This window comes from Amphiura filiformis, chromosome 9 (assembly GCF_039555335.1).
Source record: "Amphiura filiformis chromosome 9, Afil_fr2py, whole genome shotgun sequence".
Classification (NCBI taxonomy): Eukaryota; Metazoa; Echinodermata; class Ophiuroidea; order Amphilepidida; family Amphiuridae; genus Amphiura; species Amphiura filiformis.
In genome coordinates, this window is record NC_092636.1 from 13,816,806 (window position 1) to 13,877,251 (window position 60,446).

At 37.0% G+C, this 60,446-nt stretch overlaps 2 protein-coding genes across 2 annotated transcripts in view; one reads left to right on the forward strand and one right to left on the reverse strand.

The window, feature by feature from the left end:
- Window positions 1-18,045: 18,045 nt before the first annotated feature.
- LOC140159986 (uncharacterized) lies at window positions 18,046-31,778 on the forward strand. Its single transcript, XM_072183253.1, has 6 exons — window positions 18,046-18,124; window positions 18,676-19,130; window positions 19,680-19,847; window positions 23,148-23,292; window positions 23,533-26,326; window positions 30,197-31,778. The coding sequence occupies exons 1-6, from the start codon at window positions 18,046-18,048 to the stop codon at window positions 30,261-30,263; spliced, it is 3,708 nt and encodes a 1,235-aa protein (XP_072039354.1). The 3' UTR covers window positions 30,264-31,778.
- Window positions 31,779-57,841: 26,063 nt separating this feature from the next.
- LOC140160658 (nucleoside diphosphate kinase A1-like) overlaps window positions 57,842-60,446 on the reverse strand; it is a 15,474-nt gene continuing 12,869 nt past the window's right edge. Inside the window, exon 5 of the mRNA XM_072183931.1 lies at window positions 57,842-59,934. Coding sequence (XP_072040032.1) covers window positions 59,755-59,934 — 180 coding nt within the window. The 3' untranslated portion in view covers window positions 57,842-59,754. The remainder of the gene's footprint in view (window positions 59,935-60,446) is intronic.

The following is a 60,446-nucleotide window of genomic DNA, read 5'->3' on the forward strand; positions in this document are numbered from 1 at the left end:
CATGCCCCTCTTTTTTGACCTGCCAAATATTGCTTCGCCCTGCTCTAAAATACGAACCCGGAGAGAGACACATAGGCATACTTGTTGCATATTTGCTCCTTACAACTGACTACAACAAATATTCAAACTTTAAAAAAATACACAATAAATCTAAATTATTTTCTTCTTTGTTCTATATAATTCTGTAGCTTAGTAATCATTTTCCATAAACTGTCGAAACTAAAGATACCTAGCATACATGTAGAGGATCTGTTGACGGTTTTACATTTATAATATTGCAGATGGTTTCCAAATAAATTGCCATGTATACATTAGGAGGTTCAGGTGAGGCAATTAAAAGCGATACTTTTATTCTCATGTTTCATAATTAATAAAACAAACTGCATAAAAGTGCAATAGCTCCTTGCATCATTTTGAAACGCTCAAGAAAAGATTTTCTACGCACGTCCACCATGATGTATGCCCATGACGTAGACTCAGTGCCCTCGAAAAAAGATTATGTGGCTGCAGTATTAGGATATCCGGTTAACTTTAATCCGCAAAGAAGGTTCAATGACCTGAGTTAGCAAGATCGCGCGCGCCAATCAACGTCGTTACTCGTCGCGCTAAACTACGGTCGGACTAGTGATCTCCGTCTTGGTTAAGCTTAACGCACCAAGACAGAAAGAACATGTAATGTGAACATAGCCCAGCGGATGACGGGCCTTGTTGAAAATAAAGTTGATTCGATTTGATTTGATTTGATTCGATTCGATTCGATTCGATTCGATTCGATTCGATTCGATTTGACTTGATTGATTTGATTTGATTTGATTTGATTTGATTTGATTTGATTGTGACCTAACATATTACAGCCAAGCTCCTGGATGGACCAAATTTAATATAAATCATCATATCGGGCTCTATTCCGTTATAATATTTATTAGAATCTTAAAGTATTGCGCAAAAAAATCCTCTTGGCTCGTGGACTGAGCTGCGTAGTAAAGTTGTATCATAGATATAAGCATGCGTGCGTACGTACGCCAGCGCTTTGAGCGAACACCCAGGGCGAACACTCAGACATTTGAAGTTGTGACGTCACTGTCACATTAGAGTGAAATATGGTAGAGGTTGGCGGGTCGAGTCTTAGTGGAATTTTCTAAAAAATATTTTCTGTAAAATAATTATTAATCATGGGGAGGGTAAAATTTGTGGCAAAGTTTTTTTGGCAGGCCGAGAGGGGGGCAAGCAATTTTTGGTAGGCTTAGAGGGGGAGCAATTTTATATAAAAGAATGCATGTAAAATCCAGCTGCAATACAATGTACATTATTGACACACTATCACTCTCTTTATCTACGGCAATAATAGAATATCGATTTCAATCGAATTGAATACGATGCTCAGTTTTGAGTTTGTAGTTGACTACTAAGCGACCTAAGCGATCGATTGCTAGCCAATCAGATAGAACTCCTTTTCTTGCGTTCGGTGAAATAAGAGTCGCCCGTCGCTCACCAACGGAGTATTAAATTTATATTTATCGAATAGGAAGTCGACACTGTGCATCGCAGATTTGCCATTTGGTGATCATAGGTGTCCAAGACAGGTTTTCGCTGACAGTAATTACAATAACGACAACGGTGTTAGCGTATAGCTTCTTCTATGATATGTCAAAAGAAAGAACAAATTGGGTTGGTGGCATCTCTCCGATTTGATATTATGATTGTTTTGCACTTGGCAGCACCAAATACTGCGTTCCATGAGATGAGGTGGTCCAGTTTTCAATCTCTTGAAGGTCGGTATTAAGTGAGGAGGCAGGGAAGGCATCAGATTATCTGTCTTCTTTTGACTTAATGATGACATCGTCAGCGTAGAGGATAGATGGATTCATCATTCTCAGTGTAATGTCATCTATGAAGACGATGAACAAGAGCGGACCAAGGATGAATCCCTGAGGTACGCATGCGTTTATTGACTTCTCCCTTGATGCCTTCCCAATTAGGAGCGATCCCAGAAGTAATCCTGTAGCTAGTCTACCAGTTTGTGCATTCGGGCGTATGACTTTGCTATAATAGTAAGCCAGGGTGCCATATCCTGTCGAAGGCTTTGCTGATATCAAGAAAATGATCTATCTACACTTTAAAATGCCTTGTTTGAAACTTGCATGCCCCCCTTTATTGACCTGCCAAATATTGCTTCGCCCTGCTCTAAAATACGAACCCGGAGAGAGACACATAGGCATACTTGTTGCATATTTGCTCCTTACAACTGACTACAACAAATATTCAAACTTTAAAAAAATACACAATAAATCTAAATTATTTTCTTCTTTGTTCTATATAATTCTGTAGCTTAGTAATCATTTTCCATAAACTGTCGAAACTAAAGATACCTAGCATACATGTAGAGGATCTGTTGACGGTTTTACATTTATAATATTGCAGATGGTTTCCAAATAAATTGCCATGTATACATTAGGAGGTTCAGGTGAGGCAATTAAAAAGCGATACTTTTATTCTCATGTTTCATAATTAATAAAACAAACTGCATAAAAGTGCAATAGCTCCTTGAATCATTTTGAAACGCTCAAGAAAAGATTTTCTACGCACGTCCACCATGATGTATGCCCATGACGTAGACTCAGTGCCCTCGAAAAAAGATTATGTGGCTGCAGTATTAGGATATCCGGTTAACTTTAATCCGCAAAGAAGGTTCAATGACCTGAGTTAGCAAGATCGCGCGCGCCAATCAACGTCGTTACTCGTCGCGCTAAACTACGGTCGGACTAGTGATCTCCCGTCTTGGTTAAGCTTAACGCACCAAGACAGAAAGAACATGTAATGTGAACATAGCCCAGCGGATGACGGGCCTTGTTGAAAATAAAGTTGATTCGATTTGATTTGATTTGATTCGATTCGATTCGATTCGATTCGATTCGATTCGATTCGACTTGATTGATTTGATTTGATTTGATTTGATTTGATTTGATTGTGACCTAACATATTACAGCCAAGCTCCTGGATGGACCAAATTTAATATAAATCATCATATCGGGCTCTATTCCGTTATAATATTTATTAGAATCTTAAAGTATTGCGCAAAAAAAATCCTCTTGGCTCGTGGACTGAGCTGCGTAGTAAAGTTGTATCATAGATATAAGCATGCGTGCGTACGTACGCCAGCGCTTTGAGCGAACACCCCGGGGCGAACACTCAGACATTTGAAGTTGTGACGTCACTGTCACATTAGAGTGAAATATGGTAGAGGTTGGCGGGTCGATTCTTAGTGGAATTTTCTAAAAAATATTTTCTGTAAAATAATTATTAATCATGGGGAGGGTAAAATTTGTGGCAAAGTTTTTTTGGCAGGCCGAGAGGGGGGCAAGCAATTTTTGGTAGGCTTAGAGGGGGAGCAATTTTTGCCACATATTTACGGGCACGTTTTAAATAACACGCTACATAAACAGAAACATTCAAATATACAAAATGTCCTTCTCGTTACGCTCGTATCATATATCTAGACCATTGAAAGCAAATCGGGAACCCACAAATTTGTGGCACGCCATTTGAACATTTTACCGGGGGCCTCATGATTATTGCACATTCCCTATAGTAGGCTTAAGGTTACACGAAGAAACGTATAAAAAACGTATAAAAGACGTATAAAGTTGTTCTCTAAAACCGCGTTTTCTCAGCAATCAAATATCGCAGTGAGTCAAATGTTGGTGCATGGATGTATCTTAACATTATTTTTGTGTGTATATACAAATTTTTAGAATCCGTTTGAAAATCCTTCGTTTAAATCATTTTTACGCACCATGTTAACAAGATCAAAAACACGTTCCATGCAGTTTTTTTCAAATATTCGCTCCGTATAAAACCACGCCGAGTGACTGTTTTCTCCTTTTTTGTATTGTACTACAAATCGACCAAAGAAATAATGTTGCCATGGGGAAGAACCAAATACAGTACCGATTAAATTTTATTAGCCCGTTTTTGGAACAATTTTCGAGAATCTTGTACCATAAAACACTGTTATGTTACATTATCGATATCTGGATTGTGGAACGTTAATTTTGATTTCTAACTGCCTACATTATTTCTCAAAAGTATGTCGATTCCTTTACCATTTGAATTTCATTCCAAATTTAAGCTACTTTTGCAAAAATCGAGGTTTTTCGCCATCGATACCTCCGACATTTACAGCGGTGATGAGATTGTTTACCATAAGAGCCTGGTATGCACTATTCCATAATAGTCAGTTTGAGATCAATCGATTTCACAGGTCACTCAGTAGCTCAATCGGTTAGCGCGCGGCCGGACTCACGTTCGACTTTATAATACTATAGTTTTGAGCTGGAAAACTTTGGTACGTGTTCGAGTCCCTATGTGGTCCATTCCATCTATTTTATTTTATTTTTCTCTCACTTTTTTCTTTTTTCTTGTTCGTTTCTTTCTTTCTGACTGCAGCGATTGATTGTTTTTGCCCGTTTTTTTTTCATTATATAATTCAGGAATTTTTAGGCTATAGGCCTACTAATCTAATTGGCGCGGCCTATGAATATATTTTTACAAATTAGATTAACAAAATATTGGTTGTTGGTTTTGTTACTGTTGTTGTAGTTATTGTTGTAGGCCTATATATTGCATAATCAGGGTATAAATAGGCATACTAGGCCTATAGAAGCATTGATTTATTTCACGACAGATATCATCCAGGATAATTTCAAAAATTAAAAATTTAGAAAATCCAAAGTAAAATTGCCGAAAACGGCTGCCCACAATCCCCCACCCCCATCAGCCCATATGGTCATATCATGGTCGCCCCTTCCCCCCGCCCTTCCCTATCCCTGCAACATATAGGATGACTCACGAGTCGCGGTTTGTCCGTGGCCCAAGTTCAGATTGATACACTATTGTACGCGTGAGTTCATTCTTTTCTGCATGGCTGTTTCCATTATTAAATTACGCACCTCTGGAATCAAGCCTTGAAAATCAGTTGTATTTAACCTTACTGTGGCATACCCCCACAAAGTTGGGAGATTCAGCTATGTACAAAACTTGAGGCAAAAGAGATTTTCTACAAAAAATTGTACGAACACGCGATTTTCACAGGTTTATTTCTTAAATATGAAAGTAATGATTATGACTAAGTAAAAAGTGGATTTTACTGTAGAAACCTATGTTGGACCTCACTAACAACCCCCGTGGTCATTTTTATGGTCGGCCCCACGCTAGGAAGGGGATAAAAAAATATATCACTAAAATGAGCTCAAAAGATAGATCTACGATTAGCTGAAGCCGTTTGGGAGTAAATACGCCGAATGAAATCCTTAGTGAGAAGTACAACCCGCTTCGTATTACTACGGTTAATATACGATGAACAGATGTCTTATGATGTACTAGTATGTCATGTATAGAGTTATTAACTAAACTATGTAGAGGGCGGAAACGTCTTGTAGGACACAATCAGTAGGTGAATTATATATTATTGATGTTTGATGTTTACTTTAACTTCCGGTTCCTTTTCCTGAAATACATGTTGGTCCTATAGCTGTTTGTATTGTTGTCAACAGCATTCAGTGGCGGCGCCAGGAATTTTGTTTTCGGGGGGCATGGGGGGGGCAAAGTGAATTTCAGGGGGGCAAAATCAACCAATTTTGCGCAAAATTACCGCTAAAAGTGACACTTTTGCTGGGGGCAACACACACCGACATCGCCTGGCTAATAATTACTTTGTCAGCAGAGATACTAAAATAAATACCGGGATCGATACACGTGAATTTGCTATGCACGAGTTTGATATGAGAAGAAAATCTTTGGATACCGGGGTAGAAAATGATGAATATCTCCCGTAAATGATTTCGTATAAAGAAACCAGATGTGGTTCCTTGCACTTGAATATATATTTTGAACAGATATAATAGTCGTTAGCCGGGGGGGGCACTCAACTTTAGAAGTGACGGGTATGTGCCTACCGGTGTCGCGAAGTAGGGGCCTATCGGTAACAAAGCGTTATTTTGAAAAAATGGGGTCATTGGGTACAAACAAAATCAAAAAGGGGTCATTGGGTATAATATTTTGAAAAAGGGGGTCATTGAGTATAAGATTTCAAAAAGGGTCATCGGGTAGAAAATTTTGAAAAAATGCGAGCCAAATTTTGACGATGCTATTCTAGAAAATCTTGAAAAAAGGGGGTCATTGGGTAGCCGCAACCAAAAAAAGGGGGTCATTGGGTAGCCGCAACTAACTTGAAAAAAAGAAAAAAGGGGGGTCATCGGGTAAGACTTTAAAAAAAGGGGGTTATCGGGTATAGTCAACTTCAAAAGAGGGGCCTATTGACAGGCACATACCGTCACTTCCAAAGTTGAGTGCCTCCCCCCCCCCCCCCAGGTCGTTAGCTTGCGTCTTGAGAGAGTAGCTTGCGTCCTGAGTCAAAACTGACAATAATTCTGATTTATATGTGCCGAATTATATAGCGCAGTGTATAGGCCAATCGTGGAAGTAATCTAAAAGCATATGAATAATGGCGTACCATGATCGACTGACACACAGCGAGGTCAGTCACCGAGCTAATCGGGGTATTAATATTGTCAGTAGCCTTAGTCAGATGTCCTTCGACCCATTATGCGACTCAAAACTATTAAACAGGTCGATACAAAATGGCCATGCGTGGCGGTGGATTCAACCTACCATGGCGATTTCTGCCATGAAGATATCGGGGCGATGACACTGTGCAACAGGGGGCAAGAGTTCTGACTGGGGGAATTTGGCCCCCCGTGGCGCCGCCACTGACAGCATACATAATTTGCTGTAAGAATTGTATCTTCACATGCAGTATCGCTTAGAAAAATAAATGCATTTACTCGGACTGATGAAGATGTAATTTCGTTGGGAAATAAGTTCCGAATAGGATGGGCGAGACTTAATCGCTATTCAATCAGTCAATATCCGTTGAATGGGAACATATCCCACAATTTCAAGGTGTTTACTTACTGACTTTAAAGATGTTAAGGTTGGTCTTAACCCTGCAATTATGAAACTTTTGGGCCTCATAACTGCTAAATTGTTGGTCTAAAGTATAATAAAAGTAGACATATTTAGAATGGCAACGACTTGACAAATCCATCTGTGAGGTCAAATTTGGGCGAAAATGCTCAGTTTTGGAGGTATCAATTTGTATTTTTTACCCATTTTAGACATGTATATTATTGCAATATTTTCTGAATGTATTTTGCTATTTTACATTTAACTGTTCTTGTCCAGCGTATAGCGCCTATCACGTGTATCAAAACGCTTGACATTTATTCCGCTGTCGTTAGAATATGTCAACTGCAATACAATGCCCAAAGCATGCTCATACCTTCGGGCTGCGCTCAATGGACAAATTCATAACATCTCCTCATTTCACCTTTAGGTAGAGAGAGGCAAGTTAGGTAAAGCACCTTGCCCAAGTGCACAACACCATGACATTGCCTGGGCTCGAACTAACAATCCACCAATTTCCAAGGCAGAGGCAGTATCGCTGCGCGACCGTGTAAGATTGACACTCATTCCACTGTGTTCAATTATCTGTGTGCTTGGTGGGAAAAGTCGATGTAAAATTTTGTCACTTAAAGGAGTATTTCGTGATCCTAGCATCCTCTTTTTATGACATTTTTCAGTACATATCCACGAAAAAAGCATATTCCCAAAATTTCAGTTGATTCCGATTTTGCGTTTGCGAGTTATGCATGATTATGTGTATTACACTGCTCCATAGACAATACGTTGTAATTTCGTTCTGGTGCACCAGAACGAAATTCAAATGATTATGACTAAGTAAAAAGTGGATTTTACTGTAGAAACCTATGTTGGACCTCACTAACAACCCCCGTGGTCATTTTTATGGTCGGCCCCACGCTAGGAAGGGGATAAAAAAATATATCACTAAAATGAGCTCAAAAGATAGATCTACGATTAGCTGAAGCCGTTTGGGAGTAAATACGCCGAATGAAATCCTTAGTGAGAAGTACAACCCGCTTCGTATTACTACGGTTAATATACGATGAACAGATGTCTTATGATGTACTAGTATGTCATGTATAGAGTTATTAACTAAACTATGTAGAGGGCGGAAACGTCTTGTAGGACACAATCAGTAGGTGAATTATATATTATTGATGTTTGATGTTTACTTTAACTTCCGGTTCCTTTTCCTGAAATACATGTTGGTCCTATAGCTGTTTGTATTGTTGTCAACAGCATTCAGTGGCGGCGCCAGGAATTTTGTTTTCGGGGGGGGCATGGGGGGGGGGCAAAGTGAATTTCAGGGGGGGGGGGCAAAATCAACCAATTTTGCGCAAAATTACCGCTAAAAGTGACACTTTTTGCTGGGGGGCAACACACACCGACATCGCCTGGCTAATAATTACTTTGTCAGCAGAGATACTAAAATAAATACCCGGGATCGATACACGTGAATTTGCTATGCACGAGTTTGATATGAGAAGAAAATCTTTGGATACCGGGATAGAAAATGATGAATATCTCACGTAAATGATTTCGTATAAAGAAACCAGATGTGGTTCCTTGCACTTGAATATATATTTTGAACAGATATAATAGTCGTTAGCCGGGGGGGGCACTCAGCTTTAGAAGTGACGGGTATGTGCCTACCGGTGTCGCGAAGTAGGGGCCTATCGGTAACAAAGCGTTATTTTGAAAAAAGGGGTCATTGGGTACAAACAAAATCAAAAAGGGGGTCATTGGGTATAATATTTTGAAAAAAGGGGGTCATTGAGTATAAGATTTCAAAAAAGGGTCATCGGGTAGAAAATTTTGAAAAAATGCGAGCCAAATTTTGAAAGTTTCGGCATAATTTTGAAAAAATGGAGCAAAATTTGAAAGTTTCGGCATTATTTTGTTGCATTTTGACGATGCTATTCTAGAAAATCTTGAAAAAAGGGGGGTCATTGGGTAGCCGCAACCAAAAAAGGGGGTCATTGGGTAGCCGCAACTAACTTGAAAAAAAGAAAAAAGGGGGGTCATCGGGTAAGACTTTAAAAAAAGGGGGTTCATCGGGTATAGTCAACTTCAAAAGAGGGGCCTATTGACAGGCACATACCGTCACTTCCAAAGTTGAGTGCCTCCCCCCCCCCCCCAGGTCGTTAGCTTGCGTCTTGAGAGAGTAGCTTGCGTCCTGAGTCAAAAACTGACAATAATTCTGATTTATATGTGCCGAATTACATAGCGCAGTGTATAGGCCAATCGTGGAAGTAATCTAAAAGCATATGAATAATGGCGTACCATGCTCGACTGACACACAGCGAGGTCAGTCACCGAGCTAATCGGGGTATTAATATTGTCAGTAGCCTTAGTCAGATGTCCTTCGACCCATTATGCGACTCAAAACTATTAAACAGGTCGATACAAAATGGCCATGCGTGGCGGTGGATTCAACCTACCATGGCGATGTCTGCCATGAAGAGATCGGGGCGATGACACTGTGCAACAGGGGCAAGAGTTCTGACTGGGGAATTTCAACACTTCGTGGCGCCGCCACTGACAGCATACATAATTTGCTGTAAGAATTGTATCTTCACATGCAGTATCGCTTAGAAAAATAAATGCATTTACTCGGACTGATGAAGATGTAATTTCGTTGGGAAATAAGTTCCGAATAGGATGGGCGAGACTTAATCGCTATTCAATCAGTCAATATCCGTTGAATGGGAACATATCCCACAATTTCAAGGTGTTTACTTACTGACTTTAAAGATGTTAAGGTTGGTCTTAACCCTGCAATTATGAAACTTTTGGGCCTCATAACTGCTAAATTGTTGGTCTAAAGTATAATAAAAGTAGACATATTTAGAATGGCAACGACTTGACAAATCCATCTGTGAGGTCAAATTTGGGCGAAAATGCTCAGTTTTGGAGGTATCAATTTGTATTTTTACCCATTTTAGACATGTATATTATTGCAATATTTTCTGAATGTATTTTGCTATTTTACATTTAACTGTTCTTGTCCAGCGTATAGCGCCTATCACGTGTATCAAAACGCTTGACATTTATTCCGCTGTCGTTAGAATATGTCAACTGCAATACAATGCCCAAAGCATGCTCATACCTTCGGGCTGCGCTCAATGGACAAATTCATAACATCTCCTCATTTCACCTTTAGGTAGAGAGAGGCAAGTTAGGTAAAGCACCTTGCCCAAGTGCACAACACCATGACATTGCCTGGGCTCGAACTAACAATCCACCAATTTCCAAGGCAGAGGCAGTATCGCTGCGCCACCGTGTAAGATTGACACTCATTCCACTGTGTTCAATTATCTGTGTGCTTGGTGGGAAAAGTCGATGTAAAATTTTGTCACTTAAAGGAGTATTTCGTGATCCTAGCATCCTCTTTTATGACATTTTTCAGTACATATCCACGAAAAAGCATATTCCCAAAATTTCAGTTGATTCCGATTTTGCGTTTGCGAGTTATGCATGATTACGTGTATTACACTGCTCCATAGACAATACGTTATAATTTCGTTCTGGTGCACCAGAACGAAATTCAAATTTCGCGATATCTTTGCTAAACGAATTAATCTGCTAGAAATATTTTGTACATAAACATTATGTAGCCAGAGTATTCCAGTGATATAAAAATCTCAACTTTTTTTGAGAAAAGTGGGGGGATGAGGCTGTGGATCACGAAATGCCCTTTTAATTATTTAAATTGCTATGAGTTGGTGAAATAAAGTTTTACCAAATTCACAAAGTTTTTGTGTCTTTAAGAAATGGCTTTTGTATGGCTTTTGTTTTAAGTGTTCGAATATGCTACTGTTTGAACAAGGTATATCCTCTAATGATGTACCGTGTAGTTCGATGACCAGTGGCGTAGCGTGGGTCATCACATGGGGGGGGCACCGGATCTGATTGGAGGTTACAAGCTGTTTTTCGGCAATTTTCCTCTGGGATTTTTTTACAATTTCAGGTCGATTGGGACGTGCCCCACTGCCCCCCCCATGCCCCTATGACACTACGCCACTGTCAATGACTTCCATTGATCCAACAATCATAGCAAAAGTCGGTTGACTTCATATGTGACGTGTCATGTCAACAGGATACACTTTTGGGCAGGATCGTAAATGGAGAAATAGCCAAAAATCTGTGAATTTGTGATGTTATTATTGTTAAAAATATTGTCTGATAGTTTCAGACCGGAATGTAACTTGCATTTTTGAGACATTTTTCAAGGTAATTCCTACTCTCAACATTGTTAATAATATTTTTAAAGGCCGATATCTCAATTTCCAATTTTATAATACCATAACTTTCGAACTCAATATCTTTGCTTAGGAATGTCCGATTTCATTGGGGAAAACGGCGTTGTGGAGCAAAATATCTCTATATTTAAGATATGTAAAAACCTCAAAATTGATAACCTGCCCAAAAGTGTCTCCTTTTGACATGACACGTCACATATTGTGGAGAGCGAAATTTTGAACATGAAGTTAATGATTAGATTCCTATACTATTATTATGATTATAATATTGTTTATCTGGGTTAAGTAACTATAATTAACCTCTGCACAGCATTTAGTTTCATAATCCACGTATTACTAAATACTTTTTTTTTATCAAAAAACAAACTTAAGTGCCTCGATATCGTCCAAAGTACATTGTTATCTCTTTATTATACTGACATCCAGAACCCGAGTTCATTACAATTTACAGAGTTGCACTTAGTCTCACCAGTGCTTGGCAAAACCAGCTGTGAATGTCGATGTCTAAATCTGTTCTGAGCTACAGTTACTGGAACTACGGTACGTTGATAATATTTTAAAGAGTATGTAATTGTTCAAATTCAGAACTGATCACTTCGTATACTGGGTGTGGTTGTGGGGTTCCTATGCGTTAGATGTGGTTTCCACACTTAAACAGCGCGTGGGTGCCATGACCCAGATCCCACAAGCACTGCGCTTTCATGGCAATAATTATGAGCCCTGGGGAAGGGTCTAATTGGGGGAAGGCAACATTTTTCTTTTTCATTAGTTTGGCCAGCCGAAAGAGCGGGCACGTAATTTTTGGCAAGCTGAGAGGAGGTGGCAAGCGATTTTTTGCACGCATTTATGGGCGCCTTTCAAATAAAACGCTATAAAAAAGACTGAGGAAAACAGTACGGAAACGCTTTTCTGCTCGCTACGCTCACAATATATATCTAGACCATTTAAGGTGTGCAAATTGGGATCCCGATAATTTGGCATGCGCAAGGGAGGAAGATTTTGGCAGACCGAGAGGGAGCAAGCGATTTTTGGCAGGCTGAGGGGGGAGGGGAGGGGACAAGCATTTTTTGGCACGCCTTTTGGACATGTTACCGGGTGATGTCATAATTATTGCACAGCCCCTTATCGCATAACTGTACAATAACCATTACAACTGGATATAGACTGAAATAGTTAAGAGACAATTTCTGGAGTGATTGATACACCACCTGTGTTACAGTATTGCTTTATGGCTACGAGTCCTGGGTGATATCTACTGACATGGAAAATAAGATCAACGCTTTTGGTACATCGTGTTACAGGATAATACTGAACATCAAGCGCACTGACCATGTTAGTAATGGAAGGGTGTATACCATCACCAACACTGTGCCTCTTATCAACTCTGTCAGATCACGACAACTACGATTCCTGGGACATATCCTGAGGATGCAGGAAGATGAACCATGCAGAAGATATGCTCTCTACACCCCACTACATGGTAAAAGAAGACCTGGAAGGCAAAAACGTCCTACTTGTCTTATGTACAAAAACTGTTGGGGATTTCGACAACTCTATACTGCCAGATGCCATTGCCACTTTGGTTTCAGATCGTAGTACATGGAGAAACTTTGTAGTCGCCTGCTTCGCAGCCGAATGAAAAAAAATGAAAAATGAATGATAGATACCAGTGTTTCGGCGCGATTTTTGAATTACAAAGAAGTTTTGCAGTTGGACACTCAATGGCGTTAATTGAATATTCTCTTTTTTGTTGAATTAATATACTTAAGGAATGCAAAGGTATATTGAATTTTTTAAAGTATTTCAAAGCTGATTAATCAGTTCATTTACATGTAGCATGGGCCATTTTAGAATAACAAACTAGTAATGTAAGTAATGTATGTTTTGTTTTGTTCTATTTGACGATTTAAAGTGATCGCGTGAGTCCCTGTGTAATAAGTGATACGAGAATTAACCCGTTGATCCCTCGATTGTGATGTCTGGTTGCGTCCCTGATGCTAATATTGACGGTTCAAAGTTTAGTGAATTGTATGAACCATGATAAATGTTGAAGATCTTGTTTTGATATTTGAATTGTCCCGAAGTCATATAGATGTATAGATTTGGTGTATAGATGTTTCAATCTCGAAATTCTAAATACAATATTATATTCATAGATATAAAGTACACATTATTTACTGGGAGTCCAAGGTAATGATATGGATGGTAACCTCAACAGATTCAAATCAGTTTCAGATCACCCCACTTCCGCTCTCTACACTATGATGGTCCGTCCTTGGGAGGGGAATTTGACCATATGTTCCGTATGTACGCATGAGTTAGATAATTTGTCGTGAATAATTATGTTTGTTTGTTGAAAGGGTAAGATGTGTTTGTACTCTTAGATGGGGTGGGTTTTTTAATATGTTGGTTGTTTCTTTATGTGTGCGTGTGTCACAGTGTATGGGTGTGTCACGTGATTATGCAATTCGATTGCGCAAGAAAATTGATAAGTTTCCCCTTTGTAATTTATCGCTATAGTTGAAGCTATTTGTGTTACTTATCATGTTAATGACTCTCCACAGTGTTTATCTGTGAGTTTGAAGTACAACTCAGATTGTATTGAAATATATAAAAGGTGAACAACCCATAACACCTAATCTGATTATGGCGCAACAACTTTATCTAAGTCATCTCCGGGTTATGATTGATAATGACATTGATTCGATTGTTTTATCTTAACAATTATTATTTGCCAGCAGATGACAACTTTGATTCATAACCCAGTGGGTCCTTTTAGAGGGTGTGATTAGGTAATGTCAATGGTAAGTTTGCTTGTAGTGGAAATGATTTGCACATAAATGGATTATACTGAATCATAAGATAAATGGACATACACGTACGCTCGTATATATAAGAGAGCGCACCACCATTAAATGCGCCATTGATATAGACAGGGTAAGACGCACTTTTGGATCGCGTTTTGGCAATTGAAAAACGTATTTCAGCCATCAAGTTTGGTATCAAATTAAACCTATACATGTATAATAGAATATTATTCTTTCAACGGAATATATTGCTAACTGTCGACTTCTTTTGCTATTTTGCCGCAAAGACAAAGTGTGCAAATTTAACCCTAAAAATCACTCAATTTTCGAAACCGGGGCATTGTCCAAATTGAAATAAACATTGGGAATTGTTCTCATATTTTTTTATGTAGACACTTGTCGAAAGCAAATGAGCTGAAAACGGGCAAATTTTGACTATACGTTCTGAAAATAAAGCCGCAACAAGCTCAAATAAGCGATGGACTATTTTAAGGGGGTACTACACCCCTTGATAAATTTGTGTCTACTTTTGCATTTTTCTCAAAAACTAATCACACAGTGGTTACAAAGTTATGTATCTTATTGGGGCAAGGAATCTAGTTACTACACTGGAATTTCCGCTATGGTGTACCTCATTTCTTATCATATATACTGAACCGCTTGGCTTGAGTCACTGAAATTTCAGTGTAGTAATTGGATTCCTTGCCCCAATAATATACATAACTTTTGTTACCAGTGTGTTATTATTTTTGAGAAAATGCAAAATAGTCACAATTTACCATAGGGGTGTAGTACCCCTTAACCGAATGTCACTGTTACATAAATCGTGGAGTGATTGACATAATAATATGTATTTGTTCTGAATTAGTTTTAACAGTAAAACACCGCTATAATAAGGCCGTATAAAATTAATGTTTTGGTTCTCGTCCAGAGGATTTTCATGAATTGATGAGGGAGGGAGGTGTTTTTTTTTTGTGTTTTTTTTCCAATGTAAAATTAGCATTGTCAGTAGTTTTCGGTCTTCTCCAACAGTGCTCGAGGAAACGATGAGGCCCTTTTTTCTTTTTTTTTTCAAAGGTGAGATTCTGAGGGATAAACCCCCTAGAGTACCACAAAAAGACTTGAAAGTGATGCATGTTCTCTAATAAACTTATTTATATGTATGAAGATTTCATAAATCATTCCAAAGTCTAAAAAATTGAAAAATCTAAAAAAAAAAAAAAAAAAAAAATCTGACAAATCCCAGAAATTGAGGAGGGAGGACGAGAACCAAAATATTAATTTTACATTTGGCCTAATAATAATAATTATCATAATAATAATAAAATAATAATAATGATATTATTAATTATTATATTATTATTATTATTATTATTATTATTATTATTATTATTATTATTATTATTATTATTATTATTATTATTATTATTATTATTATCATCATCATCATCATCATCAACTAGATTTTAATATCTTGTCACATAGTGCAGAACCAAGATGACGTAGACATTTCCTGTCATGGCTTCAACGGGTTCGCCATTCAGTGGTAAGCAGCAATTTTCTTCATTCAGAAAACTAAACGATGTGATATATACGCCAACACCAAGGCCTAATATCTCTTTACAGAAAGTCGCTGAACACTAGAGCCCACACCATATTACGCTATTTTAGCATCGTTAGTATGACGCAGCGTTTTATAGATGCAGAACCCTAGTCAGCCTATTGGCCCTATGTAACCAACCGGAACTGTAGTATATATTGAAATGGAAGCAGGGGTCTGTATTTCATAATAAAAAATTAAGCCTAGTACTTTGTTTTACTTTTTGATCACTTGTTTTGCCAGGGCAATGGCTCTACAACAACCCAGTCGAGATCCTAAAAACAATCAAGGATTCTCAACAGGAATGGATTGTCCAACAAGCTTCATATCATGACGTTGCCAAGGTTTTGAAACAGAACTGTGCCCGATTGGGTCTTCAATTCCATGGTCAAACACCGGGGGACGGAAATTGTTTCTTTCATGCCGTGTCTGACCAATTGGATCTTCTTGGTCTTCCATCACAGTCTGCGGTTAATTTAAGACAATCTGTCGTGACGTTCATGCGAAACAATCCAACTATTCAGGTAATTTACAGGGATAAAGTTTCGACTTCTATCTGTATATTTGTACATGTAACATTTTTACATTAACAATTACAAAGGAAGCTACTTCATAATACATAACAGTCGCCACCCGCAAAAACAGTAATCATTACTCGAATCCGTACCCTTAAACTTAACCATCTTCTTACCCTTAAACGTAACCGTCTTGAAGAAACGGGAATTTTCTTGATCTCAGTGGCGTAGCCCGATTTTCTGAGGGGTGGTGCACACATATTCACGAATGCACTCACGAATCTAAAATTGGCCACTGGTTACGCCACAGCTTGATCTTGCCTGCGCGATATTAGGATCAGCGGCTAGGCTAATATGGCAGAAAAAATACACTTTGGGAGATCATTCTGGAAACGAATTCCTCGTAATGGTGCACCGTTTAAGGGGGTACTACACCCCTGCCCAATTTTGTGCCTATTTTTTGTATTTTTTCTCAAAAATTATAGCGCATTGGTGACACATAAGATATGTATATTATAGGGCAAGGACTGCAACTACTGTACTGGAAATTTTATTTCAGCACAGACAACAGTTGTGGAGTTACAGTCAAAAATGAGGGAAAACCAATATTTGATCAATAAATCAATAACTACTTGCCTTGAGTTGCTGAATTTTCAGTGCACTAGTTGTAGTCCTTGCCCCTATAATATACATATCTTAATTGTCACCTATGCGCTAAAATTTTTGAGAAAATGCAAAAATAGGCACAAAATTGGCCAGGGGTGTAGTACCCCCTTAATATAGCAATTATCTGAGCGAAGGTACTATATTTTATGGAGTAATTATTACCGCTTGTTTGCCATAATATACAGGGACCCGAAGGCCCCGTTGACTTCACTAAGCTATACCCAGATTGGAGTGGATATTGTGACAAAATGGCACAAGATGGCGAATGGTCTGATCATGTTATTCTTGTAGCAACTGCGCATATCCTACAAAGAGACATCATGGTAGTGACGAGTTCACCTCAGAGCCAAAGTGACCAGACTGTTTGCTGGATCAGGAGTGGTGCAAGTTTTAGAGGGAGTCCGATTATGCTAGGTCATCTGTGGGAGTGGCATTATCAAAGTCTGCAAAGTGCAAGTAAGTGAGCTATATATGTTTCTAAGACACACTTTAATCTAAACTGAGCTCAAAAAGAAACTTATAATTTTTTACAACTTGTGAATCACAAGGTCATATCTTAAAATAGTGTCAATCAAAATGAACCAAAATTACACACAAGATTACTTTAATACACTACTCAAAACACATGTCAGTAACCAAGCAGTTGTCCAACTGACACAACAGCAAAATGCACTGTCATGGGACAGCTTCCTGGACTTCCACAGCCCAACATTTGGCACCCAGCACAAAAAATCTGTGAGAATGCACACAAGATCCTTGCACAGTTGATAAAACGGTGCTGCTTTCTGATTTTCATACACTTTTTTCATGAAACAGGGCTGGGCTGTGAATGTGGTCCAGGAAGCTGTTCCATGTCAGTGCATTTTGCTGTTGTGTCAGTTGGACAACTGCTTGGTTACTGACATGTGTTTAGAGTAGAGTATTGAAGTAATCCTGTGTGCATTTTTTGTTCATTTTTATGGAGAGGATTTTAAGATATGACCTTGTGAAAAATTATAAGTTTCTTTTTGAGGCCAGTTTAGTAGCGTAGGTACGGCGCGACTTCTAACTAAGATCGCGTATTTGGGCTCCGAGATTCTATATTATAGAACTCTATCACGGGACTAAAATGATGAAAGTAAAGTTTTATTAAAGCAATCGCTTGCATTGACTGCGTGAAATACACACTAGTTGACGCAGGGGCAAGCGGTAGCTGAAAAAGAAAGAAAACAAAAATGACAGGAATGACAGAAAAGAAAGACAAGTTTGGAGTTATGTATTGGAGAGTTGGCAGGAAGCTTTGGGAGATACAATGTTGGAGTTAATGTTTAAGGGTGCATGTGCCCATTAATTGACGGTTTCCTGGATAGTCATCAGACTTAATGGATGTGATCACCATCGAGTGCAGAAAATGGTCAAGGTCATGTCCAGGTCAATCGAGTATAGATTGTTAGATTGCCAGCAAACTTGATGGATGTGATCATCATTGAGTACCAAAAATCATCAAGGTCATCAAAAAAATCTATACTCGGATGACTTTGATTATTTTCGGCAAGCGATGATGATCACATCCACCAAGTTTGATGACAATACAACAATCCATATTCAGATGCCCTTGACATGACCTTCTTCATTTACGGCACTTTATGATGATCACATCCACCACCACGTTTGACGACAATACAGGAATCTATACTCAGATGACCTTGACATGACCTTTATACGACCATGACCGTTTTCGGTACTTGATGGTGATCACATCCACCAAGTTTGCTGGCAATCCAACAAGCAATACTCAGATGACCTTGACATGACCATGCGATTCGTATTTTTAATTTTGTTGCTTTTATCTTAAACGTATTCAGATCCCCATCATAAAGATAATTTCATCCGACTGCATTTAGCTGTGCAATATATTTGCAATGAGGCTCTTCCTTGCATCTCTGAGACACTCAAGAATTGGCATAGTAACCAAACCAAGATATTACAACCGTGTCAAACTCCACAGCAGTGTACAAACAAAGGAAAACCCAAACCAGGGAAATCTTGTCCAGCCTGTGTCGCCTGGGGAAATGCGATAGAAAGCGTCTACTACAAACCTGCTGGACAACAAAATGCACAAATCACATGGGGTAACGTCGATCCCACACGTTTTCATCATGATCCGATTGAAGTGGCAAAAGCTTTTGTACTTCGTTTAGTTCCTGGCAAACCCTACAATAGTCTTGGGGATTTCGACGCCGCCAGCTTGCTTATGTTAATGATGAACTTGGCCATATTTCACGGAAATAACACATCGGTTTACGACAGAATTAAAATGGTAAGGTTAACTTGAATAATGTGGACATTATATATATATTGCTGTTAGATTTTTATTGATTTGTATTAGTTGGGAAAATTATATAAAATATAAAATGGTTATATTGTTGCGTAATTTCCACGAAGACAAATATAATTCTATTACCTAAAACATGTCATGCTTAAAATAGTGAAGCTACTGAAGAGACAACATGGCAATAAAATCTATCATTATTTGTGAAGATGCTGGTGTCACAAACACAAATTATTATAAAGAAGAAACTTGAAATGAGTCGAGTCAATTCATAAGAGACCAATACAACACACAATAAGTTGAAGTCGTTAATAATTCAACCATTCATTATATTGCAATCATAGTTTTGTAGATCGTGCAGTTTTCGAGTTAAGGCATAACAGTGTCAACATGAGTTTCTGCCAATTATTTTATTCATTGTGTCAAGAACAGCAAGACCTGTTGAGCTTATGATGTATGTAGATTTCTCAAAAGTAATATTACAATCTACTTCTTACTGATTTCTTTCTTTCACGTGATTTTTTTGTGGTAATACAGGTATCAGCCTTACGGAATTCCTTATCACACATGAATGTAGATGACAATTTGAGTTTGGAAGAGAAAGAGGTGGAAGCATCTTTTAAAGCATTAGATGATCTTGTACAAACCCTCATCACCCTTCATCCAAAACACTTCCAAAATGACATAAGCAAGGAGGTCCTCAAGGTAACTTGTATTATCAGTCATGAAAAGTTTTGATAACAATCAACTTAATCCATTGCATTCTTTAGATTATTTCTAATATTTGTGATTTCTGACCCCTTCGTGCTTGCCCAGGCCTGTCTAACTATTATTATATACTTCATTAATATATTCTAGTTCATTGATTGGTTAAAAGTTGATCACATGACCAAAAATAGTTTTACCATCAGTACTCCTATCCGTAAATAGTACCTCTAAGCCGTAAATAGTATTTTCAATGTCCCGGATGAGCCGTAAATAGTACCTCCAAGCCGTAAATAGTACTTTTGACCATGCCTTCCGCGTGCGAGCATTCGATGCGACGGAACAGTTCGCGCACGCGAAACTGCCATAGCGTGATTTCGCGCTGCTGTAATTGGTTAGCCCGCTTTTAGCCTATTCGATTTTTTTGAAGGGCAAAATATAGGATGTGCTTAAATTGGTCGTGCTGTTCACTCAGGTTAGAAACTGGAGAGTCAAAACGTCAAAAAATGTTCTTTTAACCAATCAATGAACAAAGAACATATTAATGAAGTATATAAAACAAATATATACTGCCTTTATTCGAAGTTCTGGTTAAAACTATGGTCCCTCGTTGAGATCAATTAATACTAATTAATGACGTCATCTCATGCATATCCAAATTACCTACGTCATCTCATGAATATTCAAATTACCCAAGTCATCTCGTGAATATTCAAATTAATGACGTCATCTCATGAATATCCAAATTACCTGCGTCATCTCATGAATATTCAAATAACCTACGTATTAATTTATTTTATTAACATCACATGAATATTACATAAATATTCACTGCATGATGCATTAAAAATAATTTAATTTAATTTAAGCTTATGAATATTCAAATTCAGTATTCTTTAAAATTAAATACACATTAAATTTAATGTAATTCCAAGTATTCAAATTCTAATTGCATATTCATAATATCCAAATAAATCAGTAAAAAAATTGATATTCAATATTTAATATTCAATAAATTTATGAATATTCAAATTATTTGAATATTCATAAAATTAGGATATTGAATTTGCGTAATTGTTCAAATTTGAATATTTAATTCAATAAAGTTGTAAAATTTGAATATTCGTAAAATTTTAATATTTTAAACATTGAATATTCATTATTCATGGAATTTGAATATTCATAAAATTGTAATATTCATAAATATTTGCGTATTTCCCTTTGAATATTCATAAAATCTGTAATATTCATCACAATGACATGACCTCATAAATATAAACAGGTTGGACACAATATTAAATAACAGACTCGAGTCACTATCAAACGTTTTATCCTTTTTCCAATTTAGGCTGGTTGTATTGTACTAATCTTTATTGAGTCTGCACAAAGTTAAGGCTGAATTATTTTCAATATAAAAGATTTCTATTATTAAACACATACTAGAATGATCATTCATTTGCCCTTAAATCAATCACCGTATCAGTGAATAGTCATATTTGACAGTAACGCGCGAGTCGCAATGAGCGAAAAAATGTTGACGTCACTGCCTAAAGAAGCTAATACAATAGCAAAAGTAGCCGTGCTGCTGCTGAAACCATAGATTCAAATTTCAAACATTTCCGACTTGAAATTGACTCCTGTTTGATAATTTGGTTCGGGTAATTTGGTAACGTGATCGTTTCGTGTTGTTATGTCATTTATTTACTTACATGTAGTATTACAATGCTCTAAGTGATGAGCACAACTTAGAGCATTTTATATACTTCATTGATATATTCTTGTTCATTGAATGGTTAAAAGTGGATCACATGACCAAAAAATAGTTCTACCATCAGTACTCCTATCCGTAAATAGTACCTCTAAGCCGTAATTAATACTATTTACGGCTTAGAGGTACTATTTACGGATAGGAGTACTGATGGTAGAACTATTTTTGGTCATGTGATCCACTTTTAACCAATCAATGAACCGTAAATAGTATATAATATTTTCAATGTCCCGGATGAGCCGTAAATAGTACCTTCAAGCCGTAAATAGTACTTTTAACCATGCCTTCCGCGTGCGCGCTTACGATGCGACGGAACAGTTCACGCACGCGAAACTGCCATAGCGTGATTTCGCGCTGCTGTAATTGGTTAGCCCGATTTTAGCCTATTCGATTTAGCAGGGCAAAATATACGTTGTGCTTAAATTGGTCGTGCTGTTCACTCAGGATTGAAGCTGGAGAGTCAAAACGTCAAATAGTTTTCTTTTAACCAATCAATGAACAAAGAACATATTAATGAAGTATATAAAACAAATATATACTGCCTTTATTCGAAGTTCTGGTTAAAACTCTGGTCCCTCGTTGAGATCAATTAATAGGCCTACTATTTTCCTTCGGGGCTGCGCCCTCAGGAAAATAGTACTATTGATCTCACCTCGGGCCCATAGTTTTAACCAGAACCTCTCATGGCAGTATATATTTGTATACTATTTACGGCAGAGGAGAGTGATTTTGATTAGTTAAGACTCGCTGTGGTCAGAGGATGATTTAAGGAAGCCCCATCATGCACTGTAAAAGTGTTATCACTAGAGTTTCAACAGCCACTTTACTTTTCAAATCCCATTGAACTCTGTGCAAAAGATGTTATTTTAGAATTGCCCGTGTGTCATTATTAGTTGGTCGATTTCAGATCTAAAGTGATGTATGCACGAAGGATCATTCACACCTTCTGTACATAACATAAAATGTGAAATCGACCAACCTTTTAAAGGTGTTTTTACTGTAAATATATCTGTCCAAATTCAAATTTAACCATGCACGTGTGTATGCAGTGGGCGGGCAGTGGTGTCATGTTCACTCACACAGCTGTGCTAACCGCAAGACTTGCTGGGAAGTGCTTAAATCATCCTCTGCGCTGTGGTGGAGGTGTGGCAATCCCGGTTTATGGTGGCGATTTATGGTGGAGTCTGCCCTAAATCGCTAACGAAAGAGAGATGGCCACTCCATCCTGTAAAAAATGAAGGTTCGGCTCCTTTGCTCCTTAAACGCAAAGGCGTAAAATTCACAACCTATCACAACCTATTATTAATCTAATTAATTTACACTGATACTTATTTTTCATATGGATTGATGTAAAGATTATGATTTTTTCTTGTTAGATGCACTCGTATACAGACCCTTTTTATATCACTTCCTTCCCAAATACTTTTTCATAATGACATACGGAAGAGGTCATAACGGTAGATCAATAGTACGTCGGTGGTGGAAAGCCCGGCGTTAATGCCCACTGTTTGCTTTTTCTCACTTTTGTTTAGTTTAAATCATATCAAGTTACTGCAGATATGAATACCAAAGCCTCCTTGGTCGAGTTAGAAGATAAAATCCACGGGTTGCATCAAACGATTGGTTTCTTATCGGAAGAGGCACAAGCGATCAAACTAGACACAGACGAAGAAGCAGGTATAAAAAGCAATTTTTATTTATTATAGTAATACTATTTTTTTTACATTACACAAATAATCACATAATTTAAATTACATTAAATTATACCATTTCACGTTATCGAAAGGTTAAATAAATAAATAAATATAAAATAAATATGTAATCAAATGAATAAACAAATAAACAAATAAAAAAGCAAAAACTATGAACAGTTTTAAATTTCAGTCTTATCGGGCGCTTCAAATGTTTGTTTTTCAGTGGATGTTACCGAAGACAATCAGTTTAATGTGGCCGCGTGCCAACAAGAACTACGGCACTTCTACCTTCAAACCCTGTGTAAGATACCTCAATTCCCCGGTGTTAAGCAGAACTGCCTCAAAATGGATGACATCTATACAAATCTGTCTATGCTTATTAATCTTCCCAAGCCTTGTGCACCAATCCAGATACCACTTAAATCTCATCATGAGATCTTCATTCCACGGGACAAAGATAACATCTCACCATCTCGCATACTTATCTTAGGTAATCCAGGATGCGGAAAGTCTATTTTGACGCTGAAGTTAGCCCATGATTGGGCTGTGAAGAATCCTGATTCACCTTTGAAGAATATGGATCTTGTGTTTGCTCTTAACATGCGTTGGATGACTCCCGAAACAACTCTAGAAGAATCTATTTTCCAACAATTGCTTCCAAAAGACACTAAACTGAGTGAAAGGTCTTTACGTGATTATATTGAGCGGAATCAGTCTACCTGTATTGTACTTTTCGACTCATTCGACGAGTATGGATTCAGTGGGAATTTTAGTAAGATAGAGAGCGGAGTTCATGGTATCTTATTAAATGACTGCCTGCGTGAATGTCAAGTTTTGGTGACGTCGCGATTCTGGAAAGCCGCTGATTTTAATGATCTGCAGGACGTTTATATGCAGATGCAAATTAGTGGCTTTTCAGACGAAAATGTCAAAAAATACGTTCTCAAATACTTCAGCCATGACAAAGTTGAAGGTGAAAAACTCCTATCATACTTAATAGATCACAACCTCAATCCAGGAATAGCAAATGTACCTCTTATGACTCTCTTATTCTGTCTCTACTGGAGAAATTCCAGTGGCCAGGATATGCCAAGTAAAATAGGTGACTTGTATAGTGAGATTTTTAGACTTCTACAGAAGCAATATCTCTCAAAGAATATTGCGGAATCTATTGATCTGCCTCGGCTAATAACAGACGCTGGTAACGTAGCTCTGTCTGGTTTGTGGTCTTCGGAAGATAAGCTAGTATTTGGTTTTAAAGAATTTGTGAAAAAATCGTCAGAGAAAACTTTAACTGCTGGGTGCAAGATCGGTCTTATATCTCTGGAGCAACAACACACTATAGGAACTATTACATCACTACGGAATAACGTTGTTGAAAACATGTCAACTGACACTGATAATGGTACCGCCTTCGACCAAATTAAATCTATCACATTCTTTCACAAATCGTGCCAAGAAAAGTGCGCCGGTGAATACCTTGCAAATCTTTATGACACCAATCCATCCGACTTTGTAAGCAAAATGCAATATCTAGACTCAGCAAAAACGTGTATGCGTGTAGAAATGGTATTGCGGTTTGCATGTGGCGTGTCGCGCGATGTAGCCCATCACATTTTACAGGAGTTGGTGCAAATATTTAAATCCGAATTTTCGTCATATCAGCAACGATATTACAAACAAAGTCTTGATCCTGACGATACAAAGCATTTCCAAAAGTTTATTGAACTCTGCTTGCAATGCTACTATGAATGTCCGGGTAGCACGGAGTCTCACCTACTCTTAAATGAGCTGTTCCCAAATGGACAAATTTTGTTCGTCGGTATGTCACCGTACACTTCAAGCGCTATCGGGCAGTATATCTCACGGGCAAAAATAACTAAATCTGTAACAATCATAGCAATACCGTCTCCTGGTGATGGAGGTAGAGTACCTACTGGTGTTATAGACAAAACCTATTCATTGATACAAAATACTCTAAAACATCTACCGAGCCAACAATTGCAACAGCTGTATCAGCATGAAATGAAATACCCACAATTCAGCAATTTTAATAACTTATGCAAGACTGAGGTAACAAACTATTTCAAAGATTGGCAATCTTCACATGGTGTAAATCTTGTTCCTATTTTCACCTCCTTAGCCTACTGTGATGGATTGGAAACCTTGCAATTATCCAATGTAATACTAGGTAGCCAAATGATAACGCTTCAAAGTGTTATTAACAAGGGTGCTCTTATTTCCTTGAGAATCCTGAGATTATTCAACAACAAACTTACTAGTGAACAAGTTTGCAATCTGCTTGAATCAATCCAACATGACCTGCCTAGACTAATGTCGCTTGATATCAGCTTTAACGAAGCACGGCTAACACATCTGGGTGACTGTTTAATCAAATCACAAATACAAAACTTGTTTGTGAACAATATGAAAGCCCCAGCAGAAGACATGTCTGATGTGATCAGCAAACTACCGCAGTTCGGTTCACGTATGACATCATTGTACATGGATGGAAATGAGGTTGACGATGACACTGGGAAAGCATTAGCCAATGCACTGCCATGTGCTGGTCGACTTCAACATTTCAGTATCTCAGTAAACATGATGAGCAGGAATACACACAACCAGGTAATGAAAGCGATGCATCACTTGATACATCTGACACATCTGAGGGTCTGGTCTAGTCCTTACCTGGATGATCTATTCAAGTGCCTATCAGATACCATGGGATACTTACCACAGCTACGGTCCCTCTTGTTATATTCACCTCAAGGTGCAGTCCAGCAATCCAGTCAGTCAATCTTAGCAAGGTTTCTACCCTGGATGTACTCGAATGAGACGCAAGCAACAGGTAACCGTATCCAGCATGTTAAGAGATCAACGTGTCAACAGTTTATTTCCAGACTGGATACCATGGTGAAGATGAGGGAGCTGGTGTTATATGATATCTGTCTTCACAAGGAGGATCTGGTTACTTTGCTTAATATTAGCTACCGACATAACTACACGGGCTTCGGGTAAGTGTTTGTCATAATCTGTATATTGCTTGTGTGTAGACTTGTGTTAATATTATTATCTATGTGGTCACACAATTATTCATGTGACGTGTCATGTCAAAAGCAGACACTTTTGGGTAGGATCGTAAATGGAGAAATAGCCAAAAATCTGCCCGGGTGATTTTTTCACAATTTGGTTTGTTGCGAATTTGTGATGTTATTAATGTTAAAAATATTGTCTGATAGTTTCAGACCGGAATATAACTGGCATCTTGTATTTTTTACAATATTTAAGAAAGTGTATTTTAGACATTTTATGCAGGAAAATTAAAAACAAATCCAGAACATTGTTTCTCCAAACAAAAAACTTGTTGTTTGTTTGTTTGTTTTTATTGATTTTTTGTTTAGTCGTATCATACCGTTACACATTTCAGTTATACTTTTGTTGCTAGTGTCAAATATTTGGAAATAATTGTCATATCTATATACTCATATAATTTGTAAGATCTTAAAATAATTTTTGATTAATGATTTTACGCAAAACAAAATAATATTAGGCCTATGCATTGTGTAAAAAATATTTTTATAATATATTATTAATTGAAAAACCCTTTTTATCATGGTAAAATAAGAAAAACTATACAGCTTGTCTCAAAAAAAATTGTGCAAGTGAAAAGCGCCCTCTCTGGCAATTAGAAAATACCGTTGTGACATAATGCTTACATCAACGTCAAGGGCGTAACCTTAGCTCTCAAAATGCCGTTTGTTCTGTTCAATTTGCTTGTTTTGATCTCGAGATATGTTTAGTTAAAGGCGAAAGGGTCAAATCACAAATGTGCCACCTTTACTAGGGAAGGGGGCTTTACATGTAACAGTGATAGGATCAATTTTATCAAGAGTTCCTTCGTGAAATCAAAAGAATGCATCAATTACACAATACAAACAATTTTGACTGTTTTTACTGTTTTATCATGATGCAGGAATGATGATTCTCCTTTTCTACTTAAAAGAGATTAAAAGATAAATACATATTTCACATTCTGCTGTAAAAGTTAAATACATGTGCATGTCAATGATTTTATCATGGTAAATACTGTTCTATTAGTCACTTAAGACTTAACCATGTTATAGGTTAATGAACGCGTATTACTTGTTGGGAGAGATATTAGACAAAATAATGCACGCGTGCTGATGTTGATGCTTCTAATGCATGCGTCCCGAAAGGGGGAGTGCATTAGACGCATCAACATCAGCTATCATTGATTTACGTGTACAGCTCTCTTCCCTAGTAAAAGTGGCACAATTGTGATTTTACCCTTTCGTTGTTGAATAAACATATCTCGAAATTGGAATAAGCAAGTTGAACAGAACAAACGGCATTTGAGAGCTAAGACGCCCGTGACGTTGATGTAAGCATTATGTCACAACGGTATTTTCTAGTTGCCAAAGAGGGCGCTTTTCACTTGCACAATTTTTTTGAGACAGGCTGTAATATTCATATCATTGACGCTTGCAAACACGAACTTGTGATTCGAATACATTGTTTACATCAACACCTCAAACAATCTGAATTAAAATGAACTAGGAAGTTTAAGGCATGGGGTATGGGCGAACTAGAAGTACAGGTATCTGGAGAGGGGACGCAACGAGTTACCCCAAATCACTGGTCCGCCGAGTGCGAATATCTATTTATTTTGGAAGGTTCGTGTTTGTTTTAAATTTTGGGGCGTTTTTCCAAATTTAATATTTCTGGTGATATTTCAAAAAAGCGACATGCCAAAGACAACTCTTTGGGCCCATAGTTTGTTATAGTTATTGCAGTTCTTCTCCACATACCTACGTTACCATTTGCTTTGGTGATTTACTAATATTATATATTTTGTGACTGCAATTGGCGTTTTCAACGCGTTTTAAGCTTATAATGAAATTAACATGAATATATAGTCACGCTGCTTTTAGAATTCTTACCTGATCGTCGGCTTTTGCAGGCAACAGAATGCAGATTGGCTCACGATAGATGTCGTATTCCTCTATGTGGGTCACTTGATGATAAAAATACTTTGAATTGTATGTAACAACATACAAATTTGCGTCTGGAAACAGGGTCTGGAACTGATTTTGGAACAGCCATAGACTTCAGCGCCGTATCAAATCTCATAAAAAGGCCACGACTGGCGAGTATGTTTTTATGTTTCCCGCACGAAAGCTTGCGTCAACATCTATACTATACTTTTTTTTTTTTTTTTTCCTTTGACCATTCTTTGTTAATGCCCTGCTATGACCTTGATATGTAGACTTGATTGGGTACAGTAAAAGCATCAACTTTAATGAATTGTTTATCCTACAGGGATACAGTCAGCATGGTCATTAGTTTAACATGGTGTGTGAGCATGATGAAAGACCCATTATTGATTAGGGGCGTATATTAAGGGCTGGGGTATGAACGTTTGGACAGTATTTATTGTGGGACATTAGAGCACATCAGACATATCGAATTGCATTCTGAATACGAAGAATGTCATTCTGATATCAAATAATTTTGATTTTTTGAAATTCGCAATTTAATACACATTTTATGGCAAATCATTAAAATTGATATTTTTGATATTTAACAGTACTTGAAGTAAACTTTATAAATCTGATGATTTATACTTAAAGTGTATGTAGGTGGGATAAAAGCCGACGATCAATTGAAAATTTTGACCTTTCGTATTGAAGATATGGATTTTTTTCCCAAAACACCAAAAAAAGATTAGGTCTTTTTGGGAAAAAATCCATATCTTCAATATGAAAGGTCGAAATTTTCAATTGACCGTCGGCTTTTCCTCCCTGCTACATACACTTTAAGAATATATCATTAGATTTATATAATTTACTTCGAGGACTGTTATATATCAAAAATTTGAAAAAATATCAAATTTTTATAATTTGTCATAAAATTTGTATTATATTGTGATTTTCAAAAATGAAAATTATTTGATATCAGAAAGACATGCTTCGTATTCAGAATGCAATTCGATAGGTCTGAGGTGATCTCATGTCCCACAAAAAATACTGTCGAAACGCAATAAACGCTAATTTTAGATCCCTTAAAGGCACAAGTCCTTTGCGTGCATAGCAGAAAATTATAATTTTTTCTAACTAAAATACTAACTGCATTCTGCATTATGTACTTATCTATTTATTTAGACCTATGCCTATTTGTTTATTTATTTACTGATTTATTTATTTATTTATTTGGTAGATAAGTAAAAAATTAGTAATATGCCATGATTCATCGGTTTATTATTGATTGTTGATAACTTACAATTTGATTGATTGGTCGATTGATAATCATTTCACATTATATTCTTATGGAACGTCTATTAAATTTGAATAGCATCGTACATTAGATAAATAAGCCTATCAGTATTGATTTATTCTATTCAGCAATATCAAGGATTACTATCAAACTTCTCACAGCTTCTCAGTTGGCTTAGTAGTAACGCACTGAGTTTTATAAACGGCCTATTTTTTTCAAGGCTGAGAAAAAATGCAATTTCTGAACTGCAAACTTATTTGGCGCGCGATCTGAGCTGGTCCTTTTCTGGTGGCAGTGTCTGTTACAGGCACACTCCCTCTGGAATCCAAACCAGGTTCACGCTCATTAAACTTCCCTTAACTTAAACACTCCGCTTTATTTCGCTCACCTGCAATGTTTTCGCTTGTCGAGTCGACCTTGCGAAAACGTTCCAGGTATGAAAAATAGTGTAGTGTTGAAGTTTAACACTTTAATCATTTTTCCTACCATTACGTACGAATATCGTACGAATATTGTATAATCTGTTATTATTTAATAAAATGACACATTTCCTGATTGCGTTTATTTGTTTTTGTTTTCCGATCAAACAGTTACAGCAGAGACCTGTTTCCAGATGACATAGACGCTTCGCAGTACGGGTTTCTTCGGTTCATATGAAGTGATATTAACATGATCAAACAAGTAAACCAAAAACTTAGAAGGTGTACTTTTCTAAACAACATGAACAATAAAGTGACATTGGCAGATTAACAGATAATTAAAGCATAACTTATATCAACTTTTTGCCGTATATATTTTTGGTATGCAACTCTCTGAGTTCAGCCGCCTGAAGAAGGACAGCACAGCGTCCGAAAATTTGCTATGTCTCTACTGAACTAAATAATTATACAATTAGAAATGTAAAGTCCGAGTGAAATTTCCCAATTTTTCGCCTATATATAATATCTTATTATGTATATATAAGATATAACATGCGTTGACCCTCATATTCTACAATGTAAATTGAAGAACACTTATTAAGCAAGAAATCAACAGTGTTCTGAGGCATGAGCAAAGACAAACGTTTCATACAAATGACTTTCATGGTTATTTATCATCGCCAAAATTCTTTTAGTGGAAAAAGGCACGCGGTGTAGGCCCTAATGGTTCCATTCACAATACTGAAAATTGGTTTCCAAACTACAACGTGTAAGCAAGGATTCTCGAGTACTAATATACTATAGACGAATCCAACGAGCCAAGCCATGGTCAGGATTTGGTCGGCCATCTTTGGTTTCCCGCTAGCACCAACCTGGGGTTTTGAGCGCCCGATTGTGCAAATAAAAGCCGCCTAACACCTAGAGAAGATGCAAAGACGAGGAGGGTTAATAGAATAATATACAATAGAGATAATCCTGTCGCATCTATTCATACATAGTCCTTTTGTTCATCCATTTGTACATCTATGAATAGATGCGACGGGATTACCTGCGGAATTATCTCTATTGTATTATTCTATTAACCCTCCTCGACCTTCTGTAGGTGTAAGGCGGCTTTTATTTGCACAACTGTTGGAACTGTATTGTGTTGTTAAATCATTCTTTTGTCAACCTGTGTTTTCGCGGAAGGTGTAAAACGGGTGATGGAATGCAGTTTAAAATTTCCGCCAAGGCCGAATCATTTCACATTTTGGATGCATTGTAGCTGACGGGGACCCAACTAAAGGCTGCTAGTCAGGTGTAGGAATGCGTGTATTTGGATTCGTCCATTTGGATTCGTCTATTTGGATAAAAGCCACCTAACACCTAGAGAAGATGCAAAGACGAGGAGGGTTAATAGAATAATATACAATAGAGATAATCCTGTCGCATCTATTCATACATAGTCCTTTTGTTCATCCATTTGTACATCTATGAATAGATGCGACGGGATTACCTGCGGAATTATCTCTATTGTATTATTCTATTAACCCTCCTCGACCTTCTGTAGGTGTAAGGCGGCTTTTATTTGCACAACTGTTGGAACTGTATTGTGTTGTTAAATCATTCTTTTGTCAACCTGTGTTTTCGCGGAAGGTGTAAAACGGGTGATGGAATGGAGTTTAAAATTTCCGCCAAGGCCGAATCATTTCACATTTTGGATGCATTGTAGCTGACGGGGACCCAACTAAAGGCTGCTAGTCAGGTGTAGGAATGCGTGTATTTGGATTCGTGTATTTGGATTCGTCTATTTGGATTCGTTTGGATTTGGACACGCATCCCTACACCTGACTAGCAGCCTTTAGTTGGGTCCCCGCCGGGTACAATGCATCCAAAATGTGAAATGATTCGGCCTTGGTGGAAATTTTAAACTGCATTCCATCACCCGTTTTACACCTTCCGCGAAAACACAGGTAGACAAAAGAATGATTTAAGTTTACAACACAATACAGTTCCAACAGTTGTGCAAATAAAAGCCGCCTTATAGATAAGGTCGAGGAGAGTTAAAGGTGAACCTCATTGAAAATAAAGTTATATATCAATGGAAAGCTTATGATGCCAGGAAGCAGAAAAGAATATTTTTTTTTGCCTAACGCACCAGGATAGACATAATCTCCATGCAAAGATTGGATATTGGCACACCCCCCCTAAAATACAAAACGAAATCGTTCAAATTGGGCGCTTTCGATGATGACGTCAGCACGGGGACACACAGTTACTTCCGGGTTTGATTATAAACACAATGTCCATGCATTACTGTGGCATGCATCGGGCCAATGCACGAACTCAGTCATTGTGAACTTACTTTACATGAAAAATATCTTCAATAAAATAAGAATAACATGAAGGAAACATCATGATCAAATCAAGAATGAAGTTCCTGAATAAAGTGTGTGGATTAAAAATGGGACAAGTGCTGGCCGGGGTGATTTGGGATAGGCCAAGCCATCCACGATATGCAGGGAATATTACAGTAAAGCACGAAGAGTGAAGATTCGCCGAAGAACCGGAATGAAAACAGATTGCAAAAAATAACTGCTAGTGCTACCAGTTCAGATCGTCATACCAAGTTGAGATGAACTTATCACAATGAGAAAATGAAGGAATAGAATAAGGTACATGTACGGGATTTTTTAATTATTTCTTAACTTTACAACCGGTCATGTATGATAGGCGAACTCGTAGATACATACGGGGCGGGGTGAACTCAGTACAGTGACTGACTATGACTGAGTCTCAGTCGCCGAGTGTTCCACATCCGCGACTGTACGTACTGTACTTGCAGACAAAATTACCGATTTGATATTCACATTCTGATATTTCCAACTAATATTGCTACTTCATCAGCAAAATTCATTCCTGTAAATATTCCAAATATAAGGGATTGATTGATCAAATCTGCTGAAACACGGCGCAAACTTGTGCTACTGGAGAGACGAAGCGAGTCGCTGTGTTTGCCCACCTTGATCGGCGCGGCTGCCTGTAATTTCTTCAGCATAAAAGCAGTAATTTACGCATCGTGTTCGGTAATCCATAAAACATGAATGTTTCACTTTTTCAGTACACTGATTGTAGTATCATTAAAAGAATCGTGACACAAGTGACAATATTTTAATTTTATTCAGATTTCAGAATTCCATCAAATAACGGTCTACTAAGCCTAAATTGTATTTATTTTATAATAAAGTATCTGTTTCTTTCAATCGTGATTGTGTGGAAAGAATGTACCGGGAGAATGTATTACCGCAATGCGCTAAATATGAAAACCTTTATGGGCTGGATTTGATGAAATCGGCGGGTTTTTTTTATTAATTTTTTAATTACTACAAGACGATATTTTTAAAAATCAGATATTTTAAAATGAATCAAGAATAGGGAATGTCACAAACAAGTTATTTAATTTGTTATTCGATCATGTTTATTCAGTCCATGACATGAACGGCATACGGTAGCAGCAATCATTTGCGCATGGAATTGATCCCAGCGCGAAATTCAAACTCGATTACCCAGTTATACCCAGCCAGTTATGACTGATTTTGTCAAAAATTTACGGAACATTTTCGTGTTGACAATAATTCTATTATTTCTTAATATATAGAAGACCCATTCCATGTCAACTCCAGGGATGTGCACCGCAGCACCTCTTCAATTGTTTTCTTTTCTGTGTGGTGGTAGATATTGATGAGAAAGTAAATCCTGAAAATTTGAAAATTCATACTCCATTTCGTTTTCCCGTGGCATCAATTTGAAATTTAGGGGGGTCAGCGTAAAAAATGTGTCGCAACGCGAAAGACAACGTTTGGAGGTCCATAAATGTATAAAGACCCTTTACAACTTTGAAAATATGTATCCTGGGGTATGGCTTATTTGCCTACCCATAGAGTTGTAAAATTCAAATCTTACGCATCAGAGAATGCAAACAAACTGATAACGAGACCCTTATCTTTAGAAATGTTGTCCAAGGACATATCTTCAACATACCTGAACTTGATGGTCGATCAAAATGTCTGACATTGGTTTTCAGGGGGGTCAAATGTACAAATAGTTTTGCATGGGTAATATCTCAGCTAAAAGTATTCTAATAGGCTCAATATTGGATAAGAGTAATATCCTACCAAAGGGGTCTGACTGGCAAAAAAATGGACAGTAAAATTATTTTTACTTTTGGAGATCTGACCCCCAAAGTTGGTCCTGTTGGACGAAGTTGGACATTTCTGAGGGCCCTATATCTTTTAAAGTAAAGGAGTTAAAGTTTTCTGATGCCAGATTTGAATTCTACACAAATAAGTTTCCCAGGATACATACTTTTACAAAGTTGTAAAGGGTTCAAACTTTATACATTTATGGACCTCCAACGTTGTCTTCGCGTTGCGACACATTTTTTACGCTGAACCCCCTAAATTTCAAATTGATGCCTCTGGTAAACGATATGGAGTATGAAGCTCAAATTTTCGGATTTTACTTTCTCATCAATATCTACCACCACACAGAAAAAAAAAAAATTGAAGAGGTGCTGCGGTGCACATCCCTGAGTTGATATGGAATGGGTCAGAAGGAATCAGCAACTTGAAGATTCTTCTCATTTCAAGCTTTATTGTGAAAATCAGACTTGCCGGGCAGCTTGCAAAGTACAGGAAGCAAGTCTTGTTTACATGTTTCCGAGTAGGATCACGTGACTGCGAACCCTGAGCTTACGTCACGAGCATTCTCAAGGTCAAAGACAATTGATTTGGGTGCTTTTTGGGCGCATAAAAAAAAAAAAAAATTCATTCATTTTTTTATTTTTTCAGCTTTATTGGCCATCAAAAAAATCGGAAAAAATTATTTTTAATATCCTGATATCATAAGCTTTCCATTGATATATAACTTTATTTTCAATGAGGTTCACCTTTAATAGAATAATACAATAGAGATAATTCCGCAGGTAATCCCGTCGCATGTATTCATACCGTCGTTTTATCTTTTCAGTTTCTGTTTCCGTAACCGTATCCGTTTTTGTAAGTCATTGTTATTCTGAAGTGGTAGTCTCCCAGGTATGACCAATCTTTTATTCTAGCCTTTTGTTAGTTACTGAAAATTTGAATCTCGTGAATTTCAGTTTTCGTTTTGGTAAGTTATATTGATTTTTTACATAAAATCTTGAGATGTGCGGGTGGGTGCTAATCTAGACAAAAGAAGAGTCTAAATTTTACGGTCCTAAATTCACGGGAAATTGTACGGCTTCAATTGACTTGTGTTTGGTGTATATGCACTTACGCCTAGACGTAAGTGGCTCCTAAAAATAGTCTTGCATTGAAATATATACTAACCATATTGCCAAGTTATAAGCAAAAGTCTTTCATATTGGCGATGAAACGAGCGTCTAAAATAGTCAAATATCTCCCAATGAGGCGCGTACAAGTGGTGATTTGGTAATCATGTTTTATATTGAAATGCAATACAAAAGAATTGCACTGGAGCAAAGATAATGTATTCTATTCATTCGTACCAATGGTAAGCTAATTGGCTGGGTCTATATGTAAGGCTCGGGTTTATTTTAAATGTTATTTTTGCAGCGCTTATTTTCAGTCATTTAAGTGCTTTGGGGTTCGACAGGCTCATAAGCGGACCTTTTGTGATTTTAGGGCTTATTTGCAACGTTTTTACAGAAATAAGTGGACTTTGTCATTCGGATTGGCATGCATTTTGTCAAATTAATGTAGATCAATTTACCAACTTTTCTCTCCCGGTTTTATTGACATAAGCAATCATCTCTATTGAAATAAGCTGATTGGTACTTCAGAGTTAACAATAGAGAGCTTGCGGAATGAAGTTACTTTAACTTTAACTTTAACGTCTAGGGGATTATAGAGGATTATGTATTCAAAACCACTCTGCCATTAAAGCCGCTTGAAGTTAAAGTTAACGCGAGAATCTATAGTGTGCCGTAAATTATGATGAAAATACGTCATAATTAAGAACAATAGTTTGGATATTTCCTCATAGACTACATAATTACCACTTATGTATTATCTAGTTAATAGACCAATTATCGGAAATCTAATTTGGTTTGGGTAAAAACATGCCACATGTTGCTGAAAATTACTGATTGAATTAGATCAAAATATTTTTTGTTCAAAACGTCACACTTGGTATATGCTTTTGTGTGTGCTCATGACGTACACCAAATCAGCTTATGGAGCCAAGTTTTGGCTTCGACTTCAACGCCAAGGGGATTAAGTTCCAGTAAAATGGCCTGATTTTACGGGACCGAGCAGTGTACTGAACTTCTGCGAATTGCAGCTACTGTGAACATTTTTTTACAACGTTGCGTGTCTTATAGTTATACCTCTATATAACCAAATATGTTTGTACTGTTCAGGTTAGTTAGGGGAAAAAGTTCACTTTGGTGACCACTCTCTGGCTAGTAAGGTTTGACGATTGATTCGACTTCTATGGACCATTTAGAAAAAATAGCCACCATGTCCCTCGCGAAAATCCCGGCATTTTTCGCTAGAGGCCAAAATCCAAAATGGCCGCCACCACCATTTTGAAAATTTAAGTTTTGAACCAGAGCACCTATAATCATGCACAAAGACGTTTTTTCGGATATGTCGAGTACAATGATTCCGATTCTGACATTAGTTTGACATTACGGCATCATTTTCACCCAGAAATCCAAGATGGTGGCCGGCACCATCTTGAAAAATTTAGTTTAGAACAAGAGGACCTTAAATCGTGTACAAAGACACTTTTTTGGATAAGTCGACCACGAGGATTTCAAATTTGACATTACTTTGACATTACGAACTCATATTTACCTAGAAATCCAAGATGGTGGCCGCTGGCGCCATCTTGAAAAAAATAAGTTTTGAACCTGATTACCTAAAATCGTGTACAAAGACACTTTTTCCGGTAAGTCGACCACAAGAAATCCGAATCTGACATTAATTTGATGTCACAAAATAATTTTTGCCCAGAAATCCAAGATGGCCCCCATTTGGTAGAGCGTAAATGTGATTTTTGAATGAAAGCAGAAGCATAAATGTGTCATTTCCGCCTTTTACTCACTGCTCATCTGATCCACTTTCCCAGGAAACTAAATACCGATACTCCTTAGTTTTTCCCTGACTTTCCAGACATAATTATGAGTAAACATCAAATTTAATATTTACAAAACAATCAAATATATATACATTCTTTTGCATTTTGTACATAAATATTGATATCAATAATGTAGGCCTACAAACATTAAAAAAAGGGGGCCTAAGAGTATGTCTATTTTTAATCATATACTAATTCCGCCATGCCCAAACATATCTTATTATGAAATCGTGTAATGGAACCCAAATTCCAATCAAAAATAAAATCAAATTTGTTATCAAATACACTAGGCCTATACATTGTATTATAGGAATTTAATAGATGGCTCATTTTAATAAATAAATAGATTAACACGGGTAATGGACAAGAAATATTTGGCAATACCGGATTTACCTGAGAGCCAGTGGATAAAGAAATTAATTAAAATTAATTAAACAAATTAAATGAGAAAATGAAAGAAAGGACATTTGGCGAAGTATTGTTTTAGAATTCGAACGAGTCCTAAATGTTATCCTGGCCCCAGGACACTGATTAATGTAAATTCGACCCATAGTTATTTTATCTACTTTTGCCAGCATTCAACCTGTTCAATGTGATTTATGCCGAAATCTGACGTATCAACGTTGTATCGTGCACAAATTAATATGATTCGAGACTATTTCATTTGACACGGTTGTATGGATTTCAGAAGATCGGTCCTATAATAGATATCGATTAGAGAATTACAGCAAGAGGCTTTGAGGATGCCGTAATCCTCTTGACCATCAACCAATCAGAGAGACATATTTCAGAAATATATTCGTAGGGTTGAAACTCTTTCAACTCTGAAATATATATTTCAAGTAATCTCGTTTCACACTTTGGCTTGCAATAAAGCCACGAAGGGGCGGTAATGTTAATATACGATTACAGTCAAATATTGGTGCAAATATACGATTTCGGTCAACTATTTGGCTATCCTTTGCCCAAAATTATGAAATGTTTATTAGTAACAACAACTCTTAGGAGGGTTTTCGAGTAATTTTAGCGAAATAATGAGGTTAAATAAAAGAAAACCCACTTACAATTTTGGACGCTTAACTGTGGTGTTCTAGGGGAATTAAAATAAATAAAATAAAATAAAATGAATTAAAAAATGTTTTCCATGCTGATTTGTTTTTGTAACAAGTACCGTATGTCATTTCAAAAAGAAAGAAAAAAAGGCGGATATTACTTTTAAAAAACTCAACGCATTACTATTAATACGCCTATAATTAATGAATGAAAAAGTATAGAAGGCGTTGCATCCGGTTCTGATGAGGGGGGAGGGGCACAAGCCGTTTTCGGCAGTTTTCCGATCAATATTTCAGATCAAGGGGGGGCTTCCGTGCCCCTAACGCTACGGTTACTGCATTAACACGTTTATGGATGTATGTGATGATCATAAGTAGGCCTATCATAACATGCCTCAACGATATCACTATGTAAAAAGGTGTTGCAAATTCATAACACAGCGTGTTATAATGTAACGAATGCTATGCCAAAACTTTAAAAATTAACAAAAATATCAGTATCAATAAAATCAGAACCAGAATAAATACAAAGGCCTACAAATAATACTTTTAAACTTTCTAAATCAATTATGACTAAATATCAGTATAAATGAATCTCTAAATCAATTAATCAATCAGTTATCAATAAATAAATAAATAAATAAATAAATAAATAAATAAATAAATAAATAAATAAATAAATAAATAAATAAATAAATAAATAAATAAATAAATAAATAGGCCTAAATAGATCAATCTATAAATAAATAAATAAGATCTGAATGTGCCATTTATATTATTATTACAATTTTAATATTATTAATATTAGTATTAATACGACGTATTATTAACTTTAAAAAGGTGCCCATTGATTATATAATAATTCAAGTACAGTTGAATCATGGTAGGTATTATGATACCTACCATGGTTGAATACAAGAAGACATTAAAAGATGTTCATCATTCCGTGCACTCACTAAATTTAGAACTCTTAGAAATTTGGCAACTCCATATCAATTAAGCAACCTATGATTGTAGCAAAATATATATTTTCCCGGTACATACTATTTATTGCACGTGTAATACTTTTTGACGTCACGAAAAGTATTGTACATACAATATTGTACGTACAATACGGAGTCTGAAGCGCGCTTAATTACCATTGCATTGGTCATAGCCAAGAGATGTAATCCATGTTTATTCAAACTAAGCGCCTATTGTAATAAGTGTTAACAACAAACCACTTCAGCAAACAAAAGGGAGAAAGGGGGAACTATTTGTAAAAAAAGGGGGAAATTTAAAAGGGAATTATTTATTTAAAAAAGGGGGCACTATTTACAAAACGGGTGAAAGTAAAAAGGGGGAAATATTTACAAAAATGGGGGAACTATTTGTAAAAAGGGGAAATTTAAAACGGGGAATTATTTGTTAAAAGGGGGAACTATTTACAAAATGGGTAAAAATAAAAAGGGGGAACTATTTACAAAAAAAGGGGGAACTATTTGCAAACAGGGGGAATTAAAAAGGGGGAATTATTTGTAAAAAGGTGGGGGGGGGTAAGTAAAAATCGGGGAATTAATAATAAAAGGGGGCATTTGGCGGAGATCAGACACCGTACAGTCGCTTTTACATACCCTTCTTTTGATCACCCATTGATACACTTCCCCTAGTTTAAACAACAAGACGCTGTTGGTACAGAAACCAATCTGACGTTCGCGTTAAAGTGAAGTTGAGCAAGAAATCGAATCGATATTTTTGAAGTTGCCGTTAAAGTTCCAGTAACTTCATTCCGCAAACTCTCTAATGAAATCAGATTACAGTAACTTACTGAATCCCTTGCGTTTTCGTATCTGAACAAAAGACTTACGGAAACTGAAAAGATAAAAAGACTCATAGATGTACAAATGGATGAACAAAATATGTATGAATAGATGCGACAGGATTACCTCTATTGTATATATTATTATATTAACCCTCCTCGTCTTTGCATCTTCTCCAGGTGTTAGGCGGCTTTTATTTGCACAATCGGGCGCTCAATACCCCAGGTTGGTGCTAGCGGGAAACCAAAGATGGCCGACAAAATCCTGACCATGACTTGGCTCGTTGGATTCGTCTATAGGATAAGCCACTCGTTTGCGCAAATGAAGTCAATCATTCAGCCTATGCGCTTTCATGCATGTGATGGCATAGCTGTGTAGGAGTGTATTACCTGTGGAAGAGATGATGCAATGTTTACGTCGCGTCATCGTTTCCCAAAAAAATTAAATGGCGAAAAACGGCGAACATTTGGTCGAATCTTTCTATTACTATCATATCGTGAAAAACCAAATAGCTGAGGAGTTAGCTCAATATGATAGGAAAATATTCTGTTCGATGACCCTATGACGAGACTGGCTAAATAAGCTGTATTTTTGCTGGAAAGGGTCCGAAAAATTGGCAGTCGATATTCGCCATCTTGGATAAATTTGGTGTACTGAAAATGCCCAGCAACTGTCAATCAAATACGAACTTGTCAATTGAATATAGGATAAGTCTGTTCCACCGTGGCAGAAGTACGCACAACGTTGTTGTGCGAACCGTGCGTAAATTTTAGGCTAAGGTGCCTGAGCGTTACCAGGACGTTACTAGGTATACTGAAAAAGCCTCAACTGTCACTCAAACTGCCGATGTGTCAATTAAGTTGCCGTAAAGTGACTTCAATTTTTATACAGGGTTTGAATACGAGTGTCACAGCCCTGGTGTAAGTGTATAATATTTACTGGCGTTATACGTGTAAGTGTATATATATAATAGAGACATTGCGATTTCCAAACGCAGCACGTGGAACGTACGTTTTCACGTACGTTTTTACGTACTTTAATACGGTGTTAAATATTGCTAGTCTCGGTTGCAAACTGGATTGTGCTCCTTCGTCACGAAGGAGAACAAGTCAGCTGGAATGAAGGCTATAATATTTGATCTAATCTAATCTATATCGATAGAGGGCATAACAGTAAGCTGAGTCTCTGCCTAATTCAAACATGCCGCTTAGTTTGATTTTGACTAACATTTTGACCTACATGCTGATTAAACTTAATTGTTTTGTTTTTTTGTGCTCCCCAAATATTGTTCCCCAAAAACATATATTTTGGTAGATTAAAGATCACTACATCCATACATCATGACTTTACTTTCAAGATGAGACTTTTTCGTCCTGAACATTGGGCGCGTTGCATGGACTAGACATGAGGTAAAATCAGCATATTTCAACGTAGCATCTGCGTTTTATTCTACGTTGGAATCCAAAATGGGAAATCGCAATGTCATTTTTTGTACGCAAAGTATTACACACATTTCAATGGGCAATCTCTGCGTATGAATATTGCGTTTAAATTTAGTCCATTTTAAACACATCGATGTACCTTTATTATAATGATTTGTTACAAACAAAAAGGAACATAATAATAATTAGACTTTCCTTCGTATGTTCATTATCTTTGACTGTCTTTAACATATTGTGAAATGGACAAATTTTGTGCATTTTCAACGATGTATCTACGTCGATTTTGCACGTGGAATATCTTCAAAATAGCTAAATACCTGACCTCGCTTCGATACAGGAGAGTGGTTTTGAATAGATCAACGTACGTTCGATGTCTACGTTTGGAAATCGCAATGTCTCTTATATTATGGTTTAACTTTTGGGACACCGCGTCAAGGGGGTGACACTAGATTCACGGTTGTTCTATTATCAAGTTCAACGCATGAACGATGCTCATCCCACCCTGAAATTTACCTTTGAGACATCTGACGAAATCGTCACTTATTTAGATCTTCAAATTTTTAAAGGACCACGTTTTCTGGAACAAGGCCTACTTGATCACAAGATCAACATGAAAAAAACAGAAACGCATCAGTGGCTGAGCCCCGACTCGGCACATTGCCCATCTGTTTTTTCAGCGCTAGTTCTTGGGGAAACGATCCGCTACTGTCGTGGACACACATCAGAAACAAATTTCATTAACAAGGTCAACTTTTTCACAGACAAACTGGTAGAAAGAGGATATGATCGAACCAAAGTTAATGAAATTACTAACAAAGTTAAATTTGAAGATCGGGACAATTATCTCAAAGGTTCAAAGAATGGGCCTACAACTAAGAATAAGAAAAATATCCCTCTGGTTCTTGTAACTACATACACTCCCTACACCAAAACCCATGATTTTAAGACAGCTTTACTCAAATACTGGGGTAAAATCGAGCAAAATCCTACTTTACACGCTCTATTCCCAAACCCACCAATTCTTGCTTTCAAACGGGCCAAAAACTTGGCTGAACTCAAAGTTACCCAGGGTCGCAGGTCGGCATGAGATCAATCAATCGACGCCTCATGACGCATCCTTTGAGGAATTGCCGCCTATTGACCCAAATCCATCAAGTGATGGGATAAGCAAGTCAGCGTGGGATGATATTGATCGAGCAAACTTAAGCTGCCTCTTAGATCTTCTCAATGAATAGTGTGCCTACCACTCGAAACCGGCCTATACCGGTCTGTTCACATAAAGCCGATATTACAAATATGTTTACACCAAATTCAGCAAAACATTTAATAATATTATTTAATATTATTTAATAATTTATTATATCCTATCTGTGTTATGCATCATTGCAATATTATACTTATCGTATTTATTATACCCAATTGCAATGCCCATACACGGATTTTTAGCGTAACACTACGCATCCATAATTGCTGTTATCTTGTTGTAATTATTTTTTCTGAATTCAAAACGATAAATTCATGTATACTTTACTTCAACAACTTATATAATATCCTATATGTTTGCATAGTTGCATAATTACGCATATCGTGTTATTAACCGCTACCCACTTGCAACTTTCATATACGGAATTAATGCATACCTATGCATGTAGGCCTAAACGGGTTTACAATTTATACTCCTAGTATACTTCTTGAATTATTATTATTATCTGCCTACATATCCCACAGCTGATGAGTCCCCAACATCGGAGGGACGAAACCGGTCCTGTTATTTAAGTTAACATGCTTAAGTGACCCATTTTGAGGTATAACATTTGGATTTTGGATATACCATGCCTACAATTAGATAGGCCTACTACTATCATTATAACATTAGTCAGTATGATGAATGCTAATATGGCGTGTCCTCATGTCGTTTTGGGCCATCCCCCCCTATTCACGCAAACCTATGACATATCCCGCTGGCTTGCTACTTAGAAAATGAGGCCAGTTATCGATCGGTTATGAATAATTAATTTCGATCCCTTGATCATGTTAATTAGGGTTGGCAAATAACGACGCCGTTAGTTTTGCGAACTCTGCCTGTTGAATGCGAGTAGCAAGCTTAAAGAGCGCCAGCTAGCAGAGCTGAGAGCAATCCGGTGATGGCGTACTAGTATTTCCCATCAGGCACCAATGATTTGTTTTTTACAGAAAGTCTACTAATTTGATAATGGAATAACCTTTCGCAATAGTAATGTCGAAATTAGAAATTGGTGTCAATAATACGACGGTAGTGTATCACTTGAATTTGATACGATATCCAGCCAGCGATTTAGCGATAAAAACCTTTGACCACTGACCTGACCTACCGTCACGTGAAGCGCCATATTCGTTTGTTTTTATTTCCTCGTGTGATAATAAATATCATTCAAACTATAGTTGTCGGCCGTAAACGTAGTTTATTACTGGCCTAAGAAGTTTATTTTTTAAAACAAGTAAATAATCATTACTCACCGTTCTATTTGATCTTGTGGATTTCTAAACAAGTAATAAATTGAAACGCCGCAACCGGATTGCTCTCAGGTAGTAAAGCGGGCGCACTTTCAAGCTTTGAAGCTTGCTGTTCACTACCGGTAGTAATATTAATTAAGTGATGTCACTGATGTGCAGAGTTTCTGGAATACCACTTGTATCGTGCATGTATAATAGGGTGATTCAGAAATACAAAAGTTTTTATTTTTTGATGGGCCAACATCTAATTTTGTTCATTTTAGTGTAAAAATGCATCATGCAAAATTTCATAAAATTTAGATCAACTTTGATGGAGGGTGCGCCCGGGCTTTGAAGTTTTGTACGCAAAGTCAATAGGGTTTTGGTGCAAAATTTTTCTCCAACGGGTTTTTCACACAAAGACTCATCTTATGTGGGTGAATTTCTCAGGTGTGTTAGATACACATGTTTCCTATGTAAACCCATCGGAAATTTAAATCACCAAGTTCAAGATTGTCTATAATAATGAAAAAAGTACATTCAACAAAGAGGGAGTGAATCCTCTCAGTAGCACTGCTGATAGTTCAACTTCTTGTAACAGGCAAATGAATAAACTCCTGAATATTAACAAAGGCATATGCACTATCTATTACAGGTTGTAACTGATTGTTACACAATTATCTAGCAGTATGAAAGAAGAAGACCTCCCACCATCAGACATCAAGTTGATATTGCAGGCTCCCATAATGCTTCCTGCATAATGCTAGGATTTCTAGCCATTATGAGTTATGAATAGAGCCATTTGATCATTAAACTCAATAGATACAATGCACCATGGGAAGAGGAGAGATGGACATTTTGTATTCTCTACAGTATTTCCAAGTGGATGACAGGTCATTGAAGCTGAAAATACAATAGAGAATATTTATCCCATTCATTCATTCTATTATAGGCTATCCTAATTATAATATTTTCCTTTGGTCAGAGGACTGGCCAAATGTTTTAGCTGTTCTGTCTTCTGCTTTCCCACCATTGAAACAATTGAGTTAATTTTTGAATTTTCTCCGCTTGTCAATATTTTCATTTAATTTTTCTTACATATTTGTTTCATGAATACCTAAGACTACATACTAACAGTTTTATAGCATAGTTGGATAAGTTAATTATTACTTTCTGGTGGTTGAGTGAAAATCACCAAAAATCCTCATAGACTTCACACACAAAACTTCAAAGCCCGGGCGCACCCTCTAAAAATTATGTGAATTTCGTGAAATTGTGCATGATGTATTTTTACACCAAAATGAACAATATATAGGAGAGAGCGTGGCGCAATGGTTAGGGTACTTGCCTTTAGTGCATGAGGTCCCGGGTTCAATTCCCGGCGGTGGCGATTTGCTGGGATATTGACTTGGAAAAAAAAAGTCTGAAATTAATTGGCAACATCTGTAGATTAAATTCAGACTTCCGCTCTCCCCATGGTTCATTTAGAATTGGGTAAATGAATCATGAAAGTACTCCGTCCTTCGGAGGGGACGTTAAGCCGTCGGTCCCGTGTGCAGAGAGACATACCTGTACATGTATTTCACAGCCAGTTTCGAAAAGAGTAGGGTGTTAACCCCTGACTGTTCCCAACCCGCCCCGGTGTTCAAATGGACCCCAATGGAAATAAGCTTCAATAGAGGCTTTCTTGGGTTATCCTGGGTAATCAAAACCCGAACAAATAATAAATAATAAATAAATAAAGGGGTTGGCCCGTTGAAAAATCAAAACTTTTGTATTTTTGAATCACCCTAATGTATAATTTGAATGCAGCTTGCTGTATTCAATATGTGTAGGCCTATTACAAGAGTTTAGGCCCATCGAAAAAAGCAATTGAATAATTTTGGAGATTATCAGGGGCTGTGCAATAGTTTTGAGTCCTGGGGAGGGTAAAAGGGGGGGGCGATTTAAAACGCTTTATAAAAGGCTTAGGATAACCGGGGGGTACTTGGATTATTTTTCGCCGGGGATGTGCGGCCCGAGCTTCCGAACCCATAACCATTTCTAAGGGTCACGATTTTACCGAAAATAGGTACCCATATCTAAGGATTGTCAGGAAAGTAAGGACCCATATCTAAGGATTTGAGCTTGAAAATAGTAAAAGCAACATGTTTTTCCCGCATGTTTTTCCTTTTCACACATAGCACGGAAAAAGGGAGACCCATGTCTAAGGATTTTTTCTTCAGTAGACCCATGTTTTAGGATTTTTCGTGGGAAACCTTGTACGTGAGTACTTTCCCGGGGGATAACAGTAAATGTCCGGAAACGCTTATGATATGGAAATTTTATTTTGAACAAACATTTTTTTTTAAAAGTTTTCTTATTGTAGGCCTACATCTACACATCTGAGGTATTTAATCATTATTTGGAATCCCAATAATTTAAATGTCCAACAGGGGGGTGGTCACAATATTTTTGGCAGGCTGAGAGGGGGAAGCTATTTATTTATTTATTTATTTATTTATTTATTTATTTATTTATTTATTTATTTATTTATTTATTTATTTATTTATTTATAATTATTAAGGCTTGTTCAAGTAACTCGCCTCTACGCACTCACTTGCACCGGCTCAACAAATCAATCAATCAGTTAATCAATCAATCAATCAATCAATCAATTCACAAACAATGAATATGAATAAATTATATGATATTCAATTTCGATCAACAGACGTATCACAACCATCAAACAATGAATAAATGAACTGATCGACCAAGAGCCCTCTTTGAGTGTGAGTGAGTGATTTAACAAAATAAATACATAATTATTTATATTAAAAAAATAAACAAATAAACAAATAAATAAATTAATTAATTAATAAAAAAATAAATAAATAAATAAAAAATTTGAACAAATGGTATCGTAGCATTGCATTCACAAAAACAAACATTGCTGACAGGAGGACTCGAACCAACAATCTTGGCATCATCAGTCTGATGCTCTACCACTGACCTACGACGGCGGGTAGTGGTGAGAATCTAGTTTTTAGCCTATACAGTGTTCGTCTGTGATAATGCCGCCTCGTGAAATAAATATAAACTAGACAAGTTATTTTGATATCAATCTTTTTTTTTTCAATAGAGCCGTAACATTTTGTTTAAAGATCTCAATTTTTATTTTCTTTAGAGCAGGAAAAACATTTCCCTTTTCTACAATTTGAGCCCAAAATAAGAATCTACTTCTTTTATTACTGATTTAATGTTACACGTCTCACAACAGATATTTAGCTGGCATAGTGGTCTTGCACTGTGCTTTTTAACCGGGAGGTACCGAGATCGATTCCCACCTCTGCCTACAATTTTTTTTCAAGCCTGGGAAATAATAAGGTTATTTGACTTCACAACGCTAAATAATTCTTGACTTGCCCGATCTGGTGGTGTAAAGTGCTCTCCATAACATATGAATATTAAGCAATAACACAGTGGCTAATTTAAATAAGAATGCGGCACATGCAAATGAGGGATTGCCCTCTCCAGGAATTGCTTCATGACCGCGTGTGGCCTACTGGCTCGGTTCAAGTCTTTGGTAAAATTTGTCTTGTTTTTGTCAAAGTGTTTTGTTCCATCAATCCGAGTCCACAAAGGAGAGCTGTCAATCCGTTATTCCAATTCAGAATTTAACAAAAATGGTGCTTAACGCGATGGGATTTATTGTATTTTGCGCATTATCATTATAGAAAAGTGTTTTTTCATTCATTGATTCATTCAACTTATATCACGGTTCCTCATGTGTGATATTGTTTCACTCATCCAATCGATCCAAGAGGCCATGTATACCAAGTCTGGAATCTCACAATAGGAATTACAAAATCCGTTACAAGAACTATTGTACCGAGCCACTGGAGCCTATTGAATTTTTAGAATCCTTTTAGAATTCCCTACAAATTACAATTGTAGGTCAATGCGTCTTTTAGAGAATGGTGTTCATACACTTAATTAATTGAGTGTGCATGGTTAAAGGTAAGTATTCTTAAGATATTTAGATATTAAAACACCACACAAAAAGAAAATGCACACTTGTTTGAGGGATCCATCATAATGTTATTAGTACATGTGTTAAGTCATTTAAGAAGAGGATTGGCTCCCAGGACTAATTTTGGTGTTGTGGAATTGCAGCCGGCCAGCACAGATGTGCTTCCTTGGTGTGTTCATCATTATGATGTATGTTAAATCCATGGTATGTAATTCTTTTGTATGTATTTCATTTGTATTTTGATGTATTTTGTTTGACCCCTGGGCCAGACTGGAAATCAGTGTGGACCACTGAGTTTGTTCCCCAGGCAAAATAAGATCTAATAAAATATAAAATAAAATAAAATAAAATAGATATGAATAAATTGATTTCATGTTTTTATCAACCGTGATATTGCATGATAGTATTCACATTATCATCACATTCCTGTTTGTACATTTACTAGCCTGAAAATATATAAATTCTTTATTACACAATTCCCATGGAATTATTAATAATCTTGTGATAGTTTTATGCACTTTCCCAAACAAAGAATTCTCGAAGCTCAGGGTCGTACATGACGTCAGAATATTCAGTGGAAAACGATTAATCCCTACAATCGCAAAAAGAATGAAACATCTAAAATTTTTGATTGAATATTCTATCGGAAAATTTAAGAGAGAAAGACCTGAAAGTACTGGAAACAAATAAAAGTGCATTTCAAACTTTTAATGTGTAGACCTATGACACGCAAGAGAGTGGTAATCAAGTATACACACAGGTAAGAAAACGTCTTTCGTTTCAGAGCAGCCGAACGCGATTTTTCACGATCCGTCGATTATGGCACTTACTGTGATCCGGACTGTGATGACTCGTTGACTGCTGTTGGAGACGAATACCCAGTTCTGCTACCAGAATCGAAATACAAACTCTTATGGGGATGAGCGCGTTTGTAAATGCCTCCAACTGTGGAGGTGTGTGTGTTTTGTCACATTCACACTGTGGAGTCTGATAACAACCGTGGAGCTCCACAGTTGAAGATAAGCTCAAAAATGGGGTTTTTGAGCCCTAGACGGGGGGATACCACCTGTCATTGTCTGATTAGAGCAACCTCCACAGTATGGCGGTTGCTGTGAGATTGGTGTAAAAAAATCTCCCCAGTTTGAATGTGGGTGTGTGAATCTCCCCAGTTGGAATATACACACACCTCCACACTTGGCGGCATTTACAAGAGGGGGTGTTGCAATCATCCGGGAATCGAACCGGAGACTTAGGATCGGACAAAATTTCACTTCGATCGGGTACCGGAGATACAGAACGAACACTTTCAAACTCATTGGAGTCTTGAGACGGAATTATCAGTCCAAGGAAGACTTTTCAAAGACATCTTAGGCCAATTCAGGATGCAAACGTAGGATACCCAAAAGGGTATCTTTCTTAGTTGTGATTATAAAAAACGTCAGAACATATACTATAGGCTACACAAAAAACGTTCCTAATCGCTAGATAAAGAACAAGCGTAACAACAAGAATGTTAATTGTAATTTAAACATGGCATTTTGTATTTTTCATTAATTCCATTTCATGTTATTATTTTTTTGCAGGAAAACTACGACACTTGCACACGTGAACACATAGGCAGACCTATTCGACGAAGAAGTGATGACGTAACAGGATTAACTACCATTGCAATAGATTAAATTTTGGAATATATCGCACTGCACTACCGTCCACGCGGTACCTCTGCATTGAACCATAATTATCTGACCGTACACGACGAATGAGCTGTAAATTCCTACCCCGGTCAATTTTGTTTTATTTCGTTGATAGGAAATATATATATATCATAAGCTTTAAAATGGCATACAATTTGACTTCAAACGGGGTTATGGTTTGTTGAACTTTGCTCCTTCAACAAAATGGTACCTTTTTTCGTTTGTACATGTGTCTCTTTTTCCACATTGCTGGTAATAAATATCAAACAGTCATAATTGGCGGTCATTGAAACCAGAGACATAAGTAGAAGCTTATTATCCTCTTCAACAATAGGATTATTGATTGGTTTAAAAGGTGTTTGACTATCTAAATAAGATACTTGTCGAAGCAACTTGAGGTACCGAGGAATACGACCTTCGTGCACATTTTACACTGTAACTCAGAATACAATTTAGGACATTTACGGCTCATTCGTGCTGTACGGTCACATACGCTGGCGAACGAATGTAATAATTATAGGATTAACTACCATACCAGAGGATGATTTAAGGAAGCCCCATCATGCACTGCAAACGTGTTATCACTACAGTTTCAACTGTCACTTTACTTTTCAAATCCCATTGAATTCTGTGCAAAAGATGTTGTTTAAGAAATGTGCGTGTGTCGTTATTACTTGGTCGATTTCAGATCTAAAGTGATGTATGCATAAAGGATAATTCACACCTTCTGTAGGTAACATAAAATGTGAAATCGACTGGCATTTTGAATGCCTTTTTATTGTAAATATATCAGTCCAAAATCAAATTTAACCATGCCCGTCAATGCAATGTGCGCGCAGTGGTGTCATGTTCACTCACACAGCTGTGCTAACCGCAAGTCAACACATCAGTGGCGTGGTGGGAAGTGCTTAAATCATCCTCTGCTACCATACGAGGGCCGGTCAAAAAGTTCGTAGAACTCGGTATGCTACTTTGTCGCACGGTATTGAATTTTGTCTCCTTTGAAAGCTTGTTCCTTCAAAACATTACTGTAAAGATATTATATTTTTGCATCACTGTTTATGGGCAGGACACTCTTCAGAGGAAGCCTACCTCCATGAATTCAGAGGTACTACCAGAAGTGAATACAGGGTCATCGTGAAAAACGCGTCGGGAGAAATCGCGACGGTGGTGAAAACTCAAATAAACTTTAACAATGTAGAGTTGTTGTAAATGGTAATAAAGTCCTTGGTTTTCAACAGCAACGAAATGGTTCTTCGAGTTCAAGAATGGAATGAGTGTCCGAGATAACACAAGCAGTTATCAACAATTGAGCGCTATTTATACAATATATTTATATATTTTTAAACAAATAAAATTCCAAAATATGGTACGTTTTCTGTCTTTGCTTGTCATGTGGTAAGCATATGTTGAAGTTGCGATTATCTATTCAAAAAAGTTTCAAGATGGATACCAACAAGTCATGTGGTCGAGCGGTCTAAGGCGCTAGGCTCATTCACCTCCGCCAAACTAAATTTCCCTTTAAAAAAATTCATATTATGTTAGGGAAATGGGGCTGGGAGAATTTATGTATGACGAAGAGTGGTGTGCCTCTGCATCACTCAAACCAGTAAGATTGGTATCCCGGGGATTGGTATCTTTGTAAAGTCCGGCATTGTATTCAATCTATGATTGTAGACATACACAACTGATGAGTGCAACCTGCTTGTAGTGCAGCAGCGCGATGTATTCAAAAATCTTTTCAGCTATTGCTATGGTAGTTAATCCGATTATTACATCAATTCGCCAGCGTATAGATGTCAAAGAATAAGACCTGGATCGTAATTCTATAGAATTTTCATATCACGTTGATCACTCGCACCTGTAAGATTAGTATCTTTGAAAAGAGCAGTATTGTATTCAATCTATGATTGCAGAAATACACAGGTGATGAGGCACACCGTCATCATCCCTATATCTTCGTGTTAAAAATTGCCGTGATAGTACGATGAATCCTCACGTTTTTCAACAACTACGCATGGTGATTTTATTCGAGATAGGCCGTGCAACTCAGGCTAAGCATACAATTTGAGATTTTGAGCGCCTGCCACACTGTTTCTATTCTATGTTTTACGATTTTCGCATGATCAATATATGGCTGGCCGTAACCGCCACAACGTGGAGCTGCTACGCGTAGCTTACTTTTCGCTTCGCGGAGCTAAATTGACCAATCATGTTAGATCTTTTCATTACGCGGAGCCAGTGGATGCATCCTCGTTCCAGAGAGAAAACTCTTGCCAAAATTAATGTTTACTATGGGGATTTTAAATGAATCGATTGTAAATAAACCACGACCAGTTGTACAGGATCAATACCATTGTTTGATTAGTGTATAGTCAATGTTACCTTGCATGCATGTGTCATGTGTGTGGCGTGTTTGTTTGTTTGTTTGTCTACTGTGTCAGGCCAGGATCACTGACACCCACGGTACTGATACTCTCATACTATCACGGTGATCATATTGTTGAATGTTGTTGACTTAAAAATAATCATGATGCAGTCATGTCTACAGTAGAACTCACCACGACCTTTGAAGGACTTAAACCCTATTAAAAGCTATTAAACCAAGATAACACTCTATGAAAACGGCTCAACTATGTTACATCAGATCTTCTCTGGTTAAATACACACTGCACTTGTGTCTGTTTTACCTGTGCAATGAGCTGGTAATATAGTTTCAGTTGGGTGAACGATTATAAAGCGAACGCAAGGTAACAATACTGTGGACTTTTGTTTACGAAATGAGACAATAGTCTGCTTATTGTTAACCAGCGTTCTTGAAAATGAGAAGCTTAATGACTTAACACGGTTTAGAAATAATTTCTTCATATTTTTTGGTACAAAAGTACCAATATTTTCAAACACCTAAATTAGCTAAAAATTAAGGACATGTTACAAAACTATATTTTCTAGAATTTCAGAGAATACTTTAAATATTGGCCGGTTATTTTTTACACAGTAGTGACGTCAACTAGGCAATGGCCTATACTTCTAATATACACTATTTGTAGAGGTCACGCGTCAATGGTGAGCGCACTGAGTATTGTGTATAGGAAAACGGACAGTAACTACAGTATGTATGGCCTACTACTAGTATATAAAGTAAATCCGAACTGGTTTGCAGTTTGCTGAAGGTCGAATTCCGCAGGGACACCGCGCAAGTTATACAAATTAGCTCCCGGCAATACACTGCAGATCACAGAACTGTGTGCATAGTTTACCACCACTCTGCCTAGCTATATAGTTATGTACAATACTGTATGAGTTTCTTATGAGTGCATGTCCATCTTAATAATAAGTCAGTTCGTACTTTTCATAAACTACTTTTTGAATCATAACTTTCGTGACCGAGGATATCTTGCAACTACGTGACGCTCGTCTGGCAAATTCATAATGAATAAATTCGCTTCACGTAATGAGTAAGTCGTACTTAATTAGTCAGTTTTACCTCCGAGTAATGAAAAACTCTAACATGATCATGATTGGTCAATTTGGCTCCACGGAGCAAAAAGTCAGCTACGCGTAGCAGCTCCACGTTGTGGCGGTTGCGGCCTACCATATCAGTATCCCATATGATATTTCTATTGCAAGAAAATTTTATTTGTTGTCAGGTTTTATCTTAAATACACTAACTGGAAATTAAATACACTAATTAGTGAGGACCGGTATTTTGCTGTGGATATGTTTAACTGCAATTTGCGGGTAAAAAATTTGAAATCCTGAGTAAAACTTTTGATCATATTCAACTCTTTGAGAAAAAATTTATATAAAAGAATGCATGTAAAATCCAGCTGCAATACAATGTACATTATTGACACACTATCACTCTCTTTATCTACGGCAATAATAGAATATCGATTTCAATCGAATTGAATACGATGCTCAGTTTTGAGTTTGTAGTTGACTACTAAGCGACCTAAGCGATCGATTGCTAGCCAATCAGATAGAACTCCTTTTCTTGCGTTCGGTGAAATACCAGTCGCCCGTCGCTCACCAACGGAGTATTAAATTTATATTTATCGAATAGGAAGTCGACACTGTGTGAGGTCAACCTGCTTGTTGTGCAGGGCGATATACTAAGTATTCAAAATCGTTTTAACCTATTGCTATGGTAGTTAATCCTGTTACATCATCACTTCTAGGGCGAATAGATAGCAATGTAGTTTTATCACTTTTTGCAATACCATAGAATAATATTTTGTTTATGCCTGAAAATAACGACACTTTTCAATATACATACAAACACTCCAAACACCTACACGTCCACCCCACCCCACACGCGGATGCGACAAGTTATTGATGATAGTTCATCACAAATTAGACAATGGGATAAGCAGTAACAAGTTACAATAATATGGGTTTACCATTTTTTGCAATACCTTTGCTTGGCGTTCTTTTTATCTAGTTCATTCCTGTTTACGGGAAATTTATGCGAAGCCGAGTGACTCGAGGATTACTTTTCGAAACGGTGAAGTTTGATAACACTGTTATTTATCATATTTTGTGGTTCTTAAGTGAAGACGTATATGAAAAATGGTTATTTTCACATTTTAACCCATTTCTCGGAATTAAGAACAAATAATGCAAACTCGGAATGCAAATCGGAACACGGACAAAGAAAAACTAATTCCACCTACATCATGCATATTTTGATATACGTGGGCGGTATCGGGCTGATGGGGGTGGGGGTGGGGGTGGGGGGGGGGGCACAAGCCACTTTTGGCAATTTTCCTATGGAATTTTCTAAAGTTTCAAATCGATTGGGGTCACACCACTGGATTCAATTCTTTTATTAAGGTGATTCGCTAGTCGGAGCCTTCAGGTCATATATTTCCAGTTTGCAGTTTATTTCTGCAGAGTAATACATTGATCTGACAGGAAATAAGTCAAGGAAGCCATTGGTCAGTCACATTTAAATATTTCCATATGTATTGCAGTTATTGAGTTATGACAATCGATAGGTTATCATCATGCAGTTATTGTTAACATTATACATGTATGCACACAACACAGGGGCACTCACAATAGGCAATTGAACCCTACTGGTAGCGCTGTGTTGTAGCTATATGGGATGAACTAGTTAGCATCATATATCAAAAAGTATAAAAGCTATGATTTTAGTACTTGCTCTATGTTTCAATTACTTATTCTTTTCCAAATATCTGAATCTTCAACCCGGTACAAGCTTTAATAACGGGGGAACATACATTTTTATTAAAAAGAAATCCTACCATCTATCCAAACTCGCCGTGTTATTCCAATGCACATTTTGCTTCACCGGGCAGCCATTTTTTTGGTCGTATTTGGAAGATTGGTGTCATAAAACCGTCATAGGTTTGTTACTAAACAAATTTAGTACTTTCTGTCAATCAATTATGGCTTATTCTCTACATGTCAATCTTTAAATAATTGGCATAGTCCTTATAATAACGGTGGTCCGCCTTGATGAGTAAATGACAGCAAACAGCTGCAAACCAGTGAAAAATACCCCAAAACTCGGTCAGTGGAGCTCCGCTCGTACATGTCAATAGACTAGTGTCATTCATTGGATCAATATTATCAGGTGGTAATAAATTTGCATTGGACAATAGATTACAATAGGCCCTATAATGGTTTAGTACTGCATATATCGGTTTAATCTTCAATAAGCGGGTTTATGGCTGGAAAGGTCACGGTGAATATGCCGTGGACGACACTGCACTATGTAGTGAAAATCATGTACATGGGGGAAATTAAAACCTATTACAATGAGCTTTGGTATTTTACGCATTGAACCCATACATACCTTTCCCTATAAGTGTGTTTTTCTCATTATTTGAGCACACACACCGCTAGCTCAGACACTGCTCCGATCCGCCTTAAATGAAAAATTCGAATTCACGAACAAACAAATCAGGAACTCAACATCGTTCACCTTTGGTGTACAAATTATTTCGATTGCTCATCTTGTGATATCGACTGATGACATTTGCTTGTTGGTTACCATGACGATCATATTGTTTCCTTGACAATTCCATTCATGACAGGTGCACTGTGCCAGTGTTTTGGCCATGACCTACTTGAATGGTGAGAAGTACTCGTAATGAAAGTGCTACATGTTAAAGATGAAATCTTAATTGAAGATATCAGAAAAATACATGATAAGTCCTTAAAATTAAATTTCATATTCAATCTTTTTTTCTGAAAAAATCCAAAATATTTTAGGCATTTTTTAAAATAATTGTCACCCACCTTTGCACAGTATTTTTTGTGGGACCCGAGAGCACAAGACACACCAAATTGCATTCTGAATACGATATATTTCCTGACGATATCAAACAATTTAGATTTTTTGAAATTCCAATTTTATAACTAATTTTTTTTTAAATTATATTTTTTATATTCAAGTCCTGAGGGACAAAGGGGGGCCTTAGGAGGGGCGCCGAATTGACAAATTCAGCATCAATTTTGCGCTCACTTCAAGCAATAAAAAGTCAAAATTTTCGCACGCACAAAGCACAAATTTACTCATTTAAAATATCAATTCAAGACTGAAATTCATTATAACCAAAATTACTTGGTGGTATTTGTGCAAAATTGTGTAATTGTAATTGTTTGAAAAATATGGGAGGCGCCACTGGTCTCCACAACAGCCAGTTTGGTTCCACAGAAACATGTGTGGACATGGTGGAGGAAGCGTAACCAAACTGGCTGCCGAGGAAACTAGCTTACGGCCAAAATGAATATTTCTCTTGCAAGGGTCCGCATTTGGAAAATTGGCACAAGAAAATCTTGGCTACGGCTTGGGCTAAACTGTATATCAATGAATATCTGCAATAACACATCACTGATGAATAGGGATTACAAAAGTCAGCAGGCAATTATTGATTTATTTATTATTGTCTTAAGGGATCTAAAATGAGCGTTTATTCCATTTCGACAGTATTTTTTGTGGGACATGAGAGCACCTCAGACCTATCGAATTGCAATCTTAATACCAAGCATGTCTTTCTGATATCAAATAATTTTCATTTTTTGAAAATCACAATATAATACAAATTTTATGACAAATTATAAAAATTTGATATTTTTCAAATTTTGATATATAACAGTCCTCGAAGTAAATTATATAAATCTAATGATATATTCTTAAAAGTGTATGTAGCAGGGAGGAAAAGCCGACGGTCAATTGAAAATGTTGACCTTTCATATTGAAGATATTGATTTTTTTCCCAAAAAGACCTAATTTTTTTTTTTTGTTTTGGGAAAAAAAATCCATATCTTCAATACGAAAGGTCAAATTTTTCAATTGATCGTCGGCTTTTCATCCCACCTACATACACTTTAAGTATAAATCATCAGATTCATTAAGTTTACTTCAAGTACTGTTAAATATCAAAAAAATCAATTTTTAATGATTTGCCATAAAATGTGTATTAAATTGCGAATTTCAAAATTATTTGATATCAGAATGGCATTCTTCGTATTCAGAATGCAATCGATATGTCTGATGTGCTCTAATGTCCCACAATAAATACTGTCCAAACGTTCATACCCCAGCCCTTAACTCAGAAATTAAGATTTCACTTCTGTGCTTTGATAATGTGCTATTATCCCATTTGAAATCCATACACCCCCTATGGAAGACATGACCTTGATATTTCACACAGGGAGTGAAAATTTCAAATGGGGTTACCCGAATTGCAATCTACACCCCCTGTTTGCAAGATTTAAGGTTGTCTTTCATAGAGGGTGTTTGGATTTTAACTGGAAAAGCACACAATATAAAAACAATATTTAAAAGTAAATTTCAGACATTTGATAAAAACAGTTGGGGGCTGTGCAATAATTAGGAGCCGGGAGGGTTATATTTCTGAATGGCCCGCCAAAAATTGCTTGCCCCCTCTCAGCCTGCCAAAAATCCTTCCCCCCCCCCCCCCTTCGCACATGCCATTTTTGAGATCAATTAAATGTTGCGAAAGTAGCTAAGCAGGAAAATTTGCATATTAAAGTGTTTCTGTACTGCTTTCCTAAGCCTTTTTAGAGCGTTTTATTTAAAGGCGCCCATGAATGTGCCAAAATCGCTTGCCCCCCACCTTCGGCTCACCAAAGTTCTTGCCCCCCCCCATTGTACCCATCATAATTATTGCACAGCCCCTAAACGGTTCAGCTTTATAATAATAACGAAAGGAATGATTCCACTCATTATATGTGCTCTTTCTTCCATATAACCATGATTTTATTATATTCAAGAATTACATAATATTTGATCCACTAATAAAATACCTGTATTGTATCACTAATTTACAGGAAAGCATATAAACCCTAGATTCTAGGGTCTATGGTGAAAATATGACCCGTTGCCAAAATACAAAACAGATGACAAGCCTCAGACGAGTTCAGTGTAATAACTTCTTAGAATATTTCGTTATTATCGCAAGTTTGTTACAGCATATCAATGTGATATTAACCCTGTGTTGAATCAATCACACACAACTTGTGTCCTGACAGAAGCTATTCTAACTTAGTGCAAGAAGGCCAATCTGGAATAGCTGCTAAGTGTCAAATTTGAATTTACATAAGTACAATAATAACAATTATATTGCAGAATTGTCAAATGTATATAGAGCAGCTTTTGCAGATAATGGCTTTCTTGCACTAATCCTAAATTTGAACAAACATGTCTTCAACGACAATCTTTTAAGCAAGCATGACATTGGCAGAAATATGACAAATAATAGACGATCCAGTGTGTAATAAATTGACATCCACACCACCACAGCAAACCTTACGGTACAAGAGGTTAGGGACGCTCCTTTTTATATTATATTTTCATCACTAATGCTATTTTAACATAGACACTAGAAGATACAACTCTTCTACTGTTTATGATTTTAGGATGGTCCAACTGTTGAAAATATAAGAAAAATGCATTTTCACTTTATACACATGCAGGTGTTTTTAAAAATAACAAGAATATTTTAGTTAAAACATGCATTAACCTCTATTACAATGACGAGCAGCCTCTGCATTGGGACAATGTGCATTGTGCATATTACAATACTCAAGTACTTGTAATTACATGCTCACAAGTACATTGACAGCTTCCTATATTGCTATGGCAACGACGACGCATACATGTCTTCAGATTTTTGTCCTTATACACTTATTACAAAATAAACTTTACATTATGAGAGCTGCCTTGGTTCTCGTGATATTATACCACCTGATAAGAAAATAATGATATTATATAATGCTGCTGTCACTGCTAATTATGGTATCCCACTACCCCCAAGGTATATCCTGAAAGCCGATCAATTATTGTAATGCATAAAATAAGCTTGACTTATCATACTCTGTTTTTGTGTTAGTTTTGTTTTTGAAATTTAAAAAGATAGTTTTTGTTTTTGTCAGTTATACCAAGGCTGGATTGCTTTTGAGTCAATTTTTACCAATATGAATTTTCGTTCAGAATTGCAACATAATGATTTTATTGTTAGTTTAATACATGTTACATGAAAGTGCACTTTGTGCAACAAGAGCTTACTTCACTGCCACTAAACTTGAATATTTTCAGAGTTGTGAAAGAAAACCATGGCAAATTTACAATAAGAGTTTTTTTAGTATCCCCGACCAGTGTATCAGCAACATATTGGCATGGAATGTGTTTGCTTGTCTCAATCCATTTTGATGAATAGCAGTCCTCCAACCGATTTCATGTTCTGTGTACTTGCTATACATGGAAAGAACACTGAATTGCTTCACAACAAAACACATTCTCTCCATTGGCGTTTTTGGAAGTCCTAATAAATAGAAATCTGTATTAATGTAACATGTTGAGAAAAAGGCGCAAAATCCTCTGCAACTGGTTAACATTATCTTTACGTAATAATTCCCCTATGTCATTGTGTATCTTGCATTGTCATACTTTTAGTAAATAAAGCAAAAAGAAGCTCCTAAAAGACAGCTTTAGTTAGTCTCTGGCTCTCTGATAGTTTATAAAAAATATTTTAATTTGAACAACTACACACAACATAGGAGAATGCTTATGCCTAAGGCAATATTAAACATGTTTTTGAGAATACTGAGCCTAATGTTCTACAGCGTCATCGCTATCATCACTGTCCCTCGTAGACGTAGCCATATCCGGATGGCGTCCACTCGCACAGGTCCTTGTCACCCTTAAACCACAATGCAATCTCACGGTTGGCTGTCTCCACCGAGTCGGATCCGTGTAGAATGTTGCGGCCAATGTTGATACAGAAGTCGCCACGAATTGTACCTGGTAATGATTTGGCCTGAAATATCAGAAAGAAAATGCAATGGTAAATAAAAAGAATTTGCATATCAAGACAAAAGGTTTTTAAATTTTACATACAGAGAAAGGGAACAGAATAAGAATATTCACACTATAACAACATTATGAACAGGGCTGGAAAAAATGAAAATTTCCTTGGAAGATGATCAAAACTTCCCTTCAAAAAGACAAATTTTCTCTTCAAATCTTATGTATTTCTTTGTTTAAGGACCTTAATTTCCTTCCAAACTTTCCAAATTTCCTGGGAAGGAGCTTCCCACTTTCCACATTTTTTCCAGGCATGATTACGAACAGCATACATTGCGTATTTATTGCGTTGCAACACACTTGTCTCCTTACTTATAGAATAGTAATTGTGTATCACTTGTTGGGAGTGAAATTGAACAAAATACATGCAATGCATGTGTACTGAGATGTTGATTCATCTAATACACAAGTCCTGAAGGGGGGAGTGCATTAGATGCATCAACATCTCAGTACAAACTTGTGCAT

Excerpts from the sequence above, each read along its gene's own strand:
- LOC140159986 (XM_072183253.1), top strand. The coding sequence starts at position 18,046 with ATGACAGGAATGACAGAAAAGAAAGACAAGTTTGGAGTTATGTATTGG. Across the intron at positions 18,125-18,675 it reads GAAGCTTTGGGAGATACAAT|ATCCCCATCATAAAGATAAT; the intron begins GTTGGAGTTAAT and ends AAACGTATTCAG. Across the intron at positions 19,131-19,679 it reads TTTACGACAGAATTAAAATG|GTATCAGCCTTACGGAATTC; the intron begins GTAAGGTTAACT and ends GTGGTAATACAG.